This window comes from Aethalodelphis obliquidens, unplaced genomic scaffold (assembly GCF_003676395.1).
Source record: "Aethalodelphis obliquidens isolate GAN/ISIS:26980383/991018 unplaced genomic scaffold, ASM367639v1 scaffold116, whole genome shotgun sequence".
Lineage (NCBI taxonomy): Eukaryota > Metazoa > Chordata > Mammalia > Artiodactyla > Delphinidae > Aethalodelphis > Aethalodelphis obliquidens.
In genome coordinates this window covers 126,292-196,560 of record NW_020838060.1, presented here as the reverse complement: position 1 = coordinate 196,560, position 70,269 = coordinate 126,292, and the positions used below count along the sequence as shown (strand labels likewise).

The window sequence follows — 70,269 nt, the reverse complement described above, 5'->3', positions numbered from 1 at the left end:
ACAGACGGTGGCCTACCTCTCTGACTCAGTTTGGCCTTCAAAAGAAAAACATGGGAGTAAAAAATGTAAAACTATCAGCAGTTCTTATACCATATTTGGTCTCACAGCATGGTCTGGGGAACTCCGCTCCTTTAAAAGGGAGGCTAACATAGCTCACAATATGGCTAATCAGTGGTTGTGGCACAGGGAGGAAGCCTGAGGGGCAGCTCTGTTCAGGTTTCAGACACTGACCCTTAACTGGAAGACCGTCCCTGTGGCTCGGGAGACTAGGTTTAATCATTCATTTAATATGGGTGATTGAAAATCTGTATCTGCTAATTTAATAAATAATTATTAAGTATCTATTAATATTATTAAGTTCTGTAAGAAAGGCTCTCTAGGACCACTCTGACTCCTGAGCATTGTTAGGTATGATATAATTAAGTCATTCTTTCATTCAGTGATTTATTGAGTATCTGTTAGATAGCAGGCAATCTGGTTTAAGGTTAAATGGAACAGAATGGCTTCTGCCTTCCTGGACTTTTAGTGGCTAGAAGGGAAGATAGATATTATACAAGTGACTATAATAAAATGTGACATGTGTTAAGTTGGGAGAAGTACAGATACAGAGAGTGTAATGGAGGGAGGCCTAACTTAACACTGATGGGGCTAAGGAAGGCGTCTCTGAAGAAGGACTTGAAGGAGAGTGAAAGACAGCAAGCTCAGGGAGGTAGGAGGAACTGCAAGAAATTTAGTATGGGTAGTATTTAGAGGGTGAGGAGGTAGGCAGGTAGAGCCAGACCTTGAGGGATTGGCCCAGACATATGGAAACGGACTTTAAAGAACCTGATTAACTTCTGGGCCAGCGTGACTGTGGAAACATCTGTACCCGTTCAAGCAACCTCTACTGCGGATGACACCTTGACCCTTGAAAGAGTGTCCATTCATTTCAGTGGCTTCCCTTAATGTGGAAATGGCTTCATCAGGCCATCCAGGCTGATGCCAGCCACCATCATGCTCTGAGGGGACCATGAGGTTCTGAGGGGGACTGTGAGATTCATAATTGGCCAAATGCAAAGGTTTGCCAATACCCAGAGCTGGTTGGGCTAGAGAAATGAGGTATTCTCATACACTAGTAGTGAGAGAAGAATTTGGTGCAAACTTTTTAGTGGGTAATTTCACAATAACTATCAAAATTCTCTTTTCATATATGAATACAAAACAAAACCCGCTAGAAAATCACTCTAAGATATTTGTGCAGGGATTGTAAATAGCAGCTTTTAAAAAAAACGTATTTTTAATTCTTGATAATTGAGAAATTAAAACATATACACAAACAGATGCCAATGTACCCCTTATCCAACTTCAACAATTATCAACGCAAACCAGTTATCAACTCAAGGCCATCTATCCTGTGTCATTTTGAAGCAGATCCCAGGCACCATATTATTTAATCCATAAAAATTTCCTTATGTGTCTCTAAAAGATAAGGACCATAGTACCAAATCATGTCTAAAATAATTAACAATAGTTCCTTAATTTATCAAATATCCAGTTAGTGCTCAAATTTTTAATTTTAATCTCCCTATCTAATCTAATCTATATGTTTTAAAAGTACTTTATCTGAATCTGAAGCCAAATAAATCTACACATAGTGGTTGGTTGATGCCTTTTAACTCTAATGTATGTTTCCCATCCATCTCTTTATTTCTTGTAATTTCTTTGTTGAAGAAACTGGGTTGTTTTCCCTGTAGAGTTTTCCCAATTCAGATTTTGCCAATTACTTCTTGGTGTAGTTTATCATGATCTTCTGTCTCTGTATTTCCTGTAAATTAGTAGTTGGATCAGAGGCTTGATTAGATTTAGGTTCACTTTTCCACTCCCTGCCAAGACTACTTCATAGCTAGTGCCATATATATATACACACACACATATATATATTTTCATATCAGGGGACATAATGGCTAATTGCTTCTCTTTTTGTGATAACAACACCTATTGATGCTTAATACTTAGATCCTTTAAATCACTAGGGGCTGCAAAATAATATTCTAGCACTTCTCCTTTATTAGCTGGAATTAAGAGAAAGCAGTATTATTTTTAATAATAAACACATAGAAACTACTTAGATATCTATTAGCAGGTGAAAAGAAAGTGGTAAAAAAGAAAGTAAAAAAGGATATGTGTGTATGCATTGGTGTGTCTGCACTGGTAAGTAAGTAAAACATTTTTCTGGAATTTCATATATTAAAGCTAATAATAGTGGCTATTCATCAGGAGAGGAATTTGGTTAGTCCAGAAGGAGGCTTTTACTTTTTCCTTACATCTTTCAATATCATTTGAATTTTTGATCAATGTGCACTTAAAAACACTGTCAGCAGAAGTAAGTTATTTGGGCAGTGTGGGATTATTGGCCATAAAAAAAGCCCGAGTGATATGATAATATTTTTGGTGAAAATAATGTATTTCAGATACCTATCCTAATGCCTGGCACACAGCAGATCCTTAACTTGTTTTAGTTAATTGTGAAAAACAGTTTTTAAAGTCTTCAATAATATAACCTAAACAGTAGCAACAACAACAACAAACTCCAAAAGTCCTTGGGATTTATGAGCTGACCTACAGTTCTGGGGCTGGGACTCCACTAGTCCCAATCCTGTGAAATAAACAATCACTTTAAATTGTGAACATCCACTTTAAAGAAGGTATTCTCTGAAGTGATTTTCCTGACTGGTCAACTTCACTGATAAGGCTTCGGCTACAGATTTGGTCCTCAGCCAGGCTAGGAGACTGGGTCACGGAGCGAAACAAAATCAGGTGGAGAAGACAATGCGTAGAACGTGCCTGGGAGAGTTGGTGTGGGTTCCTGAGTAAGTCAGGAGCAGTATTTTGGGAGGATTATTCTAACCTTTAAATCTTTATTCTGACTGAGACTTGCAGGATAACTTGATGCTCCTGAATTTTACTCAAATTTTTTTTTCTAAAATTTGCAAATCACAAACAATCTGAGGATGTCTTACTATATTTGCTGTATGCATTTAATAGAACCATTTCCCCTGTTCTTATTATTCCTTTTTATGTTCATTATTTGCTCCCTTTCAGACAATCATTCTAATTTCGCTTCTTTGTGTTCCTGCAAAAAGTGTATTGCTTTCTATGCATTAAAAATAATTATCCTCGCATACTATATATTCCACTTATGTGGCATTCTCGAAATAGCAAAGCTACTGAGATAACAGATTAGTGGTTTCCAGGGGGTGGGTGTGAGGTAGGAGGTGGTTGGGAGTAAATTGTGGAGTTCTTTTGAGGTGATTGAACAGGTCTGTATCTTGATTGTGGTGGTGGTTAGAAGAATTTATACATGGAATAAAATTGCACAGGATTACATGCACACACATATGAATGAAGTTTAAAGAAACTATGAAAAGTAATTCAGGTCTATAGACTAGTTAACGGTAATGTACCAATGTCATTATCCTGGTTTTGATATTGTACTACAACTCTAAATCATGTCACAATTAGGGGAAGCTGAGTGAAGGGTACATGGGATTCTACTATTTTTGCAACTTCCTGTGGATCTATTATTATTTCAAAACAAAAATTTTAAAAAGTTGCAGAACATACTTTACTACTAACTAAATAGATGCAAAGTTAAACTAGAATGGCATATGCTTTTTCTGTTCCTATTGCTTATATACTCTTCTTTGGTACCAGACAATGTTCTAAACACTTTACATGTATTAAATCATTTTATCCTCACAATAACCCTATAGGTAGGTAGTATTATGATTTCCATTCTACAGATGTAGACATGGAACCACAGAGAGGGTAAGTAATGTGCCCACAGTCACACAGTCATATCAGCAAGAATCATATCCTATCAGCCAAGTGACCAAGGCAAGATAAAAATTCAGTCTCCTTTTAGTCACTGTACTACATCACTAATGTCAAAGAAGCAAGATGTTGATGCAGCATTTATAGCAGTTAACAATGTTAGAAATAATCAACAATTTAGGAATGCTGAAATAAGTTAAATCAACTCTAAGGGAAAAAAAAATTAGTGGTTAGACTTAGTCTAACAAGCCCAGTTTATTGACTTGTTTTCAAGGAGGGAGAGCACACACCAAAAAAACTGTGAGGTGTCTCACCAACAAAAGAAAAACATACAATACAATAGTAAGTACAATACATACAATAGCTTACAATAGTAAGCTGTGGGGAAGGATAAACTATAGAGTTTTGATGGGCTTAAAGCAAAGCAGGGCTGTGTGAAAGGATGGACATCAGAACTAGGCTTTCAAGTGCATTCAGGGTCCTGTTTCCTTGGAAACTACAAAGTATTGATGAAGGTGGAATGTTGTGTTTAGAAATCGCTTGTTTGAAGTTTTGTACCTGGGTTGAAAACCAAGGCTGCTTCTCTGTGTCAGAGTGATTTAGGTCCTCTGGGCAGGAGGGGGATATTTCATTCTTACTGATACGATTTCATACAGCCAAAGTTCTGATAATCTACGATTTTTAAGAGAACAAAGTTTCTCAGTGAATAAGAAAGCAGTGGTCCCTCAAAGAAGGGGATTCTGACTCTTTATAGCTACAGCATGTCCTTGGGACTTGTGTTTCCTGCGAATTCTTGACTAATTCTTTGACGTTCATCTCAGCCTGATGAATGGCAGAACAGATTTTTTACTTTCTCAGTCCTAGCAAATGTCTACTTTCTCAGAATGCATGTAAGTGGTATTGTGTTTTATATTTTATTCTATTTTTTACTTTCCCCCTTTCTAACGTATATGTTATAAATTGGCCTTTCCCTCTCAACTCCCACAAAAACCTGCATCTCTCTTTTGCTCTCCATGTTGTGATGTGAACATGCACTCTGTTGACTGAAAGTGCTGCATTGAACTCCAGGATGTGCAAACACCACATTTTACCCCCCACTCTCCTGCTGATGGACATCCACGTTTGCTCCAATTCCCCGTCATCACAAACACGCTGTTATAAATAAACATCATTGTGCATTTCCCTCATGGACCTATGTAAGAATATCTTTTGGATAAGAACCCTCAATACTAGGGTCCATTTATTCTTTATTGAATGAAGTAGTACCAGGCTCCCCTCCAGAATGGTAGGCTCAGACTTCCAACACCAAGGCATCAGGACTCCCATGAGACCACTTCCAGGTTAATGCTTGGGTCATCCAACTTTCTAAGTTTGGCCAGATTATCTGGTGTAGAGTGATATCTCATCTTCGCTTTCATTTTCATTTCTTTGATTATTAATGAGTTCAAGCATCTCTACATGAGTTTGATAGCTTCTGTGTTTGCTTTTCTGTATATTGCTTACTTATAGACTTTTCCCAACATTGTTCATGGAGTAAAACCTAGCCACTCCATAGTTTGGCATTTGAGGCCCCTAAAACTGGTCCCTGATGTCCCCAGTATGAAAAGCTCATTTCTCATTACTGCCCTTTGTCCAGGCTACCTGTGGTCCAACAACAATTCTTCTTTGTTTTCACTCTCCTTTCTGCCTGGGTTACACCACCTTCCTTAGCTCCCAATCTAAATGTATCTCAGATCCTAGATATTCCTGAGAACCCACCTCAAATATCACCTCCTACAGGAAGGGTTCCCTTGTTTGTTCAGCTGGAATTGACCTTTCCCTCTCAGCTCCCACAGAGCTCAACCTGCACTCTCTTTATCATCCACTACAATAGGCCTTCCACTTTTGCTATTCATGTGGGTATCACCTCCCCATAAAGACAGGCATCAGGTAGAAAGACTCAGAAGGCATGTTCTGAGAAATATTGACTTTAAAGAATAATACGATGATTTTTACTTTATTCTTTGTAGTTTCCTCTAGCCAGTGTTTTTCTAACTATAGGTTGTAACTCATTAGTGGGTTATGAAATTGGTTTACTTGATAGAGAGCACGTTTTTCTCCCTTTTTTTAAGAAGAAGAGAAGAGAAAATATCAGAGTATATCACAAATAGTAAATATCATTTTGTGAAACTTGTTGCAATTTATATTCTTTTGTGAATGTGACTAGGAGGCCATGTAAAATGTGTTTCTTACTGGGGGTTGAGGTCAGGAGAGGTCTGTTCTACTGTACTGAAAGGGTCATAGAACATGCCATCCCAGAATATGCCACTTTGGCATATTGATCATTTTGAGCTGTAGGCACTTGAAAAACAGGAAATGCAGGGACAGACTTTCTTTGAACTCCCCTTATCTGCTTAAGGACAGATTCTCCAAAGGAACTCAATTGTCATAAATGCCCTCCCCGGAGAGTTTCACTGACCAGGGAACATTGACACTTCACAGGATGGGAGACCAGAAGTCGGGACCACACTCAGACAGACTTTGTCACAAACTATCATACCTCCCATCTATTCTTCTAGGGCCTATTCATTTCTCCTCAAAGTCATTTATTCTCCCCTAAGAGGCTTGGATCCCCTGTCCCCTTTCCCTATTAAGAAAGATATTTAAGTCTGAATTCTAAGCCACCTCAGTGTGTTACTCATTTTTATCCTGAGTATCTACCATGTATACATGAGGTATACATTGTTAGTAATCTTGTTTGCTTTTTTCTTGTTAATTTCTCTTTTTATTATGGGGGCCTCACCTAAAAATTCAAAAGGTCAGAGGGAAAATTAGTTTTCCTCCCCTACAGTACATGTATTGATGTTATTTGTATCTATTGTGTATATCACTTTTCCTTGAAACACTGACTCTAATACAAAAAAAAAAAAAAAAGTAAAACACAAAACTTTTTTTCCCCCCTGGCTTTAATGGAAGCAAACTCATGAATAATATTTTCAAAACCTACTTATTTGCTTAGTTCTTTTTTTTTTTTTTTGAATTCTCCCAATTCATCACACCACCACTTCCTGCCCTTTGGTGTCCATAAGTTTGTTCTCTACATCTGGGTCTCTATTTCTGCCCTGCAAACCGGTTCATCTGTACCATTTTTCTAGGTTCCACATATATGTGTTAATATACGATATTTGTTTTTCTCTTTCTGACTTACTTCACTCTGTATGACAGTCTCTAGGTCCATCCACCTCACTACAAATAACTCAATATCGTTCCTTTTTATGGCTAATATTCCATTGTATATAGGTGCCACATCTTCTTTATCCATTCATCTGCTGATGGACACTTAGGTTGCTTCCATGTCCTGGCTATTGTAAATAGAGCTGCAACGAACATTGGGTGCATGTGTCTTTTTTTTTTTTTTTTTGCGGTACGCGGGCCTCTCGCTGTTGTGGCCTCTCCTGTTGCGGAGCACAGGCTCGGGCGCGCAGGCTCAGCGGCCATGGCTCACGGGCCCAGCCGCTCCACGGCATGTGGGATCTTTCCCGGACTGGAGCACGAACCCGTGTCCCCTGCATCGGCAGGCGGACTCTCAACCACTGCGCCACCAGGGAAGCCTCATGTGTCTTTTTGAATTATGCTTTTCTCAGGGTATATGCCCAGTAGTGGGATTGCTGGGTCATATGGTAATTCTATTTTTAGTTTTTTAAGGAACCTCCATACTGTTCTCCATAGTGACTGTATCAATTTACATTTCCACCAACAGTGCAAGAGGGTTCCCTTTTCTCCACATCCTCTCCAGCATTTGTTGTTTGTAGATTTTCTGATGATACCCATTCCAATTGGTGTGAGGTGATACCTCATTGTGGTTTGGATTTGCATTTCTCTAATAATTAGCAGTGTTGAGCAGCTTTTCATGTGCTTCTTGGCCATCTGTATGTCTTCTTTGGAGAAATGTCTATTTAGGTCTTCTGCCCATTTTTGGATTGGGTTGTTTGTTCTTTTAATATTGAGCTGCATGAGCTGTTTATATATTTTGGAGATTAATCCTTTGTCCATTGATTCATTTGCAAATATTTTCTCCCGTTCTGAGGGTTGTCTTTTCGACTTGTTTGTAGTTTCCTTTGCTTTGCAAAAGCTCTTAAGTTTCATTAGGTCCCATTTGTTTATTTTTGTTTTTATTTTCATTACTCTAGGAGGTGGATCAAAAAAGATCTTGCTGTGATTTATGTCATAGAGTGTTCTTCCTATGTTTTCCTCTAAGAGTTTTATAGTGTCCAGTCTTACATTTAGGTCTCTAATCCATTTTGAGTTTATTTTTGTGCATGGTGTTAGGGAGTGTTCTAATTTCATTCTTTTACATGTAGCTGTCCAGTTTTCCCAGTACCACTTATTGAAGAGACTGTCTTTTCTCCATTGTATATCCTTGCCTCCTTTGTCATAGATTCGTTGACCATAGGTGCATGGGTTTATCTCTGGGCTTTCTATCCTGTTCCATTGATCTATATTTCTTTTTTTGTCTCAGTACTCTATTGTCTTGATTACTGTAGCTTTGTAGTATATATAGTCTGAAGTCAGGGAGTCTGATTCCTCCAGCTCTGTTTTTTTCCCTCAAGACTGCTTTGGCTATTCGGGGTCTGTTGTGTCTCCATACAAATTTTAAGATTTTAAAACACAAAACTTAGGCTCAAATTCCATCCTGGCCACTTTTTAGCTGGGTGACCCACATACCCAGGTGTCTCATCTTCACCAGAAATTTTCTTAACTGTAAGACAGGGAAACAAACCTCTTCTTCCTTTCCTGAGTTCTTGTGGAATCAAATGAGAGGACATAAGTGAATAGCTTTTGTGATTCATAAGGCACTCAGGAACCCAAGTATTCTTAATGTCTGGGCCACAGTCTAGCAGAATCTCAAGATGCTAATCATCTAGAGATTAAATAATGTACCCATTGTTTCCTATGTATTAGTGTTTCTTTCCACAACATGATTGTAATGTTCCCAAAGGAAAGATTTAGGACTTATATCAATTAGTGTTTATCATAATGTTAATTAAATTGACTAATAATTATTAATTTATTGCCATGTTGAAACTCTGCTCTAAGTCTTTTGCATTACTTGTATTTATCTCATTTTATCCCTATGGTAATCCTATGAGGTGTCTACATTTATTGTCACTATTTTACAGATATTGAAACTGAGACATTGAACTCCTATTCTAGCTCCATATCTTTTCTCTTCCAGCTTTTCCCAGACAAATGAATCCGGGAACATTCTACTATTGCCCAGACAGTTCAGGCTGTCTCATGATTACCAGAGGCATCTAACCAAGGGCCAAAGACATTTCCCTGCACTGCCCCTGAAGCCTGGACTTCCCCACGTGGAGATACAGCCTCTCCTCTAGGCTCCACACTCATGGGCACAGAGAGCATTAGTAAAAATGCAAAGCTATTGCTCTTAGTTTTAATACTCAGGTGCAAGTGCCTGACAGATGGCCTTTTGGAGGTGGAGAGTTCATGGGCACCTAGACAGAGGGAAACCAGGGGAAGTCTGGGCCTGCTTCCAGAGGGCCCTAGGGGCTCAGGGCTCAGCATCCGTAGTGGTTTGAATAGTGTCCTCCCCCCAGATTCATGTCTACCCGGAAGCTCAGAATGTGATTTTATTTGGAAATATGGTCTTTGCAGATGTAACTAAGGGTCTTGAGATGAAATCATCCTGGATTGAGGGTGGGATAAGTGAAAGGAGAGGGAGAGTTGGACACAGAGATTCAGGGAAGAAGGTCCTGTGAAGACAAAGGCAGAAATTGGAGTGATGCTGCCAGAAGCCAAGGAACGCCAGGAGACAGTGGAAGCTGAAAGAGGCAAGGAAGAATTCTCCCCTAGAAGCTCTGGAGAGAGCATGGCCCTGCTGATACTTTGATTTCAGACTACTGATCTCCAGAACTGTGAGAGAATAAATTTCTGTTGTTTTAAGCTAGCAAGTTTGTGGTAATTTGCTATAGCAGCCCTAAGGAAAAGAACACAGCATGCTTGCAGCAGTTTGGGTGTGAGATGTCCTGAAGAGTAAGAAGAGTTTGCCACTGCTGCAGACCACAACGGAGTCAATCTGGGATCTTCCTGCCCTGGTATGGCCTCAGGGAGCCCTACAGACGTCCATGGCTGGGAGAGGTCAACCAGTGTCTAGAGGCCCTCAGTGCCACTTGTGAAGATGGAGATGCCCTGAGGAACTCTGGGTTGAGCAGGTCAAGGGGCTCATGAAGGGGCCAGTCTGATAGCTGTGGAGTACCAAGTCTCCCATTCTTGAGGCCATTTCTTCTCCTCTGCCATCTCCCTTCCCTCCCTCCCACCTTTCCTCCAAGTACACTGTATACTCTGCTTCTAATCACACTCAAATCTCCCTTCCCACAAATAAAAAGAAACTAGTGTCTTTCATGAATACAGGATGGTGTATTAGTCTCCCATTCTGCGTTAACAAATTACCACAGATTTAGTGGCTTAAAACAACACAAATTTATTCTCTTGTAGTTCTGGAGGTCAGAAGCCAAAAATGACTCTTAAGGGGCTAAAATCAAGTGCCGGAAAGACTGATTCCTTCTGGAGGCTCTGTGGGGAGAATCCACTCGTCTCTTCTAGCTTCTAGAGGTTGCTGGCATTTCTTGGCTCCTGGCCTCATCACCCCATCCCTGCTTCTGTCATTACATCACCTTCTCCCCACTGAGCCTCGTGCCTCCCTCTAATAAGGTCTGTTTTGATTACATTTAGGGCCCACCCAGAGAATCCAGGATAATCTCCCTGCCTCAGGGTCCTTAATTTAATCACATTGGCAAAGTCCCTTTTGCCATATAAGGTAACACAGTCAGAGATTCCAGGGATTAGGATGCAAGCATGCTAATGGGGGGCTGTTATTCAGTCTACCACAAATATGAACCACTCCCTAAAGCACCCCGCTTCAAGCACTGATCCCATTAAGCAGGTCACTAGTGGTGAACTCTGCCCTCAGCAAAGGTCACCAGAAGCAGACTAATGGTTGGCTTTAGCCATCTGTGGGCAAGGGTTACAGCCCAGGGAAGCTACCTTCTGCCCTCTTCTGGAGCCAACCTGCAGGAAATTCCTTCCAGACCTGCTGTTGGCCTGCAAATTCCTGAGAGTTCCCTGAGAGCTGGGAGGGGCCTGGATACTGGGTCCTTTTGAGTGAGGATTCAGAAGCCAGGGTTTCTGGGTAAGCAGGAGGAAGAGAGTCCACTGAAGCAATGAGGCCCTCAACCCTGTGTTCAATCAGGCACCTCCTGTCATGTCCCTTCCCAGCTTCCAGTACGTGCCCTTTACTTGGTGTTTTCTGCTTAATATGAACTTTGGAGTCCCAGCCCTTTGGTCAGAATCCCTGGCCCTGGCACTCACTAGCTGTGAGAGCTTGGGCAAAATACTCAAAGCTTCCCAGTCTAAAATGAGGATGATAGAACATCTACTTGCCTTGCAGGGTTGTCATGGTGATTAAAAGAGATACAAAATATAAAGCATAGTCAGAAGTGACTGAGCTTAATGCATAAGTGGTTGTTATTTCTGAACTTCAGTGTACAATATGTCCCTATGATGACCACAGTTGCCCCTTGGGACACTTTCTCCTGGTGGCCCTCTTCTCTTTCCAGCTCTCCTTCTGCCTCTTGGTGTTCTCTTCATCTACCAGCCCCATCACTGGTCCTGCTTGCCCAGGATGCCTGCCTCAGTCCTCTTCTCTTCTCCTTGACCCCTGGGTAGATCTCATCTCATTCCTTGACTTCTGTTACCCTTATCTATCTGCTAAGGGCTTCCCCCAAAGTAGCTCCAGCTGAGCGCCTTTGCTGTTTAAATTAATATTCCTAACTCTTAGTGAATGTATCCTAGATGGATAACAGGAATCTCAACTTCAATGTTGGAAGGGACTTTATGCAGCTTCTTGGTTCCAAAAGCAATTTCTTCTCCCTAAATTCTCCACCTTAGTGAAAACTACCATTATTTCCTAGCTTCTCAAGCCAAGGAGAGATTCCTTCCTCTCTTGCATTCTCCAAATACCTAAATCGTATCAAATTTACTTTCTACAATTCCCTCAAGTCCATCACTGTATCTCTGTCCACTCCTAGCCACTGCCTTAACTGAGGCCACCAACAGCTCTGATTAAAGGACACAAAGTCCAATAAACAATCCAGTTCCATGACCAACTTTTTCTGGAAACAGGCTGGACATGATGAAACTTTTAAAAAGAACATGAATTTCTTTTTGCTTGATTTTGTTTTTTGTAATCTGAAAGAGGAAAATTACTTAAGTACCTAAAATAATTAAATTTTGATATTGACATTAAAAAAATTGGGTACTACTTCACCCTAGGTTTTCAAACCAATGAAGACATTCCAGAAGTTTCCTATTAGGCCTAGGAAATTTGACCTTCACAGAACAGTGGCAGGAATATCATCTTTGTCCTATTACCCAAAAGGTGTCAAAGCTAAAATGCCTGTGGCAGTTTGGGAAGCCCTGAAGGCACTGGAGAACTCTTCACACCTCCCAGAACAGGCTCACAGTGAGAACCAGATTCTGTTGTCTTGGCCTTGTGGGGCAAATTCCCCAAACAGCTGCTGATTGGTGAGGCAGCAGTGTTTTGCCAAGGCCTGACTCTCCACTGGGTGAAAGGGATTGGGTCAGACAGGCCCACTTCCTCAGAAAGTGAGTGTGTATACACCTGTTTCCACTGCTTGTTGTTTCTTGGCCCCATGTGAGGGCAGGGGGCTGTCAGCTGAGTAGAGAACACTTCCATGGTTGAGGCCCAGAGCCCGGCTGTGTAGCAGCCCTGGAAGAGGGATCAATGATGCAGACAAGGCCCTGCCCTTAAGGGGACAGGAAACCAGGAAAGACCAACCAAGGAGGGCCTCCCCTGTTCCACCAGCAAGAGACCAGTGCTCCTCCCTCTCTGCTTTCTTTCGTCATTATCCTTCCACACCCTGCAAGCGTTGAGTTTGGTGAGTGAGCAATCTACTGCTGTGGTAGGAGGACAGACGTGGGTAGAAAAATGAGGGGGTGAAGGCAGGATATAGACATTCCTGCTAAGCTAGGAACCCCTGACCTGCCTTAGCCATGACAGATGCCCAGGCTGACCCCAAATTTCAGAGCCACAGGGAGATCTTAGATATCTGCTTTTAAATCTGATGCAGTATCCCTTCAGGGAGTATGATCCTGGGGAGGAAGAGCCCTAACATGGAAATCTATGTGCTCAGGGGTCTGCTGAGCCACTAATGGCTCAGACATGCTGGAAAGTCAATCACCGTCTGAGAACTTCAGGCTGCCTCTTTGAAAACAAACTTCAGTGGATGAGATGCTGGGTGTAAATGTGCCATCCCTGCACAGCCCTGAGTCACTGCTGCTTCTGCTTATATCTCACAGAGTACAGATCCTGAGGATCCCATCTTGCAGTGTTGGTCTGAGCAGGGAATGAAACCCTGGGTCTGTATTAGTTTTCTAGGGCAGCCATAACAAAATACCACAGACTGGGAGGCTTAAACAACTAATTTTATTTTCTCACAGTTCAAGAGGTTAGAAGTCCAAGATCAAGATGTCGGCAGGTTGGATTTCTTCTGAGACCTGTCTCTTTGGCTTGCAGATGGCTGCCTTCTCATTGTGTCCTCACATGGATATCCTTCTGTGTTGTCTGTGTCCTGATTGCCTCTTCTTATAAGGACACGATTCATTTAGGGTCCATCTTAATGACCCCATTTTAAACTTAATTGCCTATTTAGAGGTCCTATGCCCAAATACAGTTACATTCTGAGGTACAAGGAATTAGGGCTTCAACATATGAATTGTTGGGGGGCACAATTCAGCCCATAACAGGGTCTATTCTGAAAATCTCTGTGAGCCTGGGGCTGCAAACTGGGGACCCACTGTCAGGAGAAGCTGCAGTCCACATCGCTCTTTTTTTCCCCACACTCCTTGCAAAGGGCAAAAAAGTTTACAAAAGTATGTCTACTTCAGTTTCTATTCCCCTCAGTGAATTCTCACCCATCTCTGGTAATGCTTTTATCTATCAACTGTGCTGAGAGAACAAAAACACAAACTCTGGCCTCTTCCAGATGCAAACAAGCGATGATCAAGGTTAAAAAGAGATATCATCTGAGACCCACATAAGTAGCTCCTATCTGAGTCTTGTGTAGTGTGGGCTCTACAAGATACTGTCCCACTCCCTCAGTTGAACAGGTTCATTCCTAAAAGACAGTAAGAGACCTTGGACTTCTGCTCTCATCTGGTGCAGGAATTGCCCCTCTGACACCACGTAAAATCTCTGCCCTTACAGATCCTGGGACCAGCAAATGGGTGCAAGGGAGAGGAGCAGGGTCTGTTCTGCCTTCTATTGGTTCACTGCCTCCCACAGCTTGAACTCTGAGCGCCTTGACCTGGATAACTTCTCATATAACTACACAGAGCTCACGCTTATGCCTCTCGGGATGTCTTCCAGGAAGAATCAGTCTCCTGCTGTGGAGCCGAGAACAATATCGACAAGACCGAGTCCCCGGTGAGTGGCCTAGGTTATGGCGGCCCTTGAGCTCCCGGCCGTCTGTCCCTTTCCCCACAGCTACTCCTTTGGGCTCAGGCCGGTCAAACCCACCCGACTGCCTGAACTGAATGCCAAGCCGCAGACACCAGATCCTATTTCGTCCTCTGGTCTATTCCTGCACACAGCTACCGGTACTTGTCTGAGTGGGGTTGGCATTTGAAAGAAAAGGAGCAAGGCTGAGGAAAGTGAGAATGTCAAGGGCTTAAAATAACAGGAGAAATCTTTGAGGCCCGCGCGGGAGTTCTGAGAGAAGGTGGAGTAAGGGGATGAATGGCCTCCACTAAATTCTTCGCTGAGGAGTGATGCCCGGGCATTACCGACAACCAACACACAGGCAGGTTGCAACAATCCCTCACTTTCCCCGGCAGAAACGGAGCGGGACCGACCGAGATGGCGATTTCCCGCCGGAGGCGGAGAGCCACGCGGGGCGGGGCCCTTTCCGGCGGGGGTGAGGAGGTCAGACCTGCGCGCGGCTCTCGGCTGCCTGAACGCCAGCAGCTCCAGCCCGCGAATCCTGAGCGTCCCCTAGTGACTCCGCCTGGCCTAACAGCCCGCACCCCGCACCCCCCACCCCCCCACTCGGGACAGATTACAGTTCTGGGCCAAGGTCGAGTACGAAGACGCCCTAGAAGAGCCCGACCCTACGGGAGGACCCGTGGCTGCCTCCAAGAAGCGAAACTGGGCGCCCTGGCCGCGCCCAAGAACGCAGCGGCAAGCTCGCCAGGCCAGAGAATCCGACTGACCAAACTCAAAGATCTTGACACCCCAGAAGGCGGCCAGCAAGCAGGGGACTAGGCCAGATACCTGGCCTTTCTTTAGCCTATCTGTTGGAGCCCAAGGCTCTGCCCGCTCTAACAGCCTCTCCTCCCGGGGTATGCGAGGGTCCGCCGGGAGAGCACGGCCAAGTGGCACAGCTTCTTCCAAGTGCAGTTGTGGGTGGCTCTGAAAAGAGCCTTTGGATATGATGGAACCTCGAGCCGAGCGCACACTTAAGCCCGCTCCCCGCGGATGCGGCGGGCCAGCTGGATGTCTTTGGGCATGATAGTCACGCGCTTGGCGTGGATAGCGCACAGGTTCGTGTCTTCAAACAGCCCCACCAGATAGGCCTCGCTCGCCTCCTGCAGCGCCATCACAGCCGAGCTCTGGAAGCGCAGATCAGTCTTGAAGTCCTGCGCGATCTCGCGCACAAGCCGCTGGAAAGGCAGCTTGCGGATCAGCAGCTCGGTCGACTTCTGGTAGCGCCGGATCTCCCGCAGGGCCACGGTGCCCGGCCGGTAGCGGTGCGGCTTCTTGACGCCGCCGGTGGCCGGCGCGCTCTTGCGGGCCGCCTTGGTGGCCAGCTGCTTCCGCGGGGCCTTGCCACCGGTCGACTTGCGGGCAGTCTGCTTTGTACGGGCCATAGCGAAGCGAGACACGAGCTCACCGGCGCAGCGACGCGCAAGGAGAGGAACCGGGATCCAGCCCGCCGCAGCGGTCTTTATAGGCACAGTCTTTTCCCGATTGGGCGGATCAATAATTGAAAGTCCCGCGCTGGCTGTCCATTGGCTGTGACGTCATCGGCCCTAGCGCCACTGATTGGCTTGGGCAGAATCCCCCCTACCCCCGCCCACCCGCCTCCCTTTCTACTTTCCAGTTTGCCAACAGTTTTCCCTGGCTTGTTTTTCCTTTCTTTCAGGGTGAGAGTTAGTTTTGAGCGCAACTGTGTCAGAATGTTCCTCCTCAGCCCTTCGCTCCCTTGGAACGCGCTACCCGCGAAACCCTCTTTCTACGCTTTCTAGCTCCCGAATTGAACCTCAACCTTCTGTTTGGCCCCGCCGCCCCGCCGCCCCCGGAACGCCTTGTTGCCTTCTCAGAGGCCCCTAGCTTAGTTGGCATGACGGATCGTTGGGGGGGGTTTTGTTTTGTTTTGTTTCCGCCTTTCGGTGCTTTTCGGTTCGGAAAGTTATGTGCGGCCCCCTCCGGGCGCAAGATTCCGCCTCCGAAACCCTAAGTAGGGACCTGTATCTCCGCCGCGAAGGCGCCTTTTTTTTCCCCCTTTGACACAGTCGACTCACTTAAGCCAAACCCCAGGTCCGCCACACTCCCGAAAACTGTCCGCTCCCCTAACCGACTGGGGTGAACGGGGCGTGTACGTGTGTGTGAGAGAGGTAACGTCCCCTTGGTACTAGACCTCAAGTGTTCAGCAGAGGCCTGGGGAACAACTATACTATAGAGTTGTTCACTAGGCATCCGACTCCGAGTTAAGGCACCGCGGGTCGCCTGACGGAGCACTTAGAACTGAGTCGACCCTGGCGCCCAAGAGGCTTGCTACCTTCACCCGAGTTAACTAACCTCCCGGATTTACAACCCGTCGCCACCCACCGACCCACCGACCGAAGCATAACACCGGTAGGGTACTCAAAGATTCCAGAGGATGGGCGAATGGCACTCCCTCCCCCTCTGTACCCCTGGGCCGCACGTCTACTACTGAGAAAGCTGAAATTGAGCAAACTAGGTGTTGGAACAACTCTTATTTGAAAACGTGGGTGGCTCTGAAAAGAGCCTTTGATTTCACAGGTGCCCCTTCAGGTAAGGGGCTTGGGAGGGCTTCCGGAGACCGGCCTCACTTGCCCTTCGCCTTGTGGTGGCTCTCCGTCTTCTTGGGGAGCAACACGGCCTGAATGTTGGGCAAAGTCACCATCGCCCAGGGCGGCGTTTTGCCGAACAGCTTGTTCAGCTCCTCGTCATTACGAATGGCCAACTGCAGGTGACGAGGAATGATGCGCGTCTTCTTGTTGTCTCGGGCCGCGTTGCCCGCCAGCTCCAGGATTTCCGCGGTCAGGTACTCGAGGACTGCCGCCATGTACACCGGCGCGCCGGCTCCCACCCGCTCGGCGTAGTTGCCTTTGCGCAGCAGGCGGTGCACTCGCCCCACCGGGAACTGCAGACCTGCGCGGGACGACCGCGACTTGGCCTTGGCGCGAGTCTTGCCTCCTTGTTTGCCACGACCAGACATGACAGCCACTGGCACTGCAAAATACCCCTGCTTGACGGCTAACAAATTCACTCTCAACAGCGCCGCTTCACCCTTTTATAGGCAGAACGGCGCTTGTCTACGGAACAATTTGATTGGCTAAAACACATCTTTGTCCTGCTGACCAATAGGATAGCTCAACCAGAATCCGCTCATTTACATAACCTCGTCCCCCTCGCAAGAGAGCCGCTGAAAACTCGCGAATCGCAACGCGGCGTAATCCGAACCTTAATTTGCGTACAGCCTCTATAAGTACCGAGTCGCTTGCGGTAACCGCGGTGCCGCTGCTGTGTTTGCGTTCGTGGTGGTGTCTGCAGCTCGTGCTTGCCGTTATGCCTGAGCCGGCAAAATCCGCCCCGGCGTCCAAGAAGGGCTCGAAGAAAGCTGTCACCAAAGCCCAGAAGAAGGACGGCAGGAAGCGCAAGCGCAGCCGCAAGGAGAGCTATTCCATCTATGTGTACAAGGTACTGAAGCAAGTGCACCCGGACACCGGCATCTCGTCCAAGGCCATGGGCATCATGAACTCGTTCGTCAACGACATCTTCGAGCGCATCGCGGGCGAAGCGTCGCGCCTGGCGCATTACAACAAGCGCTCGACCATCACCTCCCGGGAGATCCAGACGGCCGTGCGCCTGCTGCTGCCCGGCGAGCTGGCCAAGCACGCCGTGTCCGAGGGCACCAAGGCGGTCACCAAGTACACCAGCTCCAAGTGAGTTCCTGCCGGGATGCGGCACGCGCACGAGTTGCCGGGCCGCTTGACTTTACAAAGGCTCTTTTCAGAGCCACCCACCTTCTCAGTGGAAGAAGCTGTTATCCAATTTATTTTCATTTTCTGTTATGGTTCTTTTCTGTGCCACTTACTCCTTTCGTAGTGTAAATTTGCCATTTTCCTTAGGATGAAGGGAAAAACCCAAGATAGGACCAGATTTTGTCTATCGATCAAGAACTAGCTAGAGTAATTGTTCATTCTCATGCAAATAACTTGCCTTTTCCAGTAAAACGGTTAGCGATGGGTGATGATCAGTGTAAATCTACTCAGGAGGATGGAGTAAAAAGTTAAACAGTGGTTGCTCTGCAGCAATTAGATTGTAAATTCATTTTTCTTGAGCTCTGAAAACCAAATGTAACACCGTTTAAAAAAAAAACCGCAATACTTTGAGACCACGCCCCAGCACGTATAGAAAATCTATACGTCGACTAAAAAAAATCTGCGTTAAGAATCAAATTTTATTCGGTGACTTGCTGAGGACTAAGCCCGAGACAGCCTTTCAGATAGCTCTGAGGGACTATTCCAAGGCGGTATGGGAGGAACCAGAATATATACCAGTTTTGCAAAAACAAACCAGGTAGTTGAACGTCAAAAGAATTCTAATTAATGAAAATTTAAAAAAACGATCTCAAGTTAATGAATTTAGCACTTCTCTATGGGAAGGTGAAAGAGTGGGCTGATTGAAATCATTCATTCGATATGCACCTTAACTGTCTAGGTCCAGTATCCTGTTTTTCTCCATCCCGAATCCCCTCAGGGTGCACAGTTGGGGTAGCTGCAGCGGCTGATGGCTTGATGGCCACAACATCCTTTGATTACTGATATGGCAGGTGACATTTTTCATCCACATTTCATCTAGACAATTTTTAGTCTAGACACACGTCGTGTCTCACTTTGCTATTCCTTTCGGTTAATATTTGAACAGAGGCCTGAATGAAGAAAGTGAGCCATAGGATATCTTGGAGAAGAGTATTCTAAGAACAAAAACAGCAAGTGCAAAGGCCCTGAGGCAGGCACAAGTTTGAGGAGTTCAAGGAATAAGCAAGACCACTGTGGTTAAAGCACAGTGAGCAAAGGAAAGATCTGCAGGGAGATGTGATCAGAAAGGTAGTTGAGAGTCATTATGTATGCCATTGAAGGGCCTCTAGGCCATTGCAAAGATTTTGTCTTTAATTCTAAGTAGGTTAGAGTGCCTTTGGAGAGTTTGATAAGAGTACTGACATTATTCGACTTACGCTAAAGCTCACCCAGGATGCTATGTTGAAAAATAGACTATAGATGAGCAAGAGTAGAGGCAGGGAGAATATCAAAAGGGCTACAGTAATAGATCAGGAGAGAGATGGGTGGTAGCCGTGGAGATGATGAAAAGTAGTCAAGATATATTTTAAATGAAACTGATGAATTGTAAATAGGTTATGACAGAAAGAGAGGAATCAAGGATTAACTGCAGGTTCTTGGACTGAGCACTTGGAAAGAGCTGCAATTTACTGATACGAGAGGCAAGTAGGTTTGGAGGAGGAAAGCCTAGAGTAATGTCTTGGACAAAATTTTGAGACTACTGGTAGCTATCCAGGTGGAAATATCAAATAGGAAATACCAAATTCCCAAGTTGGGAATATGAAATATGAGAACTGGAGTTCAAGGAAGAGAAAGGACAAAGGGGTAGATTCTAAAACCCTGATTCTTGCTCGTTTATAGGTGATCTATCGTTTTTTCTCTGGACGCTTTTAGAATCGCTATAACATGTCTAGATATGGTTTTTTCCATATCTAGCTTTGGTCTCAGTGTTTCACTAAAATCCCCTATCCAACTTCAGTTTCAACCTCCAACCTTAGAAGGCAGAATAATGAAATGTCTAAATCAATGTTAATTGGGCATCCCTTGGCTATTGCAACCACATAAATCACTGTTACCTCTAATAAGTGTAGCAAAATATGAACAAAGGATATCATTAAGAGTTCTAGTTAATATATAGATGATCACTCTCAAACATACATAAGACTTTTAAATATAATGTAGTAAAAAAATCTTATATGTTCATATGTTGAAATTCTATCAGTTAACATTATACTGTAAAAATAAAATGGAATAATTAACGTCTATGAAAGTTTTCTGTACTAGTTTTTTAAATCTGATTACAAGTTTTTAAAATTTTCTCAATTTTTTGTTTTGTAAAATTTAAACCTTTAGAAAAGTTGAAAGAAACTGCAATGACCAGCATTATCTTCATCTAGTTTTACCAATTGTTACTATTTGCTGCATTTGCATTTTCTGAACCATTTGAAAATCAGTTGTAAACATAGTGACATTTTTCCTTACTTAACATTTTTTTAAATTTTTATATAATTTTTTTTTTTTTTTTCGGTACGCGGGCCTCTCCCTGTTGTGGCCTCTCCCGTTGCAGAGCACAGGCTCCGGCCGCGCAGGCTCAGCGGCCATGGCTCACGGGCCTAGCCGCTCCGCGGCATGTGGGATCTTCCCGGACCGGGGCACGAACCCGTGTCCCCTGCATCGGCAGGCGGACTCTCAACCACTACGCCACCAGGGAAGCCCTATATAATTTTTGAAGGTTACTTTCCATTTACAGTTATTACAAAATGTTGGCTATATTCGCCGTGTTGTACAATACATCCTTGAGCCTATCTTACACCCAGTAGTTTGTACTTCCCACTCCCCCACCCCTAAATTGCTCCTCTCCACTGGTAACCACTAGTTTGTTCTCTGTATCTGTGAGTCTGCTTCTTTTATGTTATATCTACTAGTTTGTTGTAATTTTTAGATTCCACATATAAATATTATACAGTATCTTTCTCTGATCTATTTCACTTAGCATAATGCCCTCCAAGTCCATCCATGTTCCTGCAAATGGCAAAATTTCATTCTTTTCCCTAAATACTTTATTTACATGTCTCTCTTAAAAATAAGGACATTCTCCTATATAACTACAGTACCATTATTACACGCCAAAAATTTAATATTGATTCAGTAATATTAACCAATATGCAATCCATATTCAAATTTCTCCAATTGTCAAAAAAATATCCTTTAAAGCAGCGGTCCCCAACCTTTTTGGCACCAGGGACCGGTTTTGTGGAAGACAATTTTACACAGACGTGCGTGGGGGGCGGTTTCAGGCAGTAACGCGAGCCATGGGGAGCAGCAGTTGAAGCTTCCCTCGCTCGCCCGCCGCTCACCTCGTGCTGTGCGGCCCGGTTCCCAACAAGCCGTGGACCCCTACTGGTCCGCTGCCCGGGAGTTGGGGACCCCTGCTATAAAGGTGTGGCATTAATTTCCTACGGCTGTTGTAACAAATAACTATAAACTGGTGGCTTAAAACAAATTTATTCTCTTAAAGTTCTGGAGATCAGAAGCACAAAAACCAGTTTCACCAGGCAGGTCTCAAAACTGCTCTCTCCAAAGGTTCTAGGGGAGAATCCTTTTCCATGCATTTTCCAGGTTCTAGAGGAGCATTTCTTGGCTCATGGTTCCTGCCTCCATTCTCAAAGCCAGCATCCTACCATCTTCAAATTCTCTGCTTCCATCACCTTTTTCCTCCCTTGGCTTTTTTTTGCCTATCATGAGGACACTGGTGATTACATTTGGGTCCACCCAAATAATCCAGCATAATCTCCCTATCTCAAAATCACACCAGGAAAGTCCCCTTTGACCTTTAAGGTAATGTTCACAGATTCTAGGGTTTAGATGTGGACATATTTAGGAGCCCTATTCAGCCTACCCCAGCTGTTGACTACTGTTATAAGTTGAATTGTGTCCCCTCAAAAGATATGTTGAAGTCTAACTCCCCAGGGCCTTAGAATGTGGCCTTATTTGAAAATAGGGTCTTTGTAGATGTAATCAAGTTAAAATAAGGTCATTAGGGTGGGCTCTAATCCAGTATGACAGGTGTCCTTATAATAAAATGTAGAAATGCACAGGAAGAAAACTGAGACAAATGTCAGGGTTTGTCGTAAACCAAATAATACCTGGGGCTACCAGAAGCTGAAAGACAAGGAAGGATCCTGGCCAAGAGCCTTCAGAGGGACAGGGGCCTGCCAACACATTGACTTTAGACTTCTAGCCTCCAGAAATGATGACAGAATAAATTTCCGTTGTTTTAAGCCACTCAGTTTGTGGGAATTTGTTATGGCAGCCCTAAGAAACTAATGCAAACTAAAATTTTTAATAATAGAATTATTTAATTTTTAAATAAAATTTCAGATTTTTAAAAATCCTAGACTGTCCTTCATTTTAATGGCAATATTAATCTTTGGCCCTGGTCAAATATTGATTTTAAAACGTGGACATTTAGTCCAAATGTGTAGTTGGAGCACCTCTATTTTTCCTTATCTACTCTATTTGGCCTCTTTGAGATCTTCCAAGATAAAAGGTCTATCATCTTTCCTTTTATTCTGGGAAATTATTATTTCTCAAATATTTCAAGATCCAAGTAGGGCTCTGAGGCTGGCTGAACTCCATGAGTGGCTCAGCTTTCCAATTCTTCCTCTCAGCAGTTGCCCTCCTGTGGCCTACAATCATTCTTGCCTTCACACCCACATAACACTACATTCTGCTGCAGCCTCTAGAAAGCAAAGAAGATTCTTTACCAAAAGATAAGAGCAATCTACATTCCCAGTAGTTCAATTTCTGAAATGTTTGTGCTGATTAGATTGGTCTAGATTCCTGAGCTAATCAGTGTGGGAAGTGGTTAGGACTACATTTAAACCAATCATGCCAACGCTAAGAACTGTAGATAAGATCTGTTTTCTGGGAAACACATGTGGCAATGGTTCTCAAACTTGACTGCTCATTAGAGTCACCTGGGGAACTTTTTTTAAAATTCCAAGTGATGACTGTGTCCCAAATCACTTAAATCAGAATTTCTGGGGATGGCACCCAGACATCAGTATTTCTAAAAGTTCTCCAAGTACCTATGGGCAGTCAAGTTTGAGCTCCACCTACATAAGGGATTAGGTGAGCTCCTTAATGAAAATCAGCATAAAATTAGAAAAACAGAATAAGAAAAATGCTACATAGTCAATAACATACATTATAGGGCTATCAACTACTAAGTTATACTACATAAACACATACGAAATCAAATCTCAAAGAATACGTTAAGGAAACATAGAAGGAGAAATAAAGTCTAGAAGAATAAGGTGATAGCCTTCATCCCCAGTGCTGTGTTTACAGTGTGGACAAAGAATGTCTCCTGCCATTTCAGTAAGCAAAAGATGTTGTGGCCAAAAAGCCCTCAGCCACTGCAGCCGCCCCTGACGGTGCACCCTGAGGAGATTCAGGATGGAGAAAAACAAGATAATGGCCCTACATAGTTAAGGTGCATATCAAAGAAATGGTTTCAATAAGCCCAAACTCTTGTATCTTCCCATACCTAGGAAAGCACTAAAATCATTAACTTGAGATGTCTGTTTTTGTGATTACCAGTAATCTTTTGATGTTCAACTACATGTTTGGTTATTTTTTTCATCAAAAACTCCTATATATCCTGGCTCCTCCCTTACCTCTTTGGAACAGTCCCTTGGATCTGAGAGGCTGTATCCCAGGCTTAAGTCCTCAGCTAAGTCCACCGAATAAAACATACTTCTCAATTTTTAGGTTGTGCACTTTTTTAAAAAGCAGGTTCATGTTATCTTCGCTGAGTCCTAGATGCATCTCTCACACTGCCAACCCCATTTATCGAGTTGAATGTTGAATGTCAACTCCATATATTGAAGGTTCTCAATCTTAAATCAGAATTCTGGATCTCCCTTCAATGCCCCAACCTATCCCTCCTCCCAGTATTCAATCCTAATCAACAGCACCACTGTTTACGCAGTTGCTCAGGCTAAAAACCTAGGGGTTTTGCTCCTATCCACAGTACTACCTCCAAAATATAATCCTAATCGCAACATTTCTCACCATCTCCATTATTGTTACTGTTCTCCAATCCGGCATGTCTAGACTACCCAGCGGTTCTCACACTTTAGCATGCATCAGAATCACCCAGAGGGCTCGTTAACACAAATTATTAGGGTCTGAAGATTCCACCTTTAATAAATTCTCAGGTAATTCTAATACTGCTGGTCTGGAAAAGAGACTTTAATTGAGTCACTGCTCTAGCCTGCAACACTGCAATAGCCTCCCTAATTGGTTCCCTTGCTTCTACTATGGACAGTCTAGGATCTTTGATTCACCGTAGCAACCAGAGGGATCTACTTTAAGGTTAATGAGGTCCTGTTATTCATGTCCCTACAGAAAGCAATCCAAGGGTTCCCAAAGCACTGACACTAACCTCTGAAGCCAGTCTCCTCTGCATTCCCAGCTATATTGGGGCTTTTTGCTCCTCGAACATTTCAAATATTTTCCTGCTTTGGAAATTATGCATATCTTATTTCCATTGTATGGACATGTCTTTTAAATTGGGCAAGCTTTTCTAAGAGGTAATTCTCTGGGGAGAACACTATCACCGAGTATTAGGCAAGTTTTATGTGATTTGATCTAAGATGAGGCAGACAGAACCTACCAGAAGAATGGTTAATTCCTAGGTATCAAGACCAAGCTCCAATTTCCCTATTGGGCAATCTACACATAAACTGGGTACTCAGGTGCTTGTGAATGCAAGATACACAAATGCAAGGAAGTTGTTACTACTAATTGAAAGTTGAGTTATTCCTTTTTTATAAACACCGAGCACACAGTACAAAAAATTAATTACAACCACTGTTTTACCACTTGGGATGGGAACACCAGATGGTCGCACCTTTGATATTCCAACTTCACCTTGCATACCTAAGTTCATAAAAAACATCATTGAAACAGCCAGTTTCAAAAGTTCTGACAAAACGCAGCACATCTATACCCCATCAGCTTCTCCCAAACTAGGTAAGAATACTCCGTCACTTATCTGGAAGAAATGGCTGTGTTCGTACTTAACGACTGTGAATGCTATTAACGTTCACTAGGTGAGGAAACCAAACAGCAAAGTAGGACTACAAAAAACACGTGTAAAACAACATGACAGCTTCTTCCACTGAGAAGGTGGGTGGCTCTGAAAAGAGCCTTTGTAAAGTCAAGCGGCCCGGCAACTCGTGCGCGTGCCGCATCCCGGCAGGAACTCACTTGGAGCTGGTGTACTTGGTGACCGCCTTGGTGCCCTCGGACACGGCGTGCTTGGCCAGCTCGCCGGGCAGCAGCAGGCGCACGGCCGTCTGGATCTCCCGGGAGGTGATGGTCGAGCGCTTGTTGTAATGCGCCAGGCGCGACGCTTCGCCCGCGATGCGCTCGAAGATGTCGTTGACGAACGAGTTCATGATGCCCATGGCCTTGGACGAGATGCCGGTGTCCGGGTGCACTTGCTTCAGTACCTTGTACACATAGATGGAATAGCTCTCCTTGCGGCTGCGCTTGCGCTTCCTGCCGTCCTTCTTCTGGGCTTTGGTGACAGCTTTCTTCGAGCCCTTCTTGGACGCCGGGGCGGATTTTGCCGGCTCAGGCATAACGGCAAGCACGAGCTGCAGACACCACCACGAACGCAAACACAGCAGCGGCACCGCGGTTACCGCAAGCGACTCGGTACTTATAGAGGCTGTACGCAAATTAAGGTTCGGATTACGCCGCGTTGCGATTCGCGAGTTTTCAGCGGCTCTCTTGCGAGGGGGACGAGGTTATGTAAATGAGCGGATTCTGGTTGAGCTATCCTATTGGTCAGCAGGACAAAGATGTGTTTTAGCCAATCAAATTGTTCCGTAGACAAGCGCCGTTCTGCCTATAAAAGGGTGAAGCGGCGCTGTTGAGAGTGAATTTGTTAGCCGTCAAGCAGGGGTATTTTGCAGTGCCAGTGGCTGTCATGTCTGGTCGTGGCAAACAAGGAGGCAAGACTCGCGCCAAGGCCAAGTCGCGGTCGTCCCGCGCAGGTCTGCAGTTCCCGGTGGGGCGAGTGCACCGCCTGCTGCGCAAAGGCAACTACGCCGAGCGGGTGGGAGCCGGCGCGCCGGTGTACATGGCGGCAGTCCTCGAGTACCTGACCGCGGAAATCCTGGAGCTGGCGGGCAACGCGGCCCGAGACAACAAGAAGACGCGCATCATTCCTCGTCACCTGCAGTTGGCCATTCGTAATGACGAGGAGCTGAACAAGCTGTTGGGCAAAGTCACCATCGCCCAGGGCGGCGTTTTGCCGAACATTCAGGCCGTGTTGCTCCCCAAGAAGACGGAGAGCCACCACAAGGCGAAGGGCAAGTGAGGCCGGTCTCCGGAAGCCCTCCCAAGCCCCTTACCTGAAGGGGCACCTGTGAAATCAAAGGCTCTTTTCAGAGCCACCCACGTTTTCAAATAAGAGTTGTTCCAACACCTAGTTTGCTCAATTTCAGCTTTCTCAGTAGTAGACGTGCGGCCCAGGGGTACAGAGGGGGAGGGAGTGCCATTCGCCCATCCTCTGGAATCTTTGAGTACCCTACCGGTGTTATGCTTCGGTCGGTGGGTCGGTGGGTGGCGACGGGTTGTAAATCCGGGAGGTTAGTTAACTCGGGTGAAGGTAGCAAGCCTCTTGGGCGCCAGGGTCGACTCAGTTCTAAGTGCTCCGTCAGGCGACCCGCGGTGCCTTAACTCGGAGTCGGATGCCTAGTGAACAACTCTATAGTATAGTTGTTCCCCAGGCCTCTGCTGAACACTTGAGGTCTAGTACCAAGGGGACGTTACCTCTCTCACACACACGTACACGCCCCGTTCACCCCAGTCGGTTAGGGGAGCGGACAGTTTTCGGGAGTGTGGCGGACCTGGGGTTTGGCTTAAGTGAGTCGACTGTGTCAAAGGGGGAAAAAAAAGGCGCCTTCGCGGCGGAGATACAGGTCCCTACTTAGGGTTTCGGAGGCGGAATCTTGCGCCCGGAGGGGGCCGCACATAACTTTCCGAACCGAAAAGCACCGAAAGGCGGAAACAAAACAAAACAAAACCCCCCCCAACGATCCGTCATGCCAACTAAGCTAGGGGCCTCTGAGAAGGCAACAAGGCGTTCCGGGGGCGGCGGGGCGGCGGGGCCAAACAGAAGGTTGAGGTTCAATTCGGGAGCTAGAAAGCGTAGAAAGAGGGTTTCGCGGGTAGCGCGTTCCAAGGGAGCGAAGGGCTGAGGAGGAACATTCTGACACAGTTGCGCTCAAAACTAACTCTCACCCTGAAAGAAAGGAAAAACAAGCCAGGGAAAACTGTTGGCAAACTGGAAAGTAGAAAGGGAGGCGGGTGGGCGGGGGTAGGGGGGATTCTGCCCAAGCCAATCAGTGGCGCTAGGGCCGATGACGTCACAGCCAATGGACAGCCAGCGCGGGACTTTCAATTATTGATCCGCCCAATCGGGAAAAGACTGTGCCTATAAAGACCGCTGCGGCGGGCTGGATCCCGGTTCCTCTCCTTGCGCGTCGCTGCGCCGGTGAGCTCGTGTCTCGCTTCGCTATGGCCCGTACAAAGCAGACTGCCCGCAAGTCGACCGGTGGCAAGGCCCCGCGGAAGCAGCTGGCCACCAAGGCGGCCCGCAAGAGCGCGCCGGCCACCGGCGGCGTCAAGAAGCCGCACCGCTACCGGCCGGGCACCGTGGCCCTGCGGGAGATCCGGCGCTACCAGAAGTCGACCGAGCTGCTGATCCGCAAGCTGCCTTTCCAGCGGCTTGTGCGCGAGATCGCGCAGGACTTCAAGACTGATCTGCGCTTCCAGAGCTCGGCTGTGATGGCGCTGCAGGAGGCGAGCGAGGCCTATCTGGTGGGGCTGTTTGAAGACACGAACCTGTGCGCTATCCACGCCAAGCGCGTGACTATCATGCCCAAAGACATCCAGCTGGCCCGCCGCATCCGCGGGGAGCGGGCTTAAGTGTGCGCTCGGCTCGAGGTTCCATCATATCCAAAGGCTCTTTTCAGAGCCACCCACAACTGCACTTGGAAGAAGCTGTGCCACTTGGCCGTGCTCTCCCGGCGGACCCTCGCATACCCCGGGAGGAGAGGCTGTTAGAGCGGGCAGAGCCTTGGGCTCCAACAGATAGGCTAAAGAAAGGCCAGGTATCTGGCCTAGTCCCCTGCTTGCTGGCCGCCTTCTGGGGTGTCAAGATCTTTGAGTTTGGTCAGTCGGATTCTCTGGCCTGGCGAGCTTGCCGCTGCGTTCTTGGGCGCGGCCAGGGCGCCCAGTTTCGCTTCTTGGAGGCAGCCACGGGTCCTCCCGTAGGGTCGGGCTCTTCTAGGGCGTCTTCGTACTCGACCTTGGCCCAGAACTGTAATCTGTCCCGAGTGGGGGGGTGGGGGGTGCGGGGTGCGGGCTGTTAGGCCAGGCGGAGTCACTAGGGGACGCTCAGGAAGTGTCAGTAATTTGGGGCCTCACTCCCACCCTCTGCTTCTAATCAAAACCCGGGGGTTGGGTGGAAGGGTGTTTGTACAGGTCCTAAGCCCACTTTCGTGAGCTGGGCGTTAAACATATTGCTCCTTTTCTGCCGAGTTCACAGTGAGACTCACTCTACTTCTCGAAGTAATCTCTAAAAGCTTCAACCTGTGTTTGGATTCTCTTCCCAGACTTGGTAGTGTCTCTACATGTTTTATTCAGACATGTGGGAAGTCGGTCCCCAGGTTTTGGATTACTCAGCGAAAGAACAGAAGTGGGGCTCCGAGTTCAAGTTTGGGGAAGAGATCAAACAGGCAGAACATGGTCCTCCTTTGGGGAGAGGAAGTTACTCTCATTAGGAAATAGTGAGAATGGAGGCCTTAGAGATGATTCTTGTATCATTTGGGAGGTGGAAGTGCAAGGCCTCTAGTGGGCAGTGGCGTGGGGCAAGGTCTTGTAGAGCCCATCTCCACAGAGCTCAGATACAAAGGCTGTACAGGTCTTAGGTGACACCTCTTAACCTTCTCAGTCACTTATCTGAACTTGGAAAAGGCCAAGACTTATGTTTTCTGCTTTGTCTCAGCACAGTGCCAGGTTAAAAGCATTCATTATAGAGATCAGTGAGAATTCACAGAAGGGAGAGGGAAAAGGAAGGATATTTACTTTTTGTTTGTTTGTTTTTTAAACTTTAGTTATGTCTTTTGAGATGTGTCAGAAAAGGGGGGAGCAGTGTAGGGACTGCGGCCCCTCCTGCTACAGGTTGCAGTGTGTTTCTGCTCCAGGGTCACAGCAATTTCCAGAGCCTGCCTCTGGATCTCTGCCTAGACCCTTATTACCTGCTTAGGCCCCCAGTGCAGGGTGGATCCAGGGCCTGGGTCTGTACTCTGAGTTAAGAAGTAGTGAATTCAAGGGGTGTGTGGGGCACCAACTTTGCACCCGTCATCTCATGCATCCTCATGGTAAGACTTTCAGGGACATACAGACATAGGGCTCTCTGAGGTACAGCTTGAGGTTCTCTGGTGAGTGAATTGTCTAGCATCTCAGGTTCAGGAGCAGCTGAGCAGACCCCGGAAAACTGCAATTTCGTGTCAAGTGTCAGTGCTCCACATCCTCTGCCTGCCTCTGAGATCACATTGCTTTATTTTACCAGTCTGGGCACCCTTAACATCCAGGAAGTCTTTCTGTATGAATCTCAAGGGAAGTTTAGTGGCATTTCTTTTTTTTTGCGGTACACGGGCCTCTCACTTTTGTGGCCTCTCCCGTTGCAGAGCACAGGCTCCGGACGCGCAGCCTCAGTGGCCATGGCTCACAGGTCCAGCCGCTCCGTGGCATGTGGGATTTTCCCAGACCGGGGCACGAAGCCGTGTCCCCTGCATCGGCAGGCGGACTCTCAACCACTGCGCCATCAGCCCTGGCATTTTTTATATCCAGTCAGGAATAGCATAAAATTTTGTGTTCCTGTCACTGTAGAGGCCTACCCTCACAGCAATCTTTCAAATCTATTTGTTTGGGAGACCAGCATAAAAGAAGTTCATCAATGCAAGAGAACAATTTAAAATGTAAGTTTTATCATTTAATCATTTCTGTACTTAAATCATTCTCTACTCTCAGATTGAGAGTTAAAGGAAAATTAAGGGCAAGGTAAATAAATGCTTTTCCTTTAGTGATTAGGTTCTATGTGGTTAGATTTGTTTCAAGGAAAGTCTGCCCCAAACCTGGGATTTTTAGGAATAGAAAAACAGTATTTGTTCAGGTTTAATTCTGCCTTAGTGAGGGTAGTGGGGTACAGGTGCATGGGTGTGTGCAGAGAGAAACTACATGCCCTGTTGATTCTCCCTTTGCTTCCTTGGAAGAGGACTTGGCCTTCGGGTTCACACCCTCTCCTGATCATCCTTCTCCTTCTCCAGGTCCTCATCTCAGCCTTCTCATGTTCTCTTTCTCTTCCAGGCCGCATCAATATTTCTGGTTGTTTCACCCATGCTGACCTTGGCTGTTTTTTTTTTTTCTTCTCTCCTTGAAACTAAAGTGAGATCACGGCTTCCCTACTTTCCATATCTCTGCTCTCTGTCAAGTGCTCCCAAATTGGTATCTTCTGAGACCCCTGTCCTGAGCTCTACACCAATATTTCTAACTGCCTGATGGCCAGGTCCTTCTGGATGGATAATAGGCACTTCAAACTCAGCTTCTTTCCAAAACTGCATCATCTTGCTTCCCAAAGCTATTTTTTCCCTCCTATATTCCCCATCTTAACTGAAAGGCACCTTCACTCCCTCTCCCCCATCTGTTCAGGTCAGCAGTTCCTTTTTTTTCTCATTCGTCCAAATGTCATGGGTCAGCAAGTATTATCAAATCCTCTACCTGACTTTCAAGTCTATTACCCTCTCTCCATCCATCTATGGTCCCTGTCTTAACTGACACCCTCACCAGCTGTTCTAGAGGATTAAATATTCAGACTTGACTCTGCTTTGCTACGAAGCATCCACTCTGTGTGAGAGCTGTCTTTTTTAAAATGCATTTTTTTTGAGCCTGTCACTTTCATTCTTAAAAATTTTCTGCCTCCCTCTCTATTCCCTTCAGAATAAAGTTCACCTTCCTTTGCATGGCAGTCAGAGCAGTACAGGTTAATAACTGGTAGGGACTCTGGAGTTAGACAAACCTGAGTTTGAATCCTGGTCTCGCCCATATAACAGGTATCTGACTTCAGCAAGTAAATCTCTGTAGGCCTCATTTTCCCATTTGTAAAATGGGGACAACAGTATCTTGCTAATAATGTTGTTGGAAATATTAAAAGTGACAGTTCCTATAAAGTAGCTAGCACAGTGTCTGGTCCAGAATAAGTATTCAATTACTTTTAGTTACTCTATTAATAGTTATTAAATTTAAAAATCCCAATAAAAATTATTTTAATACACATCTAGTTCCTGGTATTTCCCAGAGCCTCCCCAGGTTTCAGGTGCACTGCCAACTGAACAGAAGGTTCTAGCCCCTCAGAACAACTGCAATCCCCAAGTATACAATGTCTTCACACACTCCATTTCTTCTCTCCAGAATGTCCTCCCCTTTTTAGGTAACCCTGAGAATCCCTGCTCATCCTTTCTTCCCTTTCTCCTCTTTGCTTTTATCTCTTTAGGCCCTCTTCCTTGCTTCTCCCTCATCCTATCCTAACACCCCTTCCTATTCCCTACTCTTGGCATTAGGCTGGCATCATTCCTCAGGGTGAGGACTGGTCCTTGTTCATTTCTGTGGCACCAGCACCCAAGCAGTGCCTGGAACACCATAGGTGGTCAAGAAATGCTTGATGAGGGACCAATTCTCCTGGTCTTCAACTCTTTGTCTTATATGAGGGAGCTGAGCAGAAGATGCTCCCAGTTCTTGGAGTACTTGAAGTTACAGATCAAGAGCTGGCCTGGACTGGATATCTGGGAAGAACTTCCAAAGTCCTTGGGGGGGTCCCAGAACATGGGAGCAGGAAACTGTCTGTGGGCAGGATGCCTGGAAAGCCCAGGTATCCCTTGCCCATGAATGGCCACAGTCCCAGACAGCCTGCTCCTGGTGACAGGAACTGAGAGAAGAGTTCACTGAGCTACATTCCCGCCAGTGCCCCCAGTCTGTTCCTGAATGCAGAGCATCTGGGGAGGAGTGTCTGTTTCTATACCCACAAAGATATCAGATTCAGCCCTACTGACAGGATTTTTGGGGATATGGTATGGGATTGGGATGTGGTCAGGAGCAGAGAGTGAAGTATGTATAAAGAGCAGAAAGAAGGGGAGGAAGGATAGTAGAGGAGAGAAAGGGGTTGGGAAACAGAAGTCTAGGGTCCTCACTGCAATGAACTGGGGCTGATACCTGAGACCCCTTACAGCATAGGGCCAGGGCTCCTGACCCTTAACCAGGAAAAGACTGCAAAGAGAAAAGACTGCAATCTCCATTTCCTCATATGTAAAGCAGGATCCAATTGCACCCACTTCAGGATTGCTGTGAGGATGAAAAGAGATAATACAGCCCATACAAAGTGCTTGGAACAGAACCTTACATATGGTCATAAATCAATATTAGTAGCATCATTAATATCAGTGATGTAAATATTAGTGACATTAATGTGAATTGATGTAAGTCACAGTTATAATCATGTCATAGAAAAAAGAATGACAGGCACACACACATACAAATTGGTGAATAATTTTCAACACACAGCCAGCTTCTAGACTGTGCGCCCCAGGAAGTAAGAATACCCAGATCCCTAGATGGCTTATGGCTCATCTTTCACTCTCATTCAATTTCACAGTATCCCAGGATGGGAAGAAGGGCGTTTTAAATTTCTGTTGAATAGCTGAAGAAACTAAAGCTGCTGAGGGAGAGACACCTGGGAACGTGGGTCATACAGCTGGAAGACAGCAGATGTGGAACTTGAGCCTGGGTCTTGTGTTTTCTTTTTGTATTAGATTCATTGTGTCAGAAGAAAAACACACACACAATAATTACACGTAGAGATACACTATCACTATATATGTATAGTAGCTCTGATTTCTTCTGACTCCAAACTATAGAAAGATATAATTTTATATTACTACCTGCTGCACATTCACACATATCTAAAAAATTGAAACAACTTATACAAAAGGATATTTTTTTGGTTTGGGATGCACCTTGATATTTTCAACCCTATTCTGTTTCATTAATAAAAGATACTGGTTCCCATTCTCTAAATTGATTTTATCACCTGCTCATGGGTTACAACCTGCAACTGAAAAACACCGCAGTAGAGAAAATTACAAAGAATAAAGTAAACTCATCACTCAAATTAAAAAATTCTTACTGTTTTGTTCAACAAGAAGCCTGGCTGGGACTTCCCTGGTGGCCCGGTGGGTAAAACTCCGTGCTCCCAATGCAAGGGGTCTGGGTTAGATTCCTGGTTGGGGAAATAGATTCCCACATGCATGCTGCAACTAAGAGTCCCCATGCTGCAACTAAAAAGGTCCTGAATGCCACAACTAAGACTCGGTGCAGCCTAAATAAATAAATAAATAAATAAACAAGAAGCCTGGCAACTGTTCATAGCTGGAGGCATGTATATGAGTTTGCAGAAATGGGAACCAGGTCCTTAGGCTCTGTGAGAAGACATGCACTATAATGAAGGCGAGCCGTGGTAGGCAGTGGAGAAAGGTGCAGATGAATTATCTGGAAGGTCAGAGGGAAAGGTCAGTTTTAACCGAGGGATCCACGGAGCTCTTCTTGTAGGACAACTTGAGGTGGGGTTCAAGAGAAAGACAAGGAGAATTGTGAGTGGTGGCTGGTCCACAGGGTCCAAGGCCAGAAATGGGAAATGACTTTTCAGGGGTGGGATTTTGAGGCCGGCTTATTGGGGGTCTTGAATGCCAAACTGGGGGGGGGGGTAAATTTTACTCTGTAAACAGTGTAGGGGGAGGGATTATAGAAGAGGAAACAACAAAATTAACATACATATGTAGAGATGCTCATAAATACTAGTAATCAGAGAAAGGCAAATTAAAGCAATAATGAGATAATCACTTTATACTCGATACTCTGGCCAGTCATGGAAAGTTGAATAATGCTAAGGGTTGGCCAGGATGGAGGACTTAGGTGGTTGGTGCTCAGCTGGTGGGGTGTGACCTGGGGCAGCCATTCTGGAGAGCAGCCTGGTACTTCTTAGGCCAATTAAGGTTACACATCATGGGAACCAGCAGCTCTGTTTGTACGTATTCATCCAAAAGAAATTCTCACACAGGTCTATCAGAGACCATGACAAGAATGATGGAACATCAGAAACAATGTGGGCATTCATCACTGGAAGAGTTGATAGAGAAAATGTGGTAGACACACTCCATGGAGCGCTCTGCAGCAGTAAGAGACAGCGGATTATATGGAAACATAACAATAAGGACAGATCTTAAAAACATAGTTCTGAGAGAAATAAGGAAATGAGATCTAATAGAATATTATTTATGAAAATTTTAAAAATTAACAGATTTTGCAATCACACATAGAAATTAAAAGATACTTTAAACATAGTAGAATGGTTTTCTGTGGGGGGTGATGGGGAAAAGATAGGGAAATGGGGACAAGAGAGTAAGAAAAGTGGGGAACGCCCAAACGGGGCAATGCCTTAAGCAGGTGGGTAACATAATCAGGGCTGTGTACACAGAGGATTAATCCATAGTGGGGGTGCAAAAGGAGTCAGAAGTGAGCAGCGGCCAAATCCCAGGCCTCAGGGGTGTAGCAGATGAGAGGTGCTGAGCGTGAGGAGAACAAGGCAAGCAGCCACAGCAATGGACTGGAGGGAAAGTTTTGATGTTATTGCAGGTAGAAGATCGCCTGAACCTGGATGGGGATAGAAGGAGGTGGTTATGGCAAAAAGTAATCAAAGGTGTCTTGAGACCTTCCTGCCTGAGCGACTGGGAGGATGAGGCCACCATCACAGGAATAGGCAGGCTGGGATGGGTAGCTGCTGAAGCGTTCAGGCCACACTGGGTCAGAGCTGGCACCAGGCAGAAGCAAGTGGCCATGTCCTTCCGGCAACTGGGATTGTGGATCGGAAGGCGGAGCTAGAGACCGGCTGGATTTTCCTATCTGCCCAGAGGAGCTAGAGGAACCAGTGGGAGTGCCTGGGAAGAGCTTATAGGGAGATCAAAGAAGGGGCCTCTCAGGAATCTACACCACTTAGAGGTCTGGTGGGGAAGGGAAGATAGAGTAGAGTTTTGTCCTAAAAGCAGAGGAAAAATATCATGAGGACATTGGATCTGATGATTTCTTGGGTCTTTTCCAGAATCAACATTATATGGTTCTATTAAATAAATGTAGCAAATGTATTAAAGATCCTCAGATTATTTGGGGTTTTCAAATTTTAGGCAAATATTTTAGTAAGATTCAGGAGCATCGTAATGTATCAGAGAATGCCAAGTTATTTAAACTGCATGAACGTCAGTTTCTTGCTTTGAAAATGGGGATAACTACCTTTTGGGGTTGTTCTGAAGATTTGTAAACTATGCAAACAATATAAATGGTACATAGTAGGTATTCAATAAATGGGAACTATTACTCATTATTCTCTTGTTTAAAAGTTAATTCAGGGACTTCCCTGGTGGCACAGTGGTTTAAGAATCCACCTGCCAATGCAGGGGACATGGGTTCGAGCCCTGGTCCGGGAAGATCCCACATGCCACAGAGCAACTAAGCCCGTGCGCCACAGCTACTGAGCCTGCGCTCTAGAGCCCGTGAACCACATCCACTGAACCCTCGCGCCACAACTACTGGAGACCATGCCCAGAGCCCATGCTCCACAAAGAGAGAAGCCACCGCAATGAGAAGCACGCCCACTGCAACGAAGAGTAGCCCCCACTTGCCACAACCAGAGGAAGCCCGCGCGCAGCAAGGAAGACCCAACGCAGACATAAATTAATTAATTAAAAGTAACTAAATTAAAAAAAATAAAAATTAATTCAAATCAAAGAGTGGTACCTAAATTCAACGCCAATGGCCACTTCATGGTTAGAGAAACCAGAGGTTACTGTGCCTCCTTCCATCTCCATCTATTTTTCTCCTTCAATCTTGCTGCCACTATTCTTGTCCAGGGCCCTATAAGGTTTGCAACAGCCTCCTAACTCATTTCAATTTCTAATTCTCTGTCCCCTTCAGTCCACCTTGCACACCTCAGCCAGACTAACCTTCCCAAAATATCACTCTCAACTTGCTCAAGAATCAACAGAGATCTCCAGGCTCTATTCTACTGTGTCTAATCTCCTCTGCCTGATTTCAAGGTTCTCCAAGATTCATCTCTTTAGGGTGTGGTGAGCCCAGCTGAGAAGCAGACCTATCATCAGGCATCATTAACTAAAAAAAAAAAAAGACTGGTATGGAAAATCACCCAGAGGATTGCCTGCTGAATAATAGACATATGTGTAGTGAATTCTTTTCCTTTTCAATTCATAAAACTCTATTTTTTAAGATTTAACTAAGATTTATTGTCTGCCATGTGCCAGGCACTATGCTAGCCATCTTGAGATGGTTTATCCCCCTTCCTATATTTTGAAAACATTGAGTGTTTTTTATAATAAAGACTTACAAAGGAAAGACAAAGTGGCTCATAATCCTACTCTCTAGATTACTTCTGTTGATACACACACACACACACACACACACACACACACACATACACACACTAAAAGTGATACTTTACTTGAGAGAGAATCCAACAGTATAGAAAGGAATAAAATGAAAAGTAAAATCCTCCTCTTCCCAGTCTCCTACTTTATTTCCTCTTCATAATGGTAATAACTGTTACAGATTTCTAATATGTACTTCCAGAAAAATGTTCTATTTATTTACCAATACAGTTCTATTTATTTACCAATATTCTTTTAAGACAATTTACACAGAAGACACACTATCCTGCCCTTTGTTTTCTTTTTCCTTAAAAATATATTTTATCTATAAGTGAAATATATAAGTGAAAAAAGTATATATATATATATATTTTTTTAATATAAAAGTGAAAAAAGCAAGGGGCATGACCTTGAGATATATATATATGAAGTCCTTCTATCTCAACCCTTACAGATATAAAAGTGCGTCTGAATCAATCTGCTTTATTCTTTTTAAAGGATGCACAGCTTTCACATAATGGATATTTCTTAATTTATTTACTCAGACTCATATTAATTAATATTTAAGTATTTTCCAGATTTTTACCACTAAAAACACTGTTACAACTTATTATCCTTGTGCATATAATTGGGGTACATTTTCAGTATATCTGAAGGGTTTTTTTTGATAGGTATTGCTAAACTGTAAGCTTCCAATCTAAAAGTTTTGGTACAACTGACTCTGGACATTAGCAATTAAATTTGGTCAATTTGTTATTTAGTTCTGAATCTCACGGTCCCTCTTAGACAGGATGAGCAAAATGTTAAGTGTTTCCTGATCTTGCAAAGTTTCTTTCTTAAGGCCGTGGGCTCTCTCCGACCAATCAGAATCCCTGCTCAGGGCTAAACTTTGTGAACTCACGATTGAATTTTCCTCAGTCAGGTTTTGATTTTGGATTTGTGTTTCTTTGATTGATTTTTCCCCCTCTTCTCTTCCTTTGCTACTTGGATTTTGTGTTTAATGGTTGGGAAGTTATTGCATTCAGTCTTATTGCATTGTGAGGTGGTAGAAAGGAAATGAAGGGCTGGTGGCCACTCGTATGAGAAAATTGAACTTTGGCAAAATTAAGATTTGCCATGGTTCATATAGCCCAGACTATCTTCCTATCTATCTATGTATCATCTATCTATGTATCATCTATCTATCTATCTATATGTTCTGATTGTCTGGGGTGGGGGGAATTGTACATTCTTATTTTAAGACAACCAAACAATTCAAAATGTTCAACGAATATAACAAAAACCAACATCCATAAATCACTCAAATTTTTGTGAACATTCTTCCTGATAATTCTCTATACATCCATACATATTTATATATACTAGTAATATTGTGCATTAAGGATAATTCTATCCTTTTGGCTCAAGTAGAGAAATAACATGTTCATCAATAGATAGAATATAAAGCTCAGAGTAAAAGGTTTCAAAGGAAGCAAATAAGAATGTTGTGAAAGATGACAGGAGCATCCAGTCTTCTAGAGCATAATGCTGCTATTCAGAGAAACAGGGAGCCTGGAAAGGAAAGGTAAGACTTCACACTGGTCCATTGTGAAGTCTGATTAGCCAGTGGGACACTTAAGTGCCTCTATGACCATGGTAATGGAAGTAGACATGCAGACCGGGCAAGAATCATTTGTATACATATATCCTAGTGGAAGTCTTGAATTCACCCAGGAAAGGAAAGACTTGGCAGCCAGGGCTGGCTTACAGAGAGTATTTGAGACACTCAGGGGTAGAAATGGGAAGGAAATTATTTTATTAGCAAATCAGAGCATTGGGACTTCCCTGGCGGTCCAGTGGTTAAGACTCTGTGTTCCCAATGCAGGGGACACGGGTTCAATCCCTGGTAGGGGAATTGAGATCCCACATGCCCCGCAGCACGGCCAAATAAGATAAAATTAAAAAACAAACAAGCAAAACAAAAAAGCAAATCAGAGCATTAATTCCTCACTGTTACAGATAGTTAAGAACAACAACAAAAAAGCCATTTATTAACACAAAAATACGCATAATGCATATACTGTAATTTGGCAATATTCACAGGCTGGATATGGCTAACAGAGGATTCGGTCATGTCCTATTATAATAGTATTTAGTGGAGTAGACGAGGTGGGAACAGGGATCACTATTAAAATCACTGTAAAGAAGATGTATAATTGATGGTTAAAGGACAAGATCTTGGAGAAATTTAGGAATAAATAAAAGAAACATATCCACTGATTACAAAATTCAATACTGTCAAAAACACAAACCAGTAGAGAGCAAACGTATGGACAGCAAGGGGGGAAAGCGGCGGGGGTGGGGTGGTGGTGTGATGAACTGGGAGATTGGGATTGACATGTATACACTAATATGTATAAAATGGATAACTAATAAGAACCTGCTGTATAAAAGAATAAATAAAATAATATTCCAAAAAAACCCCACAAACCAATAATATTTAGTAAAACAAGCTAACTACATTTTTTATTCATACTTCTTTTTTGCCCCAAATGCTTTTAGGAAATAAGCTATTTTAACTTTTTCCTCCTGTAATATTTTGTCCTACAAAATTTTATTAGGATCATTCACCTAATGTTTTTCTTTTCCATCAAAGAAAGCAAAATTTAACATTATGGTAAAAAATTAGGGTAATATATACTCAGATTCTAAATATTTTTGTTTGATTTAAAGAAAAACTGTTACCTAGATCAGTCATTCTCAAACTTTAATGTGTTTCAGAATCAACTGAAAGGTTTCTTAAAATACAAATTGCTAGGTCTCATCTCCCAGAGTTTCTCATGCAATAGGTCTGGAGTGAGTCCAAGATTTTGCATTTCTAACAAGTCCCAGGTGATCTGATGTTCCTAGACTAGAGACCACACTTTGAGAACCACTAGTTTAGATAATGGACATGTTCTCCCACCCCCTTCCTTTATTCTTTGGTTTCTTTTCAAACTTTTGATATCTCCTTCTCCAGAGTATCTCAGTGAGGATCAGATATATTCAATCTGCATTGCCTTTAAAGTTAAAAAAAAAAAAAATCACAGTGATATTTGAAATACAAATGCCATCAGTTGCAGTTGAGATTTTAATCTAAAGGGACGACGAAACATCTTGACCATTGAATCCTCTTATTTATTTCTCACTTGGACATCTTCACAAATGTTATTCTTGCCTCTCACCCCCTGATCCTCCCCCTCCCCTTTACTGTATCTCTTAATAGGATACCAGGCATTTAGTTCCTTCTTTTTTTTTTTTTTTAATATTTATTTATTTATTTGGCTGTGCCGGGTCTTAGTTGCAGCACGTGGGATCTAGTTCCCTGACCAGGGATCGAACCCAGACCCCCTGCATTGGAGCGCCGAGTCTTAACCATTGGACCACCAGGGAAGTCTGTCAGTTCCTTCTTAACAGTCTGACACAAGCCCCACCTCCACACCCAAGCTTGCTCATTTCCCATCAGCCAGTGACTTCTGTAGTGTTAAGACTCCTATAGTAATCATCGGCTACGTTTCTCATCATACCGAATATGTGCCACCATGTACTTTTGGGCTGTGTATGTTAGTATGTATGCATGTATATGTATGTATTTATGTATTATTTTTATCCCCTATTCTGATAATAAGCTATTACAGGCAAGTCTCACATGCTTTGACTTTCTGGCATCTCCATTGCTAAGCACCATGTTTTAAACCTAGCTCACCAAGCGTTTGATGCTAATGAGAGCTGCCAAGTGTGGAGACCAATAATGCAATAGCTGGCTTATCTTTGGGGAGCTGACAGAATTTCTTCTGTAGAATTTTTTCTTGGCTACATACAAGCCAAATGTAGCTGTAAAATCATAAGCCTAGATAGAACACTAAAAAAAATCTTTTCCTTGCAAATGTAATAGCTGCAAAACTATAATTAGGTTTAAGGACCAGAGGCGTGGATCTACATTTCAATTCAAATCAAGGCGATTTAGAAGTGATAGTACAGAGAATGGCTTCACATATATATATAAAAAGGAGAATTTACTTTTGCCTTGTCAAAAATTAAATTGTGCTTTCTGTATTGATGGTGGGTATGTTTCTGCCGGTCTCTTACTCTAGGCTACAACAGGCCCTAATGGAAAAGTCACATACCCGAACTGTTTCTTGAAGTCTTGCTTTCACATTAAGGTTATATAGTTTGCTCAGATTTTATATAAGGTTCATACTTAGTTGCTTCTGCATTTGTCTCTTTGTAATGTTATCACTGAAAGACAAACCTCATAAACTAAATTCTCCCTTAAATGTAGCGTACGCGTGCACGCACAGGCACTACTCTCGGCAGATAATTGTGAGGGGCCTTTAACACCAAAAACACAGGAAACTAAAAATACTTTCCATACACTAGCCAGATAATTTCCAGATGTACTTAAGTATTGTATTAATGAGCTCATCGCTGGTCTAACAACCTATATTTGTTTCAGTTTTGAATGGTTGGTGGCTGGATTTGGTTTTGCTAGTGCTTTTGCACCTTTCCAATTGAGCAGACTGTAATGACACAATAACCCAACGTGCACACAGCATTAAGCCACCCAGCCCACCTCCTCACTGTAGACCTGGTAAGTGAAACCCACACACACCACTTTCCAGTCTGGTCCAACGATTACAAATGATACACGCCCAAAAGCAAACTGAAAAATCCTTTAAATCTGGAGCACGTATAGCCTCTCAGGCTAGGAAAAATTGACGCAGGCAAGTGAAAGGCAGCTTTTGGTAAGTGACTCGGGTTTTCAGGGCTGTTAACACTTTTGGGCATCGGTACCTCCTAGACTCCTGATCCCACTACTAACCAGCCCCCAAATTCAAAGTTACCTATACTTCAGGCAGGTGTCTAGCTCTTCTGATGACTGGGTGGTTGGCCCTAAAAAGGGCCTTTGAGATTGTCACGTAGCACAGAAGCTGCAGCTTAGCCTCCGAAGCCATACAGGGTGCGTCCCTGCCGTTTGAGCGCGTACACCACGTCCATGGCAGTGACCGTCTTGCGCTTGGCGTGCTCCGTGTAGGTGACCGCGTCCCGAATGACATTCTCCAGGAACACCTTCAACACACCTCGGGTCTCTTCGTAAATGAGGCCGGAGATGCGCTTGACTCCCCCGCGCCGAGCAAGACGCCGGATGGCGGGCTTGGTGATACCTTGGATGTTATCTCTCAAAACCTTGCGGTGGCGCTTAGCGCCACCCTTGCCCAGGCCTTTGCCGCCCTTCCCTCTTCCAGACATAGCGAACGAGATCTGAAAACACCTTTGAGACAAGCAAGGTCGGCTTTTTCCCCTGATATACAAGAGTAGCGGACCAGATTGAAAACCGAAAGCGCGCGGGCGGGAAGCTGTCTAAATGGGCCCAACCCCCCTCGACATTTCGTCATTTCTTTTCTGCTGTTTCCCTATCCCTCCTTCACCCTCCACAGTTCCCTTCAACGGACTCTCACCGTTTATTTTTATTTATTTATTTAACGTATTTATTTTTGAAGTATAGTTGATTTACAATTTTATATCAGTTTCAAGTGTATCGACAGCGATTCAATATTTTTATAAATTAGACTCCGTTTAGGTATTATAAAATACCAGTTACATTCTCTGTGCGGTACGATATATTCTTCTAGCTTATTTATTTTATATATAGTAGTTTGTAACTCTTAATCCCCTAACTCTTATATTGCCCCTCCCCTCTCGGACTCCAATCTTTTAAAAGATCTATTTGCCAGAGTCCCCGGGAGAATTCGGATCCCAGCTTCCGGATCCCGTCGCTGTTTTCGCCTCTCTCTCCCTGTGTGCCCCCAGAAGGCATTAAATTTAGGCTAGGAAGAAAGGAATAGTGGAGATGACCAAATCAAATGGAATCCAGAAACGGAAAGGAGAACAGAGCACCAGCGCCGTGTACAACACCGACAGAAGGATCCCAGGCTTCGGAACCACGGTTACATAAAACTGCAGCAAAGGCGGTTGCCACAATTAGACTGACAGACCCAGTAGGCGATCTCAAGAGCAGCGGCACCTTGGATGTGCGTGGAGGCGGAAGCAGGGAGAGCGCCGTAATTCCCGAGTCTCGTCTCTGTTTTGTTGATATGAGGCATGGAATTTCACCTCATCTAGGAGAAATCAGATCCTAGGAAAATTGGTCTGTATACTGCAAGACTTCTAACATGGAGGTCAGTGAATCCAACTCACTGTCATGCAAAGCTCTGCTGAAAGAAGCAATATATATAGAAAGAAGACTGAAGAGCCTCTGTACCTCCGTTTCTACAGATCCTCTAAATCCGACCCTTGTTTTCAGCCAGAATTCAGTGCCCAAATTGAGGCCCTACATGGAGCTAGCAAAGTTCGCTGGATTGGGTTTCACAAGAGGACATCTGCTCCATATTGAGAGTCATTACCAGAAACTTCCTTATGAAATCGGGATTCTACTGATAACACATTCATTACCAGGGCCTTCTGTAGAATACAGGAAGAGATATGGTTTCTGCGTCAGAAATAATTGTTTTTTTCTGAGACATTATTATTTTTTTGATATTTAAAAAAAATAACAACGACAACAAAAAACAACTTATGTTCCTTCTTTCAGCTCTCCTTTAGCTCAACCTGCTATATGCTAATGAATCTTAAATCTCTATCTTTATCCAAACTTCTAGGCTCCAGACATGTAGATTCTCCTGGGGGTTCTTTAGTCATTTTAAACTCAAAATCTCCCAAAATCAAAATGTTTAAACTTAAAATCTCCAAGGTATGACTCTCGTGGGGGCTGAGGGAATATATTCTCCTCCCCCCACCCCATAAGAATGGGGTTCTCTCTCCGCTCTTTGGATGGTGCCACCTTGCATCACATGCCTAAATCAACACCCTGGAATTCACAATAGATGTTGAAGGGTAGTAGCATATGCCACCCCAAAACATGACTGTAGGAATCCAGGACATGCTACCTCAAAATATGCTGCTTTGGTGTATTGATTATTTTGAGCCGTAATACTTTGAAAAACAGCAAATGCAAGGACAGACTTTCTTTGAACTCCCCTTATCTGCCTAAAGACAGATCCTTGGAAAGGAACCCAATTGACAGAAATCCCGGCCCCAGGTGGTTTCATCAACCAGGGAAGATTAACTCTTGTTACAGGAGAGGAGACTAGAAGTCAACACCAAACTCAAACTTTGTCACAAACTATCATACCTCCCATCTATTCTACGGGTCCGTTCATCTTTCCTAAAAATCATTTACTCTCCCTAAGAGGCCTACCTGACCCCTCTTTCCTGTTAATCTGTCTTTGTTAATTTTCAGACCCAGCCAGGGACCCTAAGGGGGTCAAGGAAAAATTTTCCTCCCCTACACAACCCCTCACTGTACAGTACAGGCAGTAGTGTTAAGGACTGGTAGAAAAGAGGAAGTGTTTATCAATGAGTAGGATGTTGGGGGAATGAGTTTAGTTCAGAATGGGGTAAGAAAAAAATCTCAAAATCATGGCTTCTCAATTTGGTCTGGGGCTGCAAGCTACTCAAAATGAAAGGGAAGCAGGCACATGGCCTGACTAACCCACAAACCAAAGATTCAGTCTCAAAATGGGATAATTGAAGCCCTGGCAGTGCTTGAAGTCAAAAACTAAACACAAACTGCCTTCCTGAAACATATATTTTAATTTAGTTCATTACTTTTGTATTAAAAAGAAACACATGCGCACACAAAACATTATATGCCTAATAATTCACTTACTAACATTTTCTCTTGCCTGTTTATTCCCTATGGTAAAATTTAAGCTTCTCATCCCTGTTTTCTTCCCCTCGTCAGTACTAAATAGTGAAATTTCAGTGCTGTCTCAAAACTGCAGATTCTTATTATTTCTGATGAAAGAAACTTCAGAAGTATTAAAGGAGAAAAATAGTCCCTCTTCCTCACAGCTGCAGCAAAGCAGAGGTTCTTCTTTATTATAAACTTGCTTCTGATAAAGTGGTGTATTGAGAATGCTCACAGGAGTATCACTCTATTGTCCAATGTGGAGAATAGGTGAAGTTGAACTAATATGAATCAGAATTCTGTTATTAAAGACGACTTCTAAGGCAACCATATATGAGATTGTTATATTCAGAGAAATGTTACCTATGACCCATAATGATATACTATTCTGATTATCTTATTTGATTTGTTGCCCTGGAGTTAATATTTAAATTGGCATCACTGTTCTTGAGTAGAAATTCTTATTCAATTTCTTTATTAAGCCAGAGGAAGACTCTTGGAATTTTCTTATTCTCTACATTATAAAGGTAATATAAGTCCCATTACTGTTAGATTCTATATAAATAGCTTGAGAATCTTTTTCTTGTTTAAATGAACACATCCATACAGCTTGGCCAAGAGTGCATACATTAAAGGAAAAAAAAAAAAAGAACATTTCAAAGAAATGTGTCATTTGGTTGGGCAGCTTTGGGCTGTCATCGACACCTGCCCTGGGGTAGTTTCCTCTTCTGGTGGGAATAGTTCAGTTGAGTAATTCGATCGTATGTTGTGAAGAGTCTTCAGTGCTTTAAAATATACCCCAAGCCTGATGAAACTGGAAATCCATTATAATTTCATTCTTTTGCTTTAGAATATTACGCAGGCCTTGTTGCTTATCCAGGATGAGCCATAACTTCTCTGAGACTCAGTTTATTTATCTGTAAAATGAGGAAAATAACATCTATTTCACAGAGTTGGGATTAAATGAGATAGTGTATGTAGAGACTTTTACAATACTGAGTAGTGCTCTGTATATGTAAGACATTATTACAAAACCACCACAGGAGGGGGTAACAGTTGTTCACATCAGCTACACTTTTGTGCTGACAGTTTAGCTCTTCTCCCTAGAGCAGGAGATTGCTGCTGCCTAAGGAGACTTCTAATATGAATCAGAATTCTCTTATTAAAGGTGACTTCTAAGGCAGCCATACATCACAGATTGTTATAAAGATAAGTTTCTACCTTGTGTTTAACGTTCAGGAAATCCTTTCAAAATCACTTTTATTTTATTTTGACTTCAGGAAGATGGTCATTCATACTGACACCATAGAGGTAAGTTTTGAGCCTCTTGGGGCTGCTTTTGTTCTCAGGCTTGAGTTTTTATAAGATTTGGATGCAATAATTTTTTTTAATCAAATAAGCATACGAGTAAAAGTTTTTATGTCAGTTATTACAATTTAAAGCATTGGTAACCTTACATAACTGCTGTTTTATTACATGTAATTTTCCGAGAAATTCTTCAAAGCATATGAAATAAAAGGCAAAGGATCTTCTATTTCCTTACCGAGAATAGAAAAGATATGAAACTTTAAGCGTTAGAAAACACTTTATTGAAGAAAATATGCTAGCAACTCAGTAATCAAGGAAAAATTTATTTGCTTTGACACTTTAAATTTAAATCTGACTGATAAGCAACTTTATTTAAAACTCTTCACCATTGTAAAGGAGAAATTAATATTTCTGGTCTTATCGTCCGTTACTTAAAGCGTTCCATCTATAGGACCAAATTAGCCATTGATGGATTGAGGAGGAGGAAACCGCATTCCAAGGGGAAAAGGCTGAAGGCTCTACTCTGTAAATTGGTACCAGTCAGCACACAGCTTTGGCGGAGATCCGAATCAGGTAAACGTTAAGTTTAGTTTTTGGTTCCTTCAACCACATATTTTGTTGAACCTCAGTCATAATGTAACTCTGACTTGCTTAGCTCGGTGTCAGAAGCTAAATAAATGTTAGCTATGGGAGAGGAGTTACAGTAACTAGTAAGTGGAAATGCAGGCTGAAACCTAGGGCATGCTTGCATTTCGAAAGAACCTGCTAATATATAAATCCCAAGCGTGTAAAAACACTTTATAAATTGCTCTTACAAACGTTACAGCAGTTTAAAGAAAAGGTCTGAAAAGAAATATCTGTGATCGATAAGATTATAGAAAAGTACTGGAAGGGGGAGGTTATAAAAGATTAGCATAACAATCTTCTGCGCAATAAATAGGATTGATTTCTAGCCAATGAGATTACACTTTCGGAAATTCCTAGTTTTTCTGGCCCAATCAAGACGAGGCTATGTCTATAAATAAGACTGCCTACGGACTGGTGAGTAAAATCAGTGAGCTATCATGGCGCGTACAAAGCAGACTGCCCGGAAGTCGACTGGTGGCAAGGCCCCGCGGAAGCAGTTGGCCACCAAGGCGGCCCGCAAGAGCGCGCCGGCCACTGGCGGCGTCAAGAAGCCGCACCGCTACCGGCCGGGCACCGTGGCCCTGCGGGAGATCCGGCGCTACCAGAAGTCGACCGAGCTGCTGATCCGCAAGCTGCCTTTCCAGCGGCTTGTGCGCGAGATCGCGCAGGACTTCAAGACTGATCTGCGCTTCCAGAGCTCGGCTGTGATGGCGCTGCAGGAGGCGAGCGAGGCCTATCTGGTGGGGCTGTTTGAAGACACGAACTTGTGCGCTATCCACGCCAAGCGCGTGACCATCATGCCCAAAGACATCCAGCTGGCCCGCCGCATCCGCGGGGAGCGGGCTTAAGGCACACGTTTTAAACTAGACGATTTAAAGGCTCTTTTCAGAGCCACCCACGTTTTCATAAAGAGCAGCTGTTTTCATAAAGAGCGCCCACGTTTTTATGAAGAGCAACAGGAACTCACTAGCTTTAAGCTTGGTGAGTTCCTAATGCACAAGTGTTAAGGGTAAAGTGGATCGGGGCGTCTCGCACGTGTTGGGTGGTGAGGTTATGGAATTAAGGCAGACAGACGCTAGAGGGACCACCAGAGGCAAGGTCTGGGTCGTGTCGGTCAAGTACTGCTTTTATCTCCTGGCTTGATTTCTTAGTCCAGAGCGCCAACCTTGCTAAACTTCGCAAGAGGATAGAATATGTTCTACCAGTCGTTTGTAACGCGTTCCAAAGTGCTAGTACAAAACGTTAGCACAAATCTGAATACTGAAATTAAATGACACTCTAGAAGGCCGTCATTATGTGATAACTGTTGGGATGGCAATCTGGGTTTTCAGCCCGATTGTACAGTTACTAGAACTAGGCCGGATGTTAGATAAAATCCTCGGTCCCCAAGTAGTTACTCGGGATTTCAACTAAGAATGGGGGCAAGAGTCCCGAGATGTGTAAGAACCCATCTTCCTCGTTGCATAAGACAGGAGGCGCAAACCGCGAAAAAAAAAAAAAGAAAATGTGGGCTGAGGTATTGTTGCAAAAACCGTAATCAAACAAACTTCCACAAAGTAGTACAGAGGAGTAAAATGATGCAAAAATGAGAAAGTTAACTTGTCTTTAGCTGGCACTTCAGATCTCCAAGTAAAAGTGAAAACCAATTAACAGCAAAAGACCACAAACAGGTGAAACTACTTTTTACATAATTTAGTGGTTAGTGTGAAATGGAACATTTTGATTGGTTAACAAGACATTTGTTCTAAGGGCCACTGAGGGAGCGCAAGCAGAACCTTATTTACATGGACTCCGCCCCTCTATGACGACACTGTTGGATATTAACCAATAAAAACGTAATACTGTGCTAGTCTTCATTTGCATACAGGCTCTATAAGTAGCGCGTAACCAGCCTGCTTCGGTGTAGTCGGGATCACTTCTACTGGCGTGTGGGGATTCTCCTGTGTGAAGATGCCGGATCCAGCAAAATCTGCTCCTGCTCCTAAGAAAGGTTCCAAAAAGGCTGTCACGAAAGTGCAGAAGAAAGACGGTAAGAAGCGCAAGCGTAGCCGGAAGGAGAGCTATTCTGTTTATGTATATAAAGTGCTGAAGCAGGTTCATCCAGACACCGGCATTTCTTCGAAGGCCATGGGCATTATGAACTCCTTCGTGAACGACATCTTCGAGCGCATCGCGGGCGAAGCGTCGCGCCTGGCGCATTACAACAAGCGCTCGACTATCACGTCCCGGGAGATCCAGACGGCTGTGCGCCTGCTGCTGCCCGGCGAGCTAGCCAAGCACGCCGTGTCGGAAGGCACCAAGGCGGTCACCAAGTACACCAGTTCGAAGTAAGCGTGCAAGAGACGAACTAGAACATCTATTTTACCCCAAAGGCTCTTTTCAGAGCCACTTAAGTTATCGGGGAAAGTGGCTGTAAACACTTGATAAAAGGTGGGTTTAGTTGTTGGTTGGGTAGGGTGGGCCCATGATCACGAGTGCTTTTGGACTTGGGGCTAGATTGGGACAGTGATTGAATGGTTGCCCTGTTAAAATCTAGGACCTCCCATGGTCCAGTGGCGCCACCTAGTGGTATGTGTCATGTCGCTGGTAACAAGTGATTGGTCCTTAAGGTGGTTCCTACCTAGTCTGAGTCTTCAATAGGAGTTTAGGTACGGAGGAGCGGGGAAGGGCTGTCTCTTATTAAACTATTAAACTAGTAAGTGAGTTGGGTTTTATTTTATTCTAGCGTACAGATAGCCCTATAGTTTCCCCAGTTGCCGCTGTTTCTTAATGTTTTAATCTGTTTTTAACATAAATCTCTAGGTGTCTGTCACAAACTTTCAACATCACCAGGTGCTTTAGTACGTTGGCCTACCTAGCCCCGTGACCCTCAACCAGATAGATTTCCCACCCCACCCCCTCCATCACACTCCCCATGGGATATTGGCAGTATCTGGAGACATTTTTGATTGTCATCACTTGGGGAGAGGGGCGCTACTGGCATCTAGTGGGTAGATGCCAGGGATGCTGCTAAACATCCTATAATGCCTAGGAGAGCCCCCACTACCAAGAATTATTTGGTGAATGATGTTGACCCTTGAGCCAAGGTTGAGAGACCCAGTGCCCAAAGACTTCCCTTCCTTCAGGATATTTTCCCTTCTGGGTTTAATCCTCATTTAGGTCAAACCTTTCCCCACTCCTACCCTGCTTTTGGTGAAAACTGAGCAGCACTTAACTTACACTGCTTGTTTACACTCCTCCACAGGAAAATTATCTTCTCCAGGGCAAGGACCTTGTCTTGGTTCTGTAACTCCTGGTTATAAGGCCCATCTCCAAGCTTGCTAAACATACTTCCAGGTGCCTCTCCTGAAGTTCCCTGATAAGGTCCCGTTGGAGGTGGGGGACTGGTGAGGTGGTTTTTAGTGTTCTCAGGTGTATATTTTTAGAATAGATTTTGGGGGCATGGTGTACAAAAGGGCAGTTAACATGTGGGATGAATTTCTAAGGCCCTCTCAGTTCAAAACTTGCATAACTCAAGACCAATCCCGAAAAAGGCTGGATATTCTACCAAATAAAATATACCCTTGAGGCAAAAGGAAAAGTCTTAGCTTCCAATTCACTTGACAGTCGAGTTTTGAAATTAAGCCATTCCTGGTTAAACTTGGGGGAATTTAAAATGAATTTTTTAAATGCTTAAAATGAATTTTATTCATTTGTAATGTAGGAGTTCGAATTTACATCTAATTAAAAGTTGCATAAAGTGGGCTGTATGTGATTTCTTTCACTGGGAAATTAAGATTCTCAGTGAGTCATCTTTCCCTAGAGACTATCAGACAAGCGACCAGGGAAAGATGACTCAACTGAGAATCTAAAATTTCTAGTTGAAAGAAAAGAAATCATTATACAACACATTCTATGGTAGGAAAAATCACTCTATAAGTGAGAATTTACATGTGCCAGACCCTGTGCTAGGTGATGGGGATATACAGGTGCTCTCCTTCCCAAGTCCATGAAGTGCACCTGGAATTTTATTTGTGACCAATGTATCAAGTATCCTCTGGGAAGTTTTTTTTAAGGTTTAGTTTTACCCAATTTTCACTGTAACATCTTTCAACTTTTTAATCATCTGATTTTTGTAAAATGGAATTCTTCATCGTTCCCTTTAAATTCTGTGACTAGGTGTCATTATTTCTGTACTCCTCATCCAGGTTGTAACATTTTCTTTTCACTTTAATATGTCTCTTTAAACTTAAAATTTTCACATAGACTATTTTTTAGGGTTTTTCATTATATTGGAAAGCTCTGGCTGTCCCACCCTCTTGCCCGCAAAGCAATTTAAGTCACATTGTACTTGGCTCCCAGCATCTCAAACCTGCTGAAGCTTTCTTTGTTCACCATGATCCTAGCTTGAGAGAAATTTTATTTTCTTGTTCCCTGTGAGATTCATTTTCTTTTGCAGGGGGTATGACTATAGTAAAGCATGGGAATAAGCCTTTTCTCAGTCATCCCAAGTAAAATTTATCAGAAAATATTGTTGGCTTAACATGTCCCATATCCAACCATACTTGACACTTCACTGCTGTCTTCCCACTCCAAGCCACCATCACACCTCCCAGGTATTTGCAATGACTTTCTGACTGGTCTCTTTGCTTCCGCCTCTACCCTCACTCTATCTTCCACAAACCAGCTAGAGTAAACTTTCTGAAACCTCTAAGTCAGATCATGTCACTCCCACACCATCCTGCCCAACTGAAAATCCCCATATGGCTTCAGAGAGAAGGTCCACACTGATACAATGGCCCACATCCACCTCCTCTCTTACCACTCTCCCTTTTGTTTGTTCTGTTTCATCACACTTGTCTCCCTGCTCTACCTCGAATACACCAAGGCCCTCCTATCTCAGGGTCTTTGTGCTTGCCATTTCTTCTGGAAAAGCTTTTCCCCCAGATATTTATACGACTGGCTTCCTCATTTCTTAGGCTTCTGCTCAAAACTTCCATTACTCTTCAGTTCTTCCTTGACTTATGTAAGATAGCAAGCCCACCTCCCTCTCTCCCCCCATTTCTTGGTACTCCTTGTCCCCATACCTTGCTAAATTTTCTTCCGTGTATCATCCGAATACTAATGTATTTATTTACTTATTTGTTTATTACTGAATCAGAGACTGCTACTCATAAAAGCTGTTCTTCTTTCCTTACTTTAACCCTCTGCTTTATGGGTGCATGCCTTCTCAGTTAAAGGCTAATTTACCAGCTTTTCTTGCATCTGGGTTTGTTCATAAGACAAAGTTCTGAGCCAATGAGATATGAATGGAAGTGATACATATTATTTCTAGTTTGTGTCCTAAAAAGGAATAGATATGTACTGCCCTTGCCTTTTTACCCTCTCCTCTGGCTGGGTTACAGATACAATGGCAGGAACTATGGCAGCCACTCTGGGCCCAGAAACAGAAGCCATGTGATGAGAATAGCAGAACTGTTCTACTAACCCTGGACATGAGAGATGAATAAACTTGTATTTTGTTTAAGTCACTTCTTTTTTTTAATATTTGGCACAATAATTTAGACTGTTCTCCAACCAATACATTGTCTGACTCTCCTCCTACCTTCTTAGAGTAAGTCCTATGAAGGTAGGTACTTTGTTTTGTTCACTGCACTTTGCCCATCATCTCGAGCTGTATCTGGAATAGAGTGGGCACTCAGTAAATACTGATGGGATGAATAGATTGATGAGGGAAGGAGTGGTTGAGAGGGAGGGCAGTGGGATTCGATTTACGAGATGCAGAACTCTAAGAGTTGGCTTTAACAAAAAATGATTTTAAAAATCTTTTGCCCTCTGAATGGGGAACAGCACAATATGGAGTGAAGGTCTAGGTGAAGTTGCAGACACCATGGTCCACAAATCAGTTTAGAAGCTTCATAGTGTAAGTTGTTGGGTATTTAAGGATACTTACCTACACTAACTCAGAAGCAGTAAGAGAGTAAAGGAAAACTTTTGTTTCCTCTACTATTCTCAGTACTTCTGGCCACCAAGTATGTGGGTTTTCCACACCAAGCAATCCTGACATTAACTACGTGAAGTTAGTGCAGACCCCACAGGTTAAGGGCTCAGTCCAAAAAGATTGCCCCTCCACCCCCTATACCAACTTCAGATGCCAATCACAAGTAGTGGGTCCCTAGGTTACACACACCTCTGTCAGTCTTGGCTACAAATCAGGAGTTCCCACAACCCCCTCCTCAGACTCAATAATTTGCTATAACAGCTTACAGAACTCAGGGAAACACTTACATTTACCAGTCTATTATAAAGGATATAGTAAAGGATACAGATGACCAGCCAGATGAAGATGTACATAGGGCAAGTGTCCTGAGTGCAGGAGCTTCTGTCCCCGTGTAATTGGGGTGTCCATGTGGCTTCCTGGCATGTGGATATGTTCACTGACCCAGAAGCTTTCTGAATCTCATAGTTTAGGGGTTTTTATGGAGGCTTCATCAAGTAGGCATGATGGATTATTAACTCAACTTCCAGTCCCTCTCTCTTCCCTGGAGGATGGGGGGTGTGGGTTAACAGCTTCAATCTTCTAATCATAGCCTGGCCTTTCTGGTGACCAGCCCCTGTCCTGAAGCTCCCCAGGAGTCCACCAAGAGTCGTCTCATTAGAACAAAATATGCTCCTATTACCCTGGAAATTCCAAGGGATTTAGGAGCTCTATGTCAGGAATTGGGGTCAAAGACCAAATATTAGAACAGATGATGTCCTTAGCACCCTTATCACTCAGGGAATTACAAGAGTTTTAGGAGCTCTGTGTTAGAAACTGGGGGAAGAGATCAAACATACATTTATCATGTCACAGTCCAGCCCCTGGTCTCTGGCCATGGACCCCTTATAGCAAACCAATTATAAAAGTCAAAAGATACCGGCTGAAAGGCAGTGTACTGTAGTAGTGATGGGCATTAGCTTTGAGTCCCAGCTAACCCACCTAAGAGCTATATGACCTTGGGAAAGTTTCTTTACTCTTCTGAACCTCAATTTCCTCATCTGTAAAATGAGAAAAATAATGAAACCTACCCTCAAGACTTGTGAAGATTAAATGAGATAATGTACTTAATGCACTTAGTACAGCAGCTGGAACATGGCAAATATTCGATCAGTGTTTCTCCCATTATTGTGGCTGGGAAGGCACTTGCATGAGCACCCTTGTACCTCCAGAGCACATTTCCTTCCCAACAAGTTGTGCTTTAAGAGATCTCTAGTGATTTGAGAGTCAACTCCCTAAGCATCTTGCAGTAGAACAGTAAGACCTTCTTTATCTTAAAAACATCCAAGAAGGCAATGCCACAGTTTACTTGTTGGGCCTCTGACACTGTAGAATCTTTAAGTATCTGCTATGTGTCCCAAAAGGGAAAAAAATGAATTATATAATAAAAGACCTTATTTCTAGTGTCTGTTACTAGTGCTCTGTAAAGACGAATATAATCTTTGGCAAATACCTTTAAAAATATATATCAGATGATGTTTGCAATACCTCCCATCAATGCTTTCAGAAAAAATTGAAATACTTTCATCTCAATACTTCTTTCTGATTTCTGAGTTGAAAGCTCTGAATTTTGAGGATTTAACACAAGAGCAAGCCAAATGAATAGAAATGATGTAGGCATACTATCAGGTAGCACAGAGAAGGACACACCTTATAACCAAAAGGAGAATGTGGAGATATTTGGGAAATGTTTAATTAGAAATTCAAAAATGGGCTTGTGGAGTCAGGTTGATGACTTCTGAGTTCTTCATTACTGCTTGTTAATGTACTTCATGTTTTTCCTCTCAGTATTTTCAAGATGAAGCTCCTGTTCCTGTCACTATTCAGGGATGAAAGTTTCCCCAAGAATATAAGACTTTCTTATTCAAACTACAGTCCAAGGAGTGGTAAACAAGTAAGATGGCAGTCCCAAGACCTCAATATTTCTTTTCTTTGACCAAGAACTCATTACACAATAGATGAGATATTTCAGATGGTTCTGCTAAAAAGAAGCATAAGAATCTAGAGAGTATCACTCTCAACCAATCCAAGGAACTTTGCTTTAGATGGCCAAAACCAGAAACAGAGAGCAAAGTAAGAGAACTCATAGAGCTTGAGCAGTTCTTTAGCATTTTGCCTTGAAGGATCCAAACCTGGATGCTGACGTATTGTCCCAAGGATGGTAAAGAGGTAATGGCTTGGGACTGGCTGAGTATTTTGAGAGAGAGAGAGATTGACAGATCAAGATCTCAGTTGATCTTGGGACTGAGGCAGCACAAGGCACCCAGAAGAAGGAATCCTTGTGGCAAAAATGGAGGATGCAGATTTGTGAGATGAAATAAGGAACAATTTATCTCTGTTGTTTTACATGATCAAAGGCAATAATTTTAAATTATCAGAAGGTAGGGGAAAATCCATATCACTCTTTTGATATCAGTGTTTTTAACATTCAGGGGAACAGAAAATACCTAAAGATATCAGCTTTATTTTTTGTTGTTGTTGGCAATGATGTTTGAGCTTTGTGTAGGTCTTAGTTTCCAGTTAGTGGGATTATCATTTTGAAATGCATTGAAGGAAAACTCCTTAGGCCAAGAGGGAATGTGAAACAGAGTTCAGACACACCACAGATATAACCCTGGACAAAGGCTGTTCAGTATTCTTAATAAAATTCCCAATCCTAGGGATGGGCCTTAAACTACTTGAATTTCTCTCTGGAGTTGTATATTTCCTACAGTTTGGCATGTCTACTTACTCAAGACCCCTAGTATAACATGTAGAATAAGCAGGAGAAAGGCATACTGATTAACTTGTATATGCATCAACCATAAGATTACTTCTAGCGAGGGAGCATATCCTTGTTTTCGTAGGCTTCTTCCTTCTCCTCCCTGCTGCAATATGAAAATCGAATAAGAATGATTTTGCTTATATGAGCTTCTTTGTAGGGAGCTTTTCCTGTGATGTCTTTTTAAGTATTTGAATTTTGATTTTCACAATTTTTTCACATTAATATCAAGGAACTGGGCAAAAGAATTTATTATTATTTTTAAATTTTATTTATTTATTTTGGCTGTGCCAGGTCTTAGTTGCGGCATAGGGGATCTTGTTTTTTTTCAGTTGCCACATGCAGGCTTCTTAGTTGCAGTATGCGGACTTCTTAGTTGTGGCATGCATGCGGGATCTAGTTCCCCAGCCAGGGATCCAACCCGGGCCGCCTGCATTGGGAGCGTGGAGTTTTACCTACTGGACCACCAGGGAAGTCCCCAGAAATTATTCTTAAGTGAATTTTTTTTCAGAAACAGCAAGTATGCATAGAGAACACAATTTTAGGATTAGCAGGAAAGTTAACCAAGGTAGAATTGGAATTTCAATTCTTAGCCTAGGGGTAAAAAAAGGAAGGAATCTTTTCATTTGTCTAAGGGAATTTCATTGTATTTATGATTGTGGGATGTGTTTAGGCAGGAAGGGGCATATAGATAAATCTTTCTGGATTAGCATATGCAAATCATTTATAATGGGAAATAGCAAAGTCCCAACGATTATAAGAGTAAAACAAAACAACGCTGACTATTCTTCCTGACAGGAGAAAACAGTAATATATATGTACATGAATTACAAGCATGACTGAGTCTTCTAGATTGAGTTGGTGGATAACCATGTAGCAGGGCCCCACAACAGCACAGAGGTGTCAAAGTAAATACATAATCTGGCAGTGTAGAAGGATGGTGTGTTCTTAAAATCTTCTGAGTATGCCACTGTATTAGTAAAGAGCACAAGCTCATAAAACAGAGCACCTGGTTTGTAACCCAGCCCTGCTCTTTATCAGTAGTGTGACTAGGGCAAGTTTTTGGACCTTCTATGCTTTCTCCTCATCTTTTTTTTTTTTTTTTTTGGTGGGGGGATGCTGTGCAGCATGGCTTGTGGGATCTTAGTTCCCCTGCCAGGGATTGAACCTGTGCCCTGGCAGTGAAAGCACTGAGTCCTAACCACTGGACCGCCAGGGAATTCCCTAGTTTCCTCATCTTTAAATTGAGAATAATATAATGCTTACTTTATAATGTTTTTTTGAAAGGTGAATGAGTAAATACATATAAAAATTCTTAGACTGATGTTCGACACAACATTTCAATAACTGTTAGTTGCCGTTGATAGTAGGGAACTCCTGTTGAGTGCTATGTAAGTTTTTCATCTCTAATGTACAGTGAAATATCTACTAATTCAAGATAGTGTCCCAAACATATGTTGCATTCTTCCCATTTTGCACCCCAAATTCCTTAAATGATAGAAAACTGACAAAAAAGACGGCAAATGGGTTAAGAGTGAAGAGTGCAAAAACAGTAAACATCTTGGAAATTTAAAATTTGGTTATTGACACAAAAATTCAACAGTAGGACTGAGTCCAGAATAGAATCAATACAACCGGGAGAAAATAGGGGAGCTGAAAGATGAAGCCTAGAAATCCCCCCACAATGCTGTATAAAAAGATATAAAGGTAGAAAATATGAAAAAAAGTTAAATGACATGGATGTTAGATTCAGATGTTCCAAAATTCACCCAGTAGGAGTTTAGAAGGAGAGAATAGAAATAATGTAAAAAATAAAATACAGGTCTACCAAATAAGGTTTGCTGATTGTACACTGCACAGCTTCAGGAGCACCATTTAAATTATAATCTTTGTGAATGGTATCCCCTGCAGTTGTGCAGTGCACAACCCAAGTGTCATACATGGTGGTCCTGAGGAAGTAAAGAAAAGGAGACTTTCACAGAATATATATCTTCAGACTGCAAGGTCCCATTAAATGCAGAGCATATAGATATGAACTAAAAGTATCTTTACCTAGAGACATGGCAATAAAATTTCAAAACACAAGAGTTAAGGAGACGATTCTAGAAACACCCAGAGAAAATTCTTACAAAGAAATAGAAATCAAATTATGTCAGACTTTTCATTTGGACAACACTGGATATAAGAAGACAATCGGTATTTTTTTTAATCTAGGGAAAATAATTTTGAAACTAAATTTCTATATCCAGCCAAACTATCATCTAAGTGTGGGTGACTTTTCAGACCCTCCCTGAAAGAATTTCTGGAGTTGTATTCCTGCAAGAATCAGAAAAGATTCTAAGGGGAAGATGTGCGATACCAGAAGGGGGCCATGTGCCCAGTAAAATATATTGCTAAGTCTAAATAAGTTTAGATTCTAGAAAAATTTCTTTAAGGCTTAGAATACTTGGTATTTATTCATCCACCTAATTTCATAATTAAATAAATTTATTGAGAAATTAGAAATCAGGTGATAGGAGAGAGATGAAATAAATGAAGCAGAAAAGGTTCAAATAACAAAGAAATATAATACATATACCAAGTTACCTGTAATACAAATTTAAAAAGAAATGTGCTATAAATGATAGATACAAAGTACTGTGAGGTTAGAGATACAGGTGACATTGTTCGTGATATCCTGGGTCATACAAGAAGCATTAATTTATTGTATCCATCATGTATTGAAATCTCCCTCTGTTTTGATTACTGATTCAAGTCTGGATTTTAAGATTTTTGTTTATGTAACTGTGATTACAGAGTTTTTTACATGTATGGTTTCTGCTCCGCATTTTGTCTACTATTTTGAAGAAACAAGAGCTCAAAACTGTTAGTGACTTCATATATATATGTCCTTTGGTGTAGATCCTAAAAAATTGAAAAGAAAATCTGAACTTCAAATTCCAGATGATATTGACATGGCAAGAAATAAAATAAGCTAACTAATATTTATGTTATATTTAGGAGGAGGATATAGATATTATTCTAGAAGTTGTTAGAAAAGTGTAAGTTTAAATATATATGTATATACAAAATGTATATGTATAAAAGCTGACTATAAAGCACTAGAAGAGGGATATTTCATATTCAGAAAAGCAGAAATCCATTAAGCAGTGATCAAGAATTGTTTGCACTTGAAAGGCGATTGTAGGAAGAAAAATTCCACTTGAACTAATATGAAACCCATTTGCTAATTGTGGGAGGGGAAATGAAGCTTTTAAATTATATAATGTAAAAAAAATTGTTTGCACCTAACACAGGTACACACACATGCATAGACTCATAGGCGTGTGCATACAACAAAGATTTCTAATAAGTCAACAATCATAGTGGTGATTATGTTAACACAGACACATCTTGCTCAAGAATTAAAAGACCAAGTCGACTAAAACTTGTTTGAAGATATAGAGGATTTGAAGAACATAGTTAACAAAAGTAATCATAAGTATAAGATTATACCTATACCATCTTGTATCCAAAATGGAAAAAGTACATTATACTGAAATTCACATGCAATACTGATTCAAAACTGACCATGTGTGAGATGACAAATGAAAACTCAACAAGTGTTGAATAAGCTGAAACCATACAAGATATATTTACTAATCATAATGCAATGAAATAACTAAAAATACTCTCCTTGATCTATACTGTTAGGGAAAAGCACATGGTTAAAGAAGATATCGAAATAAAAATTATATAGTATTTAGAAATAAATGAAGTGAGCACTATATATTAAAACCTATATGAAGAAGTCAGAGGACCTCTTCATAGCTTTAAATGCATTTATGAGAAAATAGGAACTATTAAAAATAATGAATTAAGCTTTATATTTAAAAGCTAATAAAGGAACAATAAAACCTGAGGAAAGTAGAAGGAATAAATTAGGATAGAAATCATTGGAATAGATTATACTTCCCCACTCTCCCCAAAACAGAATTAATCAATAAAGCCAAAATCTGGTTCTTTGAAAGAAAATTTAAAAGTTAATCCTTTGGTAAATTTAATATTGAAAGAAAAAGTACACAAATAACATCAGCAAAATTAGATATTGAAGTATTAAAATGGTATGTATATTTTGATACAGATATTTACAAATGTAGACAACTCATTTTTCAATACAAATAATCAAAGTTGCCTTAAGAAGAGTAGAATACCTGAATAAAAAATTAGCTATAGGAGGAACTGAAAAGATAGGCAAAGATCTACCCTTAAAAGCAGCACCAGGCCCAGACAGTTTTACCAGACACTGGGGGAAGAGACAATACTTATTATATAAATTGATCATGATAATGGAAAAATATTAAAAGCCACCTACTAATATTATGGGGCAATGAGAGCAACAAATATTATTAAGATTAAGCGAAATAACCCCTGCAAGGCAAATGAAAGAGTATTTGGTACATAACAATAATCCATAAAAGTTAGATATTATGAGCCAGAATATAGATTTCAAAGTAGAAAGAGAGGTAATTGGGATAAGAAACTGCAACACAAGGAGTTACTAAGTGTAAGGTTAAGATTTGAATTCTAGTTTATTGTGCCCAAAGCCTGTGAAATTTCAAGAAATTATTTCTTTAAAGTTAGAAAATATTATTTTCTAAAATAAATATGATACTTACAATCCCATTGTACATACCTATTTCTTTTCTTCAAGGCTTTTTTCCTGCCCGTGCAGAAGTTGTCCTCAAAGTTACAGCCAGACTCCAGATGATTGCTGTTTCACTGGAGATCATGCCATTGCTTCCTCAAAATTAAATTATCTTTTCAGAATACACCATATTTGGGGAATTTATTTCTCCAGGATGTGTAAACCAATTATTTCTAGCCTTTCTTAGAGATTTTCTATCTCCATTTAACTCACATACCGTGTTTTGGCATCTTTCCCTTCCACACATGCTCCTTCTCCACAATTTATTCTTTCGTATCCTAAGCCAAAGGGTTAAGGAATAATACGTGCTTAGTGTGACAAGAAGCTGAAAGGGGAAGGCAGGAAGATGAACTTCTTACCCTTTTGGGGTTTTGACCCCATATTTAGAAACAAACAAAGATATGAGGAATAAAGGGCAGCAAACAATTTTATTGGCTCCAATTTTACTGACAGTGTGCATTAACAAAGAAGTCTATACCTAAAAGACCTTATGGGGCTCCAGATTTTCAACTTACTAGCATTTTCTTTTTGACATCCTGCTTTCCATTGCTAACCTTAATATACAGCTCTCTTAGGGTCTTTCATTTTTTATACTATTATCGCTGTGAGACCTTTTTCTGTTTTTTATTTGTACTTTCCACTTAGATTGTCTCTCTAGTCCCATGGCTCTGAATACCACATATATATGATGATTCTCAAAAGTTTATCTCTAGTTCAGGATCCTTCCTTGAGCTCCACACATGTATCCATTGCTTTCCCAACAGTTACACTTAAATGTCAAATAGGAATCTTAAGATGTTCAATACAAAACTTTTGCTTCTTGCTACTCCTGTTTCCCCTGCTCCACCAATTTGCTCCTGCTGTTTCCCAGCTCAATCTATGGAGTCAGTTTATTGCTCAGGCCCCAAATCTAGGATTTGTACCTGATTCCTCTCTTCCCCATATTCCCTACATGTAATCAATCAGCAAACTTTTTTTTTTTTTTTTTTTTTTGCACTTCCTACAAAGTACATTCCAAATACCACCACTTAACACCTCTACTGCTAGTCCAAGCTACGGTTCTCTCTCCCCTGAATTCCTAACTTTTTCTTGCTTCCACTGTTGTCCCCTTACTACCCCTGAGGGTCTGTCTCCAACTAACTCTGGTGGCAGTGAGGACTGCCAGACACCTTCCAGCCAGCTATGCCTCCAGTGTCTAATTCTTAGACTTGGAATTACAGGATAGGTCTGGCTATCTTTGGCTTCTTGGGGGAAATTTTCTAAATCCAGTAGGCACTGGTTTTGCTCCCGGCTGAGTTTGGGAGCCAGGAAAGACCCAGAATGGAACCAACTCTTCCTGTTTTGCCCAAAACCAGTCGATCCACTTTGGTGATTCCTTCTCAGGCTAGGAAACTTCTGAGTGTTCTGAAATGGGCCTGGACTCTTGTAGAAGCTCCTGTGGTCCCCAAATGAGTTTAGGGCTCATCCTACAGAGCCTGGAAGGTGAGAAACGACCACTCTCCTCACACCCAGTTGCCTGTTCAGCTCCGTAACTGTCTACTCTGGAGAGTTGTGCTTGGGTCTGGAACAGACCTGGGGATTACAGGATGGGGCCAGGAGCTTCTCAGATGAAGCTCTAAACTTCTAAGATGAAGCCTCGATAGGTCCAACAGGCCCTGGGTGTTGTCCCTGCTGAGTCTGAGGGCGAAGGAAGGAAAACCCCACCTTCCTCCTCTCTCCCAGCCAGCTGCATCAATCCCCTCTGGGCCCTTGTTCTCAGTCCTGGAAACTTGTCTTCCGGGATAGGACAGGGCTTGGACCCTTGAGGGAGAAGCTCCATGGTTCCCAAATGCATTTCAGAGCAGCCCGTGAAGAGCCTGGGGGCTCCCTGCCCACAGGCCTGCAGGTTCTGCCGGCCCGGGGTCCCTTCCTGGCTCTTGATGGTGGTGGAACCAGCAAGGAATTCATCAGGGCTTGACTGGGCAGCCGTCTTGTACTCTCCACCTGCTCCCTCCCTGCTGCTACCACCGCCTCCAGCCGCCTTTATTCTTGAGGTCTCGCCCAGACAGCCAGCGACCCTCCCCTTCCGGTGGCCCCCTTAACCAGGCCTCCGCGGAGGCCACCGCCAGGCGCAAACTCCCACGCGCCCCGCGCCTCCCGGCAGCACCTGCGCTAGGCGGCAGCCAAGGCTGCAACCGCAACAGGCGCCCGTGGGGTGGCGCCGCCGCCAGGTCCGTGAGCTGGATCGAGCCCTCCCTCCATCCCCCCTGACCTACGAATGGGTTTTTCAGCTGCGCGGTTCCGCTGCAGGTGCCCACCCAGCTCATTCGGGAGTCGGGTTCTCACACCTGCCGGCCCCAAGCAAACAGTTACGTCGGATATGAAGGAGCAGCCCCCGAGTTGGGTGCTTTTTTGGGTACCGGGGCAAATCTGACACTCACAACCCCTTTCTCTCCTCTACCCGCCCGCCGCCTCTGCCGCCGACCTGACCAGAGCTAATTTCTTGCCCCTGCCGGCTCTGAGGAAGCAAGTATTTCTCACGGGGCTTTGTGGGGAGGTTGCAAAAAGCGTGCACCCGGCCAGTCTCCGCGCCCCTGGGCCCGCGCGCACTGGCGGTTGCAGATTCTGTGGAGAGCTAAGGTCGCAATGTGCACAGGAGACCACAGGATGGCGCCAGTGGCCTTCCGTGGGATACGCACAACGCCGCCGCCGCGACGGATCCGAGAGCTACCGCCGTGGTCTGTCCATCCGGGAGCCCGATTCTAGCCAGTAAGTGTGGAGCTAAAAAAGTGTATTAATGACCGTTGGTAAGTAGCTGCTTTACAATAGAATCTACTAACACGTCCCAGTTAGGAAGAGAAATGACTGATGAGTGATAACAAGCAGATTTGCAACCAAGTAAAAATATAAATATGGATTTACGCTATCTAGTACCCCCTTTTTTTTTGGCAAAAGTTAATGAAACAATCCCTTCTAAATTGTTACAGAAAATGGAAAACACCAACTTACCTTCAATACATTCCTTTTACTTGAAGATATAATGTTGATCTGTTAGAAGTAAAAGGGCTTTTCAGGTTTTTTTTGAAATCATGCAGACTGTTCAGCTGAGAAACAGACTGAGTCATGGATGAATGAGATCAACCTCTTTACTCAGGATGGTGATAATGCAGGAAGACTGCTCTTTGAAGTTAGTTGATATTTCCCAGCATGCTTTTTGCATATCACTCTTTGTGATGGCATTTATGCTGTTCTCACAATATTTCCAGCTTCTTGCCTTAGCTTACTTTAGGATTTTACATCTTCTTTGTGTTTGGGTGGAGCTATGTAACCACTTCTGACCAGTGAGTTGGAAGTGGGAGTGTTGCGTGTCACTTCTGGGCTGGAGCATTTAATTTCTGGTTTGAGATGCTCCAGAACTCTTTTTCACTCTGGCACAACAACTGGCCTTCTTCCTCCCTCTCAGTTGACCCTAGTGTAATATAAACAACAAAACTTTGTTGGTGTAAGGTGCTGAGATTTTGGAGTTGTCTGAGCCTTAACATACCCTAGCCTATTCTTATACAGCCTAATTCATAGATGAATAGACCAGGTATAGAGCTGTGCATGTTTGTTATCCTAGATGAGGTGCGGTTGTTATCAGTATTTCTTACTTACAATTTCTTTGCCTTGCTCTCAGAAGACTTTCACCTCAGAGCCAAGCATCTTTTTTTTTTTTTTTTTAAATAACAGAGCAAGAGGCAAGGTCTTTAAATAAAAATTGTCATGAAATTTTCCCTACCTCTCTACAGTATACTAGGACTCAGAACATCTCAACATGGGCTAACATATCCATTTCTAATACCTGACTTTGCCCCTAACACCCATAAGTATAAAATAGAGAAAGACACAAAAACTTACCTCTGGGTTATAGTTCCTTTGTCTCTTTGGTACACTCAGAGATTTTTTTTTATCCCCAGGGTAGTGTGTCATGATTTGGGATGGGTGAGAGATATGCCTTTCTTTTGTAAACTGGGAGAAGGGTGAGTGGGAAAGAGGAGGTGGAAAAGGTGAACCAGCTTCAAGCATTTACAACAGGCATGTTCTTAGGCTGCACAATGTAATGAAAGAGTGCTTATGGAAGTTGATGTTTGGGGGTTGATTCCCTTAAACTATCATTGCCAATGTACCTGTTAGAACATCTTTATATATCCCTGTGGGTTCATACACTCTTGGGGAACATCTATGCTGGTGAGTAAAGCAATCCATATGTGTGACAATAGGGAGTGGTGGTGACTGTAGAATAAAATGCTGTATGGTGCTTGTTTCACCAGTGTTGAATAAAATCTTATTGACCCATTTCTTGATTCTACAAATAAAATTAGCAGGCTTGCATTTTGCTTCTAGTGTTAACTAGTGAAATTGCAAACCCTAACCTTAAAATGCAAGCCTTCATAATTCATAAAAGTACAATTAGAAACAAATGAAGATGTTCCCTCTCCCTTACAGACAGAGGGAGAGAGAACATTTTGCATCATAAACCAGCTCAAAAAATCTGATTTGATAAGGTTTTAAACCAAAAACATTCACAGGAATATCAAGCTTATTCTCCTGTGCACAGTGGAGCTGTGGTGCATATTTTCTAATGTTAACAACTTGTTTTGTTCTCTGTTAAAATAAATGTGTCCCTAGAAGTGTTATTTGAACAGTCTTATAAGACTCCAAAGACTTTATAAATTGTTGCAGTGGCATACAAAATGCTCAGGATGGACTTTCTGGAAGCAGAGGCTGAGATAGAGTTTAGGGTACAAGGTGATTATTAGGGATGAACCCTTGTGAAAGGAAGAATGAGGACATAGGATTGGGCAGAGGAAGAAATCAGACTGCAATGAAGGCCTGACAGCCTTGATCGACCTGCTGAGGAGCTCTGGAGCAAATACTACTCCTGATAAGTTATTTGAAAAAGGCAAGGTGCAATGGTGTGTATATTATGCTAACATTTGTGTACAAAGGGAGAGAGAGGGAAGGATGTCTCCCTTTATTTGCCTATAAAAGCATAAAAGTCTCTGAGATGACAGAAAACAACCAATAGTAATTATCTTTTGAAAAGGACATTAGAAGGTGCTATAGACTGAATATTTGTGTTTCCTCCCAAATTCATATGTTGGAATCTAGTTCCCAAAGTGATGGTATTAGGAGGTGGGGCCGTTGGTGAGTGTTGAGTCATGAAGGTGGAGCTCTCATGAGTGGTATTAGTGCCCTTATAGAAGAGACCCCAGACAGCACCCTCACCCTCTGCATGTGAGGACACAAAAAGACAGTCATCTATAGATCAGGAATTGAGCTCTTACCAGACACCAGATCTGTAGGCACCTTGATCTTGGACTTTCCAGCCTCCAGATCTGTGAGAAATAAATTTCTGTTGTGTCCAAGTGACCCAGCCTATGGTATTATTTTATAGCAGCCCAAACAGACTAAGAGAGAGGGCTAGGAGTCCAAGATGGAAGGAGGTTTTTAACTGTATATGTTTTTTTTACATTTTGGATTTGACCATATATTCAAAAAGAAAAACAAAAACATTCTTAAAAATACATAATGGGATGTTAAATGTTCAATAACTGTTCTCAGCTATTCTGAAAAGAGCATTGTGTTAAAAACATGTAAGACCTTCAGGATGGCTGCACATAAATCACTTCATATAATCCCCATAATAACCTACCCCTGCCAGGAATATGAAGTCTATTTTATGGATGAGGAGACAGAAGGCATGGAGGCTTACTTTCTATGGCACAAAGCAATCATGCAGCAGAGCCAGTTTTCAACACAAGTCTGTCTGGCTCCAACCCACCCTCCACTTATTAATAATAGTTATAGTTAACAGGAGTGGGGCACTTACTATGTGCCAGGCACTCTGCTAAGTATTTACTCATTTATAGCCACGATATTCCTAGGAGGCAGGTATTCCTTTTGAGTCCATTTTCCAGATGAGAGAACTGAGGTTTGGAAAGGTTGGTGACATGTCCAAGATCACATAGCTAATGAGCGGCAGAGAAAATATGACTCACTCCCCAAGCCTGTGTTCTTAACCCCTGTGATATGTAGCCAAACTGTCTCTCCGAATGTCCAGTCCCCCTCCCCCGTGCTCCCCTTGACACAGGCACACTGGTGTTTTTCAATTCCCATCCCAGACCAAGCCCCTCCCCACCTCCCAGCCTCTGCATGTGCTTTTCCCTCCACCCAGAAAGCTTCCTCCTGGTCCCTCCCTTATTTGCAACCCTAGTTCCTCTTCTTCCTCTAGGTCTGAGTTCCAATGTCCCCTCTTCAGTGTAGTCTTCCCTGACTTTCTACTTCGATTCTTCTCTCACTCAGATCCTTGTTTTTCCCATCAAGGCACTCATTACAACTTACCCAAAATTTTATTAGTTTCATTTTACTTGTATTTTATTTGCCTTTCCCGCTAGAATGAAAGGCCTATGAGGGCAGAAATTTGTCTGTCTTGGTCCCTGACATATCTCCAGTAGCCAGAAGATTCCAGGTATTAATAGGTGCTCTGTAGATATTTGATAGATTATAATCATTAGAATTTGCAGCTCACCAATAGAAGAAAGCAGATGGTTTCCAACCCCAAGCTAAGAGTTCTCTTGTGTTTAAAAAAAAAAAAAAAAAAAAGGTTTCAGCTTCTGCTGCTCCAAGAGGTAAGTTAGCACAGCAAGCACAGCCTCGATGGAGTCCTCCCAGTGCCCTAGCAGGAAGTCTGCTCAAAGGTGTTCACCCACAAATCCCACACCAGGGACCTTGGGCCACAGAACAGCCCTGCTTGGCCTCCTTAAAGCTTCTTCTCCACAGGGAGGGATCACACAGAATCTAATCTGCTGCCCAGAAGCTGCTGCATACCAGGGCTGAGCTGGATGCCTCATGGTCATGAGCCAGTTCATTCTTTGCCATCACCCCAGACGATAGGCATCTATCCCTATTTTACCCATTAGGAGACTCAGGTTCACAGTGGTGAGATAGCTTTCCCAGAGCCACGCAGCTGGTAAGTGGGAGAGTCACTCACTCCCCCTTTAACATTCTTCGGTGACTCCTTGTCACCTTCAGAAATGAACTCCAGATTCTTTAGCACGTAACAGAGCAGGACCCTATAGAACTTTCCTGGGACACACCCCTCACCACCTTGTCCTCTGCCTGCCTCCTTTTTGTAGAAAAGCTGTAGTCTCCCAGGCCGCCCCTGAGTCACAAAAGCCTGACTCAAGAGTTAATGATTGAGAGGATGTGAACATGTAGTGGCAAAAATAGCAGTTGGGCCAGGAGAACTGATAAGAATTTAAACAGTAGATTGGCCATATGGCAGTCACAGAATCTTTAGTTCTTATCTGAAGTATATAGATAACAGTATCTGATGCACATTTCCTGAGTTGTTTTACAGATGCTAAAACCCCCACCAAATGGAAGAAGTTAACTACTTGATGATCATGAGCACTGTAGCCCCCAGAGCTACTGGAGCCTGAGGATTGATAATGTTAACCCCTGTGACACAGCTCTGCTACTTCACCATCAATCAATCAGAGAATTGTGCAAGAGCTGATCACACACCCTGCGACTCCCCTCCCTCCCGTTGCCTTTAAAAATGTCTCCCTGAAACCCATAGGGGAGTTAAGGATTTTTGAGCATTAGCTGTCCCAGACTCTTTGTCTGGTGCCTTACAATAAATGGTGCACCTTCCTTCACCACAACCCAGTGTTAGTAGATTGGCTTTACTGCGTGCGGGTGAGCGGACTCATTTGGTTTGATAACAGTAAATGTTGTATTAATCTTCTTCTGACTTTTCAGAGGGTAAGCACAGCCTTATTGTAGTCAAAAGGGACATAGGGAGACTTTTCTTTTTACAACTATAATTTAAGATATTATATTAGAACTCAATAAAGACCCTGTTTAAGTCACAGCATTTCAGATTGGATCCTCTGGCCTTCTCACCTGACTCCATGAAGATGGCATAATATAGATACAATGCATGGTTTATGTCAAGGTTTTCTGTTGAACACTATTCTGGAAGGAGAAGAGCTATGTTTGTGCCCACTGCTGAGCCACAAAGGCTTGAATGGAATCTCTTAGGAGCAGCATAAGTAAGAGGATGACAACTACTAACTCAGGGAGGATGGAGATGGTTCTTAAGTTACAACCATATACCTTCCCTTTCCACTACTCACTTCTAGATCCAAGTCTTGGTTCTTTTGATCTTAGAGACATCACTGCCCCAAACATGGCCCAGTCTTCAGTTCTGTCTCTACAGTTTCAAGAACTATGAACTATAAGACCAAATGAAATAGATAAGATTAGACGTCTAGGAGTACAAGGACTTCCTGGGATCATATCACTATTCTCCCTGTTTTGGTTAGGAATATTGTTATCCTAGCTCAGATAGATGGCAGTTGGTTCAGTTCAGAAGACTCACATGGGGAAAGGCCATTTCCAGTGTCAGATCTGTGGCACCCCACCCTCTTCCCCAAGATAAGTGAGTTTAAGGGTGGTTTTTCCTTCACACATATTAAAAGAAAAAAATTATTTCCTCCGCTCACAACACTCCTGACACCAAATGTATGAGTTTTCCCCCCACATTAAGCAATTCTGATACTAATTACTCAAAGCACAGACCCCACCTGGTAAGGGCTCAGTCCCACAAGACTGCCCCCCGAGTTCCCACAACCTCCTCTTCAAGTTTGTAAAAACTATTGATAATATCAGGTTGGAAAGAATGAAAGAAAATGGATACTTTTACACACTGTCAATGTAAGTAAATTGGCAAAGTCTTTTTTTAAAAAAAATATTATTAAGCTGTGTATAAGCAAATCTGAATTTTGCCCATTAGGTTAATCTATTATATTAAGCCATATGAAACTGCCAATATTTGAAAGATTTTGACTTAAAAATGAGCTTAAAGGGCTTCCCTGGTGGTGCAGTGGTTGAGAATCTGCCTGCTAATGCAGGGGACATGGGTTCGAGCCCTGGTCTGGGAGGATCCCACATGCCGCAGAGCAACTAGGCCCGTGAGCCACAACTACTGAGCCTGCGCATCTGGAGCCTGTGCTCCGCAAAAAGAGAGGCTGCGATAGTGAGAGGACCACGCACCGCGATGAAGAGTGGCCCCCGCTTGCCACAACTAGAGAAAGCCCTCGCACAGAAACGAAGACCCAACACAGCAAAAATAAATTAATTAATTAATAAACTCCTACCCCAACATCTTCTTAAAAAAAAATGAACTTAAAGATAAATCAAAAGAAACTATCTACGTTGAAACACAAAAAGAAAAAAGAGTGAAATGTTTTCAAATTTTCAAGAGCATATGGGTCAGAAAAGAACTAAACCAGATCAAAATTTATTTTTCATCTTGGTAGCTCCATCTACTGGTTAGGTAAGGCAAGAATTTCCCTCCTACATAGCACATAAGGGGTGGATGGCATAATTTCAATTGCTCTATCAATTTCTCTATCTCCTAAGAGAACACTCTTGCTTTCCTGATTCCCAGTCCATAAACTTCACTGTCATTTAAGGGAGTATTTTATTGTGTCTGATGTCTCCAGAGACTACTTTTCACTTAAAAATTGAGAATGTGGTCCTAAGCCATTATTTCTAGATATCATTTTGAAGCAGGAAATGAGATGACCATTCAAATAGGAAACAATAGTAATAACAATTTCCAGATACAACATTAGATAATGACTTATTGAATAGGCTTTATGATAGTCAGAATTGCCAGAAATTAGGTTTCTTGGGTCCTAAGATATCCTTAGGGTTGGAAACGATCCTAGGATTATCCCACTGTAGGGTCACAACCACCAAAAGGATCTCAAGGATAAAAACTGGTGAAGATGGGCTTCTCTGGTGGTGCAGTGGTTGAGAGTCCACCTGCCGATGCAGGGGACACGGGTTCGTGCCCCGGTCCGGGAAGATCCCACATGCCGCGGAGCAGCTGGGTCCGTGAGCCATGGCCACTGGGCCTGCGCGTCCGGAGTCTGTGCTCCACAACGGAAGAGACCATAGCAGTGAGAGGCCCACGTACCGAAAAAAAAAAAAAAAAAAAAACTGGTGAAGATTTCTCTATCGCTTCCTTGAAATCCTAAGTAAACCCTCTACTTTTGTACTCTAGAGTCCTTTGACAGCAGAGCCACTTTCCTTGGCCGACTCAGCTTCTGTTTATTTAAATCTTTATTTCTGTCACTTGAAGGCACTTGGAACCTGGCACCATTTGTTATTTCTACACGACCTGTCCTCTGGTAGGTAACGAAAAACTTCAAGGACACTGGAAAATGCCACATAGTGTGCTCTCAGTTGTGGTGAAACTAGGCTATGCCATCTTATTCAGACAAGTGAAGTTGAGGCTGATGGTTCTATGGTGGCATCCTTGATTCTCACTTGTGAAAACTTATCTCAATTTCTAGCCAACATATACATTTGCATCTGTCTACTACACTCTTTTAATTACATAATAAAAATAAAACAGTTTAATTTTAAATGATGTGACTTGATTTTCTTATCCAAAGT

At 43.1% G+C, this 70,269-nt stretch overlaps 8 protein-coding genes across 8 annotated transcripts; 4 read left to right on the top strand and 4 right to left on the bottom strand.

Moving 5' to 3' along the window:
* Positions 1–14,941: 14,941 nt before the first annotated feature.
* H3C15 (H3 clustered histone 15) lies at positions 14,942–16,749 on the bottom strand. Its single transcript, XM_027097588.1, has one exon. It carries the CDS (start codon positions 15,757–15,759, stop codon positions 15,349–15,351), a length of 411 nt encoding a protein of 136 aa, XP_026953389.1. The 5' UTR covers positions 15,760–16,749; the 3' UTR covers positions 14,942–15,348.
* A 101-nt stretch (positions 16,750–16,850) lies between these two features.
* LOC113615338 (histone H2A type 2-A-like) lies at positions 16,851–17,608 on the bottom strand. Its single transcript, XM_027097590.1, has one exon. The coding sequence runs from the start codon at positions 17,352–17,354 to the stop codon at positions 16,962–16,964; it is 393 nt and encodes a 130-aa protein (XP_026953391.1). The 5' UTR covers positions 17,355–17,608; the 3' UTR covers positions 16,851–16,961.
* Positions 17,609–17,614: 6 nt separating this feature from the next.
* LOC113615339 (histone H2B type 2-E-like) lies at positions 17,615–19,692 on the top strand. Its single transcript, XM_027097591.1, has one exon. It carries the CDS (start codon positions 17,705–17,707, stop codon positions 18,083–18,085), a length of 381 nt encoding a protein of 126 aa, XP_026953392.1. The 5' UTR covers positions 17,615–17,704; the 3' UTR covers positions 18,086–19,692.
* A 5,100-nt stretch (positions 19,693–24,792) lies between these two features.
* Positions 24,793–25,725, bottom strand: LOC113615340 (histone H2B type 2-E-like). The gene has a single exon (XM_027097592.1). The coding sequence runs from the start codon at positions 25,632–25,634 to the stop codon at positions 25,254–25,256; it is 381 nt and encodes a 126-aa protein (XP_026953393.1). The 5' UTR covers positions 25,635–25,725; the 3' UTR covers positions 24,793–25,253.
* A 17-nt stretch (positions 25,726–25,742) lies between these two features.
* On the top strand, positions 25,743–26,482 carry LOC113615337 (histone H2A type 2-A). Its single transcript, XM_027097589.1, has one exon. The coding sequence runs from the start codon at positions 25,985–25,987 to the stop codon at positions 26,375–26,377; it is 393 nt and encodes a 130-aa protein (XP_026953390.1). The 5' UTR covers positions 25,743–25,984; the 3' UTR covers positions 26,378–26,482.
* Positions 26,483–26,589: 107 nt separating this feature from the next.
* Positions 26,590–47,225, top strand: LOC113615384 (histone H3-like centromeric protein CSE4). The gene is made up of 3 exons (XM_027097737.1): positions 26,590–27,984; positions 45,616–45,687; positions 46,743–47,225. The coding sequence occupies exons 1-3, from the start codon at positions 27,580–27,582 to the stop codon at positions 47,157–47,159; spliced, it is 894 nt and encodes a 297-aa protein (XP_026953538.1). The 5' UTR covers positions 26,590–27,579; the 3' UTR covers positions 47,160–47,225.
* On the bottom strand, positions 39,962–41,899 carry H4C14 (H4 clustered histone 14). The gene has a single exon (XM_027097595.1). The coding sequence runs from the start codon at positions 41,874–41,876 to the stop codon at positions 41,565–41,567; it is 312 nt and encodes a 103-aa protein (XP_026953396.1). The 5' UTR covers positions 41,877–41,899; the 3' UTR covers positions 39,962–41,564.
* A 923-nt stretch (positions 47,226–48,148) lies between the features above and the next one.
* On the top strand, positions 48,149–48,700 carry LOC113615341 (histone H2B type 2-F). The gene has a single exon (XM_027097593.1). It carries the CDS (start codon positions 48,262–48,264, stop codon positions 48,640–48,642), a length of 381 nt encoding a protein of 126 aa, XP_026953394.1. The 5' UTR covers positions 48,149–48,261; the 3' UTR covers positions 48,643–48,700.
* Positions 48,701–70,269: the final 21,569 nt, after the last annotated feature.

Coding starts and splice junctions, on each gene's coding strand:
- LOC113615341 (XM_027097593.1), top strand. CDS start 48,262: ATGCCGGATCCAGCAAAATCTGCTCCTGCTCCTAAGAAAGGTTCCAAA.
- LOC113615340 (XM_027097592.1), bottom strand. CDS start 25,634: ATGCCTGAGCCGGCAAAATCCGCCCCGGCGTCCAAGAAGGGCTCGAAG.
- H3C15 (XM_027097588.1), bottom strand. CDS start 15,759: ATGGCCCGTACAAAGCAGACTGCCCGCAAGTCGACCGGTGGCAAGGCC.
- H4C14 (XM_027097595.1), bottom strand. CDS start 41,876: ATGTCTGGAAGAGGGAAGGGCGGCAAAGGCCTGGGCAAGGGTGGCGCT.
- LOC113615337 (XM_027097589.1), top strand. CDS start 25,985: ATGTCTGGTCGTGGCAAACAAGGAGGCAAGACTCGCGCCAAGGCCAAG.
- LOC113615339 (XM_027097591.1), top strand. CDS start 17,705: ATGCCTGAGCCGGCAAAATCCGCCCCGGCGTCCAAGAAGGGCTCGAAG.
- LOC113615384 (XM_027097737.1), top strand. CDS start 27,580: ATGGCCCGTACAAAGCAGACTGCCCGCAAGTCGACCGGTGGCAAGGCC. Junction 27,985..45,615: donor GCCGCATCCGCGGGGAGCGG/GCTTAAGTGTGC, acceptor TTTAACGTTCAG/GAAATCCTTTCAAAATCACT. Junction 45,688..46,742: donor TTCATACTGACACCATAGAG/GTAAGTTTTGAG, acceptor TAAAATCAGTGA/GCTATCATGGCGCGTACAAA.
- LOC113615338 (XM_027097590.1), bottom strand. CDS start 17,354: ATGTCTGGTCGTGGCAAACAAGGAGGCAAGACTCGCGCCAAGGCCAAG.